General features: G+C 34.0%; 2 protein-coding genes across 5 annotated transcripts in view; both read right to left on the reverse strand.

Annotated features, from left to right (window-relative positions):
* Window positions 1-5783: 5783 nt before the first annotated feature.
* LOC129279566 (unconventional myosin-XVI-like) lies at window positions 5784-56260 on the reverse strand. 3 transcript variants are annotated; one of them, XM_064110835.1, is made up of 24 exons: window positions 56181-56260; window positions 53535-54821; window positions 52241-52311; window positions 50441-50584; window positions 46549-46657; window positions 43031-43155; window positions 35358-35559; window positions 33090-33228; window positions 31619-31775; window positions 28305-28415; window positions 26933-27226; window positions 26185-26299; window positions 25672-25819; window positions 24886-24988; window positions 24184-24373; window positions 23498-23709; window positions 22879-23028; window positions 22252-22422; window positions 21139-21214; window positions 19927-20096; window positions 19304-19384; window positions 17368-17573; window positions 16775-16877; window positions 5784-8953 (listed from the first exon to the last, which is right to left on the reverse strand). In XM_064110835.1, exons 2-24 carry the CDS (start codon window positions 53626-53628, stop codon window positions 8747-8749), a joined length of 3378 nt encoding a protein of 1125 aa, XP_063966905.1. In that variant the 5' UTR covers window positions 53629-54821; window positions 56181-56260; the 3' UTR covers window positions 5784-8746. The 3 variants fall into 3 exon arrangements, with proteins under 3 accessions (XP_063966905.1, XP_063966903.1, XP_063966904.1); XM_064110833.1 differs by having other exon boundaries at window positions 55916-56237; XM_064110834.1 differs by lacking the exon at window positions 56181-56260 and adding an exon at window positions 56145-56172 and having other exon boundaries at window positions 53535-54973.
* A 4377-nt stretch (window positions 56261-60637) lies between these two features.
* LOC135157011 (uncharacterized) overlaps window positions 60638-72089 on the reverse strand; it is an 11886-nt gene continuing 434 nt past the window's right edge. Inside the window, exons 1-3 of one of the 2 annotated variants that reach the window (XM_064111331.1) lie at window positions 71742-72089; window positions 67393-67578; window positions 60638-64117 (exon numbers count right to left, since the gene is read on the reverse strand). The exon at window positions 71742-72089 is cut by the window's right edge and continues 434 nt beyond it. In XM_064111331.1, the coding sequence (XP_063967401.1) occupies window positions 63999-64117; window positions 67393-67578; window positions 71742-71790 (354 nt within the window). In that variant the 5' untranslated portion in view covers window positions 71791-72089 and the 3' untranslated portion in view covers window positions 60638-63998. Of the gene's footprint in view, window positions 64118-67392; window positions 67579-68025; window positions 68339-71741 lie in introns of those variants that run through there. The other variant, XM_064111332.1, reaches the window with a different exon arrangement.

Genomic DNA, 72089 nt, shown 5'->3' on the forward strand with positions numbered 1-72089 from the left:
AAAAATGGAGGGGGAGGAAGGGAGGGAGGGAGAGAGAGATTGACGGAGTAAAAAAAATGAAATCTTAGCTTATTTCTTATTTGACAATGAGAAAGGGAGACTGATGGAAGGAAAATGGAAAGAGGAAGGGGATGAAGGGAGAGATGGATGGATTAAGGGATATAGAAAGATGGGGAGAGGTAGATAGAAGGAGAAAGGAGGAGGGAGAGAGGGGGAAAGACAAAAAAGAGAGAATAACTGTTATAGAAGATAGACAGGTGAAGGATTAGGAAGAGAGTGATATAAGGGATAATCTAAGAAAATAAAAAATAAAAATAAATCTACAGAAAACAGTGAGATGGAGAGATAAAAAGGGAAAAAAGAAAGGATCAGATGGAGGATGAGTAATATAAATTATGATGGATGAACTTTAGTGAGAGGACAGAAAAATAAATCAGATTCAAGCCAGGGGAACTGAAATATAGAGAGATAACTCATTACTTTGATGGATGACTGTAATCAAGGAAGATAAGTGATAGACATAATGCACATAAAACTGCAAAAATGAATATAATGGAAATGAGAGAGGGGCACACATAAAAATACCATTAAGTTTAGTCATTTTACATTTTACAAAAGAAAAAGGAAAATAATAGAGATGATATGGGAACATGGAAATATATAGAGGGAAAGGAGGCAAAATACACGAGATAATCTAAGAAAATAAAAAATAAAAATAAATCTACAGAAAACAGTGAGATGGAGAGATAAAAAGGGAAAAAAGAAAGGATCAGATGGAGGATGAGTAATATAAATTATGATGGATGAACTTTAGTGAGAAAACAGCAAAAAACAAAGATGGAATGAGCAAATGGAAGAAAAACAGTGAGATGGAGAGATAAAAAGGGAAAAAAGAAAGGATCAGATGGAGGATGAGTAATATAAATTATGATGGATGAACTTTAGTGAGAAAACAGCAAAAAACAAAGATGGAATGAGCAAATGGAAGAATAGTTGACCCCAAAAAAATCAAAAGAAAATGGATACAAGAAGAAATAGTGGAGAGCATGGAAAGTGCAAGATATGAAAGAAAGGAGAATGAATGTATGAAATGTATTTAAAGGTCAAGTCCACCCCAGAAAAATGTTGATTTGAATAAATAGAGAAAAATCAAACTAGCATAACGCTGAAAATTTCATCAAAATCGGATGTAAAATAAGAAAGTTATGGCATTTTAAATTTTCGCTAATTTTTCAAAAAACAATGATATGTACAATCCAGGGTCATGCAGAATGAGTCAGTTGATGATGTTCATCACTCACTATTTCTTTTGTTTTTTATTGTTTCAATTATACAATATTTCATTTTTTACAGATTTGACGATAAGGACCAAGTTGACTGAAACATATAGTATTAGACAATGCGAATTCCACATGTTCAGGGAGGAATTAATCATTGTTTCACTTGACAATGAGGAGAAAATTAGAATATTTCATATTTCATACAATAAGACACAAAAGAAATAGTGAGTGGATGACATCATCAGTCTCCTCATTTGCATACCAACCAGGATGTGCATATAACTGTTTTGTGAAATTAACCGAAACTTTAAAATATCACAACTTTCTTATTTTACATCTGATTTTGGTGAAATTTTCAGTTTTATCCTTGTTGGATTTTTCTCTTTTTATTCAAATCAACTTTTTGTTGGGGTGGACTTGTTCTTTAACAAGATCAGAGAAGAGAGAGAGGGGGTAAGAGCGAGGGAAACAAGAGAAGGGGAGGAAATGAATATAGAAAGGGGATAATCAAGGCAGATCAATGATTGTCTAATACCCCTTTCATAGTGCCCTCTTCATTTTTCACCGGCGAACTTCGCCGGCGAACTTCTCCGCCTCGCATTCCTCACTTCCCCGGCGAAGATAAAAATGTACCCTTTCGCACTGACATTTCTTCCCTGGCGAAAGTCAACGGGCGATTGCTGAACAAACGAAAGAAAATTGTAAACATTACTTCTAACCTATTACAAAAAGGTATCAAAAAAATTAATTACAACATATTTTGGAAGTATTACGATAAAAACAAACAATATCACCTTGATTTAATATCTTAGCGCATTTTATACATGTAAAAAGTGCTTTTTAATAAATATTGTTAGTAAAAAAAAATAAAATGTTCGAGGGTATCTACTTGGCCATAGCATTCAGCTGAGCTTGCAACTATCGCGCGCGGAATCTCGGTGCAGGGGACTTTGGGAGAGAAAAAAATTGACCTCTGACGTCACTAAAGAGGAGAAGTTATCCGGTTTGCTTTCATACTGGCCTTTTCACCGGCGAACTTCACCGGTGAAACAATTTCGCCGGCGAAGTTCTCCACCTCTAGAGGTGGAGAAGTTCACCGGCGAACTTCACCGGTGGCGAACTTCACCGGTGAAGTTCTCCTGTGTACCTTTCATACTGGACACTTTCCCCTTCGCTGGCGAACTTCGCCGGTGAAGTTCGCCGGTGAAAGGCGCAATATGAAAGGGGTATGAGAGGCTAAATTGATTTGAATTATTCCTGCTCTCAATAGCAAGCAGGACAGGGAGACAATACATTGATTTATTGATGCAGGACAGGATAAAGGGAATGGGGAAAGGGGGAGGGGAAGGAGAAGGAAAATATGCATGTATGTTGTGAATGAAAAGGGGGAAGGAAATGGGAAGAAGGACAGATAAATATATAGATAGGATGGATGGATGGATGGAAAAGTTGATGGATGGATAGATGGGTATAGAGATAGATAAATAAATAATGTAGCCATAGATAGATAGATAGATAGATAGATAGATAGATAGATAGATAGATAGATAGATAGATAGATAGATAGATAGATAGATAGATAGATAGATAGATAGATAGATAGATAGATAGATAGATAGATAGATAGATAGATAGATAGATAGATAGATAGATAGATAGATAGATAGATAGATAGATAATAGATAGATAGATAGATGGATGGATGGATGGATGGATAGATAGATAGATAGATAGATAGATAGATAGATAGATAGATAGATAGATAGATAGATAGATAGATAGATAGATAGATAGATAGATAGATAGATAGATAGATAGATAGATAGATAGATAGATAGATGGATGGATGGATGGATGGATGGATGGATGGATGGATGGATGGATGGATGGATGGATGGATGGATGGATGGATGGATGGATGGATGGATGGATGGATGGATGGATGGATGGATGGATGGATGGATGGATGGATGGATGGATGGATGGATGGATGGATGGATGGATAGATAGATAGATAGATAGATAGATAGATAGATAGATAGATAGATAGATAGATAGATAGATAGATAGATAGATAGATAGATAGATAGATAGATAGATAGATAGATAGATAGATAGATAGATAGATAGAGAGACAGACAGACAAAAAGAGGGAGAGAGAGAGAGAGCAAACAGACAGAGAGAGATAGATAGATAGATATATAGATAGATAGATAGATAGATAGATAGATAGATAGATAGATAGATAGATAGATAGATAGATAGATAGATAGATAGATAGATAGATAGATAGATAGATAGAGAGACAGACAGACAAAAAGAGGGAGAGAGAGAGAGAGCAAACAGACAGAGAGAGATAGATAGATAGATATATAGATAGATAGATAGATAGATAGATAGATAGATAGATAGATAGATAGATAGATAGATAGATAGATAGATAGATAGATAGATGGATGGATGGATGGATGGATGGATGGATGGATGGATGGATGGATGGATGGATGGATGGATGGATGGATGGATGGATGGATGGATGGATGGATGGATAGATAGATAGATAGATAGATAGATAGATAGATAGATAGATAGATAGATAGATAGATAGATAGATAGATAGATAGATAGATAGATAGATAGATAGATAGATAGATAGATAGATAGATAGATAGAGAGACAGACAGACAAAAAGAGGGAGAGAGAGAGAGAGCAAACAGACAGAGAGAGATAGATAGATAGATATATAGATAGATAGATAGATAGATAGATAGATAGATAGATAGATAGATAGATAGATAGATAGATAGATAGATAGATAGATAGATAGATAGATAGATAGATAGATAGATAGATAGATAGATAGATAGATAGATAGATAGATAGATAGATAGATAGATAGATAGAGAGACAGACAGACAGACAGACAGACAGATGGAGAGAGAGACAGAGAGATAGATAGATAGATATAGCATATTCACACCACTCATACATTAATATCTCACAATTGTGTAAAACTGTACATAATCACGATAACGCTTACATAAAAAATTACAAAACTATCAATCTCACTGCAAATCATAAAAGGTTGCATAGCCCTTTAAAAATGGAAATATTGCAAGTGGCCACATTATTCAAAAAGCAAAACCTGAATGTGAAACACAAATTCAAAAGCTTGAGTCTTCTTTGTCTCAATTTTGCAAATACTAATTTTAATGAATTTACCAGACAGACAGGATAGCCAAACATCTGGTACAAAAAGCTGTGTGCGCAAGTTAAAGTAAATCTAGACATATGAACATCATGAAAACCATAAATAATTATCTTCTAAATATGTAGAGGCTAGTAGAGCCTACTGATCCTGATAATGTACTTCTGACATTATAGGAAGATGATTATAAGAAGAGTTTAATTGATGGTTTTTTTATGCTTTATACCAAGGATTAGTTTAAATTCAAAAAAATAAATAACTGTGCTCCACAGGAATCACTAATTAATAGTAAGTACAACTGAATATATTCAAGTTACTAACATAAAACTGAATATACCACTAATCATTGAAGGTCTGTGCATGTTCCTTGCTTGGATGCTGATATTTAGGTGATTATTTCAGCAAACATCTGGTATACCGTACATGTCTCATTCATTATGATTACAATCTAGCTAATATTCCCTTCATCTGTCTAATTCATCAGTTAGCTGCTAGTAATAATAACTTATTCATTTCAAACATTGGTGATTGGTTAACCAGACCTAATTATTCAGCTCAATCTACCCCCACGGGATTAAGTATGTACCTATTCTAAGTCAGACATTCGTCCCCTCAGGATTAGGTATGTAATCCGCTTTAATCACAATCCTAATTTATTAATTACAGTAGACAGTTGAGTCTGCCACGGTATTTCAAACATGGACACGTTGCCAGTAAGCGGTAGTAATCAACTGATCGAGAACTATAGTTAATTTTAATTGCAATAAAATGCTGAATTCATGATCACTGTCAGACAACAAAACAATAACTAATGATATCTCTTAATATCTATTCACCAGATACTGGCTGGCTTGTACACAATTCTCCACTCCCTGGGGAGTATTCCAGTTATTTCTAGACCCAGAAAGATATTTGTAAAAAAAAATAATAATACAAACACTACAATGCTTTGAACAAACCGTGTCAAATCATGTAGCTACATTCTTTTACTACAGATTTTATTCTGATAAAAGCTGTCAGACAAAACCTCAATGAAATACACACATAAAGAATTCTAGATATTGTAAAAGTTTTTCTCCTCAAATATTTTGTTAAGTTTTTAGTAACAAAATGAATATCTATTTATAATTTCTTATATTCATTGAGTATGAATGTTTAACAGAATTAGTTGATATAAATTTTTGTTTTGTAAAAAGCCTACAGGTGAATTTTATTCTATAGTTATGAGAGCTTAATTAGCTGACCTTATAATGATTTATTTTCTTTATCTATATATACATTTTTTTTTTAATGTTGAATTTTTATCATATTCTTTTGAAACAGAGATTGGGTCAACCAAACGTCGAATCTTCCTACGATTGAACAGATGACTATCAACAATGCTTCAACAAACATGAATGGATAGGTTTTAACAAGGATGTGGCAGGAAAAAAAAAGAGGAAGTTTGGAAATACCTGATTATCTCTAAAATCATGAAATTGAGGAAGTTATACCACACAAAGAAATAAACATATCAGTGGCTCAATTTCAGAGCTAGAAGGACTTAGGATTACGCTCAGCAGTGATAGGAGGTCGCTTCTCTGGTGAAAGAGGAATTATTTGTTAAAATGGAAGGGATTGGTTTTCCTATTTTTAAAGGGATATGTCAGTTCTGTATTTTGAGGTTCATTCTTTAAAGCTATAAGTCCTATTTATTGACTATTACTGGTTTAAATTAATTTAAAAAAAAAAGTTTTTAGAAAGAAAACACTTTAAAGGTTTGTGATCTATGAATTGTAGATTAAGAGAAGAAACCCCATGTGGGTTCAAATCTTACTTTCGTATTGATTTCCTTGCATACTGTACTGCACTCAACCGGCCAAGGTAAATGGGAACCTAGTAGAAATTTCTTCCTTGAAACGCATGGTGCATAACAGAGTGAGGGTAATTATGCTGTATTATTCAAGTACACTGGGGTGTGTTCAATTTTAATTTCAAAATTCAAACAGCATCATGAATCATGATTGAAAACTCAATTACAAAACACAGAACACAAACACGATCAGTGGTGCACTGTTCAGTGTCAAAAATATAAAGCTGATTCTTTGTTAATCGCCCTTAAACTTCCTGCTTTCGTTAGCGCAGCTTTAGAATGCAGTTCAACCAAACACGAGAAAGGTCAATTCTGGCACCTGCTTTTGTATAGGCTTCCACTGTGAGAGCAAATTTAAAGACGTTTCAAAACTCAATTGTGTTCAATGTCACATTCGCGATCAAAGGTCGTAATAACTTTTTTGACGTTTAAATTTTCCTCCAGATAACGGTTTGAAAGACGTTTACTTTTACGAGCAGGAATGGAGGACATTGAACACACCCTTTGTTTTTCATCATATCCACATTTTGTAATCACGTTTTCAATCATGATTCATGTTGCCGTTTAAATTTGGAAACTGACATTGAACACATCCTTATAGGGACTTCTAAAAAATTTAGTGTTTGGCAGAATATGAACATGTATATATACATGTATATGGAGGAGCTTATTTCAATTCAACTATATAGGACACTAGCTAAACTGATTAAAGTTTATTAGTGGATTGAGTTTAATTAAAACTCTGCACATTAAAAAAAAACACATGCCATATATATCTTTTACAGAATTTAGTCAGTAAATACAAGCTAAAAATATTTAAATATTATTTCTAGAAGGTTTTAAGTTGTTAGTGACATCACAAAGGAATAAGATTAATAAACCAATGAAACGAAAAACAATGGCATGCTGCAAATATGAAAAAAATAAAAGAATTACATGTATTTGATAAGCTTTAATCTTTTCTCATGCAGGAAGACAATGCTGGTTTCTAATCAATTTGTGGTACATCAATCACCCAAATGAATAGCTATGGTATTGATGAAATGAATCCTAACAAGGAAATCTAGAGGCAGATCTGTATCAAACATTCAGGATATTGAGAAATAGAATTTTCATCAAAACACCACAAATTTTGTATCAAATATATTCATGTAACTTAAACAGTGTAACTAGAAGGGTGAGATCGCATAATAGTGACAATGACTGTGCACTTGTTTGGAAAGATTGTCACTACTAAATGATTATTATTACTTCATCATGTGACTTGAAACCATTCCAAGACAGGAGTGTTTCAAGAGATAATTTACTCGCGATTCTGACAGACCACCGTTATAAGCAACAGATATGTGCATCTCATTGGCTAATTGGGAAGAGCTTCATTATCGTCCCAAAGAACTGAAAGGTAACGTGCAATAAACAAGAAGCAAACATATATACCATTAAATGCCTAAAAAGGCATGTTTATGATCAATGTTTCTGTAAAAAAAAAGTTTCTCCAGAGGCTAAAATTCAAAATTTAATTATGACCTTATTTAAAGGATATCATTATAAACAAATTGATCAAGATTATGGAACCTTGTCGAAAGTTTATGAAGCATCTTTTAGCAGGAATCAAAAGGCAGTACGGATGTTTTCAAAACAATGTTTTGGAATTCCCCATTATATTTGTCTTTGATGAAACATGATAATTGGGAATGAATAGCTGATAGTGGGAAAGACGGTTGAAAGTAGGGGCTCTGAATTTCAAATAGGTACTTTTTTTTGTCTGCTACTCTACCTGACCTCTCTTCCTAGTACTCAGTAAAAACCTGTTTATGATGAGCTGTTACAATGATCATTCTGTCTTTGCAAAGGATCGAAGCATAAATATGCTGTAAGAAATCACTTTAAGGGGAATCCAACCCAAATAAAAACTTGTTTTTATAAGGAAAAGAAAATTCAGACAAATTGATAGGTGAAAGTTTGAACAATATTGAACAAACTACAAGAAAGTTATGAATTTTTAAAAGTTGTAAATATTGGTAATCACTATACCCATGGAGACTTCAAATTGGCCGCATATGGGATGTCATAGTGATGTAAGGCAAGGACTACTCTTCCACGTACTCCAATACATATTATGGCTAAAATGTCATTTTTCCCAAAAGTTTTATTTCAAATTATATTTTTCTTTCATGAGGACATAAAACAATATACTACCTGGGTTATATTCGGATTACTGCCCCAGGGGAATGGGTACTTAGGAGAAACCACAAATCCCTGATAATAAAGTACATGGCATATGGGAAAGTTGTCCTTGCCCCTTGTCATAATTTAATTACTCAGTTGCCAATTTGAAATCTACATAGTATTAGTGATCTCAATTTAAAAACAGCTATAACTTTCTTATTGCTTGTCCGATTTCTTTCAAACTTTTACCATTCTGTTTAATTTATTTTTCTCCTTCCCAACACAACATTTTAGGACAAGGCTGGATTCCTCTTTAAAGTTAGCTAGTACAGAACAAAGACTCTTACCTTTTTGGCAACGCAGTAATCTTTTGTCAATATTAGCGCTTAGCTCAGCAAGCTTTTCCACATGCCAGTAGTGAAAGAACAGTTTTGTCTTTCCAATCTAAATAAACAGAAAATATGAAATACATTAAATTAGATGACATAATATACATTCATTGGAAGTTGGTAGAATTATTTGAGACATCACATGGATTATAGGCAGTCCTCGTTGCCCAGGATTGATGCCAGTAGCAAAACCTTGCAGATCAATGTCCACATATGGATAGAATGAACTAAGGTCTACTCATGGATCCTATTATTTAAGGTCTAAGGTATACTAAGAAAATGTTGACATTTTGTAGAATCTTATTCAAAAGGGTCTAACTTATCTAATATTGTCAGAATACTCACCTACCAAAATAATACCAGTCGAATCTGAAGTGACAAGTTGATTTCATTTTAAAGAAGACCTGAGCTCATGCTACGCAACTCTTAATTAATGTACTCCATCATGCACACATGATCGGTATAAAATAGTGACTCAATATTATTATATTCAGCAAGCATAATTATACAATCCACAAAATTGTACTGGTACACTTCAGATTCTAACCATATATCATAATAAGTTACAGGGTTGGAAATCTCTCCCAAAATGTAGGGGGGACAAAAGGCTGGAAAATTTGACAAGCAAGGAAGAAAAAATGGTTATCACCCCAAATTTAAGGTCATTTCGACAAAAAATAAATTTGACAAGCAAAAAAAAAAAAAAAAAAGGTTATCATGCCAAAAGATCGTCTTGCCCTAAAATACATGTTTTATTTTGATTTTGAATGATGTATTTCTTACCATCATAAAAGACCAAAAATAGTAGGGGGGACATTTGATATTGTGTCCCCCTACTATTTTGAGCAGGGGGACACGTCCCCCCTGTCCCCCCTGGGATTTCCGCCCATGATGAGTTAAATGAACTTAATGAACAAGTCTGCGATGGTTGCTCACAGCTGATAATGAAATGTTGATATTGACCCTATACAAGTCGAAGTTGCTAAGTGGCACTATTAAATACACTTGGGCTGTGATTTCTCCTACACAAGAGTTAATACAAAAACAGCACAAAACAAAATGTAGTAGAGAAGAGGTCATAGAAAAAAATTGCCAAAATTCAAATCTAAGTTGATGTACAAGGAAATTTAATCCTCATTTACAAGTCCCACAGAGAGGAAGAAAAAACATTGGTCCTCTACATTTTCACTTTAATGGCAGTCTGAAAAAATTTTCATTTAAGTTTTTGTTTTTACACCAAATGAATGCCCTTCAGTCTCACAAAGGGTCAATTTCCTGTGCCATGAATTCACAAGAAACAATTGTTTAATTATGCTACATAAAACAACAACAACAACCAAAAACAATGTCATCGCTATTAAAATTCACAGAAGGGCCTGTTACAAAACAATTGTTTACTTTAAAAAACAGGTAAAAATTTCAAAATTTTAATCAGCAAAGGTGAAATCTCTGTAACAATAACATGAATTTATTTCTGGTTCAACATTACATGCAACAGGGCTATCACATTTTTGGAACAAATAAGATCCAACAAAACATACACAGGCCACATGCATCAAATGATGTCCAATAAATTCACGTAAGGTAGTCAAACACCATTACTTGTCTTGAAAATGTATTACTTTCTGAAGACAGTGAGCAATCAACATTTCACTACACATTTAATGTTCCGTTTATCAAGAAACAAACAACATACCTAAAGGATATCCTCCAAAGAAAACAAATTAATTCCAATTAATCTAAAATTATCCACATTAGAATCCAATGATGTATTCAGAGGACAAAGCATCCATGCTCAGAGAAGGTAACACCTGTGCCTCGATTCTTCTCAGAACAACAAAGTTTTATCTCTGCATCATACAATGAACTTTAGCCGATCTTTCTTAGGCTCCTGGGTAGACTTACATACATGTATAGGGCTGCGAGATGAGGAACACCAACTCATGCATGTATTTTTCTGATTGCTGATTTAAGCACTCTCGACAGGTATGTTCACATGGTTCACTCTTAAGAAGCATTGGTCAAGTAACGGATCTGTTGGCGAATATGTGTCCCACCGATAAATATGGTCAACACCAACCAAACTTCTGGTAGAATCTAACCAATAAATTGGTGGATTTCAACAATTTCTTTGTAATTAAGAAACATGTTTACCTAAGCATTGGTTATTTATTTCTTGTTTTTTACTTTTTAAGAGGTTCTAAAAAACTTAAATCTCCTAATAGAACTAATAATAATAATAATAACTAGCATTTAGTACGCTCTCCATAGTTAACTATATCACAGCGTTTACAAACGATTTAAAACAAAAGTACATAATAATTACAATACAAATACAAGCAAAAGAAATTAATCGGAAAAGAGGTATGTTTTTAGAAGTTTCTTAAATTGATCTGAAGAATTTGATGATTTAATGAAAGTGGCCGGGGATGTTGTTCCATTCTTTAGAAGCAGTAACACTAAATGTGCAATCACCTGTTTTTGTACGAGTTTTGGGTATGGCAAGCAAATATGGGTCTTTAGATGAACAGAGATTAGGGCGAGTTGGTCTATGGGAAGCAAGGCTTTCTTTGATATATTTTGGCATTTGGTTATTAAAGGCTTTGAAGACAAAAAGAAGTAAATTTACTACTATTTACTAACAATGTTAGAAGATGGCATGGAGGTATTATATAGAGTTGTATCTTGTAAACTAGCTAGGATGGTATTCCATGTACATTTCAAAAGAGAATGTAAAACATTATGCTAATAATTCGATTGAATCTACAAACATCCTTGAGAACCTTATCATAACTCATAAATATTATCACTTCAACTTAATCTTGCTCTAACCTTTCAACCTGATGGTTTCGGTTTGAAGAAATATGAAGTCAAAGACAAGTATTCTAACTTTTAAACCAACAGACCGTCGGATGAACTAAACCTTTGTCTAATTTTACGATTCCTCTTTGGGTGGGAAGGAAGAAAGTAGAAAGGGAACTGGTGTTCCCAAAGGATTGATCTACCTTGATTGCTAATGACACACATACCTAGCTAAATCATATAGGAGGAAGGCATGAAGATATGGTTAAGCATAAGGTAGTGCATAATGGGAAGTAGGGTGGGGTGAAAAAATGGGAAAGGAGGGAGAGAAAGAGGAAGCATTGATGGCATTTAGGGGGAAGGTGGTAAGAATGGGGGGAGATGGACAGAGAAATGGATAGGAGCACTATGAATGATGAAACCAAGAATGTAGGATTGAGAGAAAGGCATTCAGAGAGAAGTAAGAACAAGAGAGATAGGCAAAGTGCAGAAGGAAAAAAGCAGAAAGGGGAGAAAAAGAAGAGAAGAGAATAGACTGAGAACAATGAGAGGGAGGAGTAGTATTGATAGAGTACATTATTAAGTATTTGAAATTGATGTTCATGCATTGACTTCACTAATGTTGTGATAAAAGGAGAAAAGATTTTTTAAAGGACCTGTTAATGGGAAAAATTAGGATGAATACAGGATTCCAAGATTGGATAAATAAATGGATAATAATCAAAGTGTTTAAGAAGCAGAAATTGAACAAAAAGATATATTTCATTTGCAATGAAACTATGGAAAGAAATATTACTTATTGTCACATGGTCTACATATTCTGTGTGGGAGTTGCCAAATTCTTGAACAGGTAAAGTATATACAGTATCAATATATAAACAACTACTATGGAATAATTGCAATGAAATTATTAACTCACCGCAAAAATGATAAAATAATGCTGAATGTACAAGAAAATATCCACGGATTCCAGAAACTATCCAAAAACTTTTAAGAAACAGCTTCAACTAATCATAAGCATACATGTAGGCAATGGCCCAAAGAAAACAGCATTACCACAGATGTATACAGAAAAATATCTCATCCTCATTATCCCAGAACTGTTTGTATATTAGTTTTAGAATCTGTTTTGATCACTGACTTATTTCCTGTAACACCAGGATGCGATTACAGGAAATATAAAATTCATATTCCGCTTTCCACCCAAACCATACTTGTAAGTACATTGTAACAAGGTGATATTATATTATATAAACCTCTTGAATCGGGATAAACAGGGCAATGGTTAAGATTATTAACCAGTTGATATCTGTATTATTTCACTTCTATATCATGATATAAGGACAAGGCATTTTGAGAGTACAACTGGTTAAGATCGAGCCAGGTTTCACTAGTCATGTGTGCAATTTGAAACTCTATCATCTGGTATCAATTCTATCATTAGAAACAGGGAAATACTAAGATTACTCAGTAATCATCTAATCACCACAATATAATCTGGTATAAATTTGACCATACCAAAAGATACTATATGCTGCGGGTAAGAGATAACTGAAATTGATTCCATGTGAACTTATTTGAAATTAACGCAAAACATTATAAGATAAGTTTTGTATACATGTATATGAACAACATGCAAGAGCTATAATTCAATATAGATATACGTTGTTTGTGTCGTTCTTGTTAGAGTGCCAACAAATATCCCATTCCTCGTGTTCAGCATTACAAATGAAGTTCAGTCTCCGAAAATCAATCCCTTCCTTGACTTGTTTTGAAATCTTAGACCTTTCAGATTGAATTTCATCACACCCACTCCTCAATTCCACTTTCTTATTATACATCGCACTGTACACACTTTAACATGTTACTCCTGGGACCAGGGGTCTCTAACACGAAGCACAGAAATTCACTACAGACAACACTTTCTAGAACACTGAATTGCACAGATCACAATGTACTAATACTATTAATCATAAAATTAGCTGTATGATCAGTCGCTAGTCTGTATGTTACCTGGGGCCTGTTGCAGAAAGAGTCAAAATACCAAGCGTAAGTCCTGAATACGGGTGCTTCATTGGCTTAAAATCAAGTTGCGCAAGATTTTTTAGTTACGTTTGATCGCAACTCTTTCTGCAATGGGCCCCAGACCAATGCTTTCCAAGGAAGATGCAGAGGGTAACAGACTGATTCAAGGGTAATTTTGCTTTGATCAATAGCTTTTTTATTTGCTTATATATCTTTTGATTTGATATATATACATCAATCAATAAATACATCAAGCGATCCATCAATCAAAAAATCAATAAGTGCACCAATCCATCTATCAATCAATCCATCATTCCTATTATCCATTCAATTCGGTGGATTCACAATACGGTGTGCCATCTATTGGTTGCACCGGACAGGCCATCTATCCATCCATCCAACCATCCATCCATCCAAAAATCCATCCATCTATCCATTCATTCATCCATTCATTCATTCATTCATTCATTCATTCAATCAATCCATCCATCCATCCATCCATCCACCCATCCATCCATCCATCCATCCATCCATCTGTCTATCTATCTATCTATCAATCAATCAATCAACCAATCAATCACTCAATCAGTCAAGAAATGGATGAATCCAAATCAGTGACAAGGCAATCCTTTTCTCATTCAATTGACTTTAATATAGATCCATCAATTTGCACATCTAGCTCTTGCAATCCGTTCAGCATGATTAAGAAACTAATCACTAACATATTTTTAATATACAGCTTTAAAACTAAGCAGAAAATGCTAAAAATTTTATCTCATAATAAAAAATTCAAGAGCTTCAAGTCAATTCATTCAGATCTGACATATAGGACGTGATAGTAAAACTAGATAAAAGCACCCCATTTAAACAAATTTGGAAATTTAGTAAATTGAAATTAGGATCCACAGATAAAATAATTGCATAAACCACATTAAAAGCTGCTGATCCATCTATATAATTAATTCCTAGAAACAATCAGCCTTTAATCTGAAGAAATCCAATTCCTTCCTTTTCTTGTTTTGGACCTCCGGCGGCCATGATCTTTTTTTCCCTTTCAGACATAATTCAACGACTTCCTCTTCCTTTTTCATGGTCATCAGCTATAACTGATGATGGACAGACTGGTCACAAATAAATACTAACGACTAGTACGCCTGTATTTACTTGATGATAACCTGTTTACAAAAACATCCCTTCTGTGTTTATTGCTTAAAATATCTTCTTGAAACTAGTCTAGGTCTACTATACAGAAATCAGTTTATCACTTTCTATATATTACACATCAGAGTGTGTTCATCGAACATCAATTGCTTGATTATTACATCCTAGTTTTGATGAGAACCTCACAGCATCAAGTATTTTAGTGAAAAGAAATGAGTATTTTGACCGACTGTTGCCATAGCAACACACCAACAGGAGCTTAAAATCATCCCTGCCATACTTAGTCAAAACAACAAACCCACACAAGCCACCACAAAGTATTTGTCTCACTTCTGCACTTTATAAAATGTGTTTCCTGCAAGAAGGCTGTAACTCCCAGAGATTGCGTTATTTCAGTCTACATGTTGTTTTTGTGAACTGTGCCAATATCAAAGCACTTTAAGCATAAAGATGGAGACATATTCTGAACTCTAGACATGATTGTACGCAATGGGGGGCAAGGGGCAGTTAACCCCCCCCCCCAAAAAAAAAATATTAAAAAAATAAAAATTGAAAATAACAAGCTTGGTTGCTTCACCCCATGCTTCCAAGATTCTTCAGATATTTTCATTATTCTTGCCCCCCAGGAAAAAATTATGCATACAACCATGACTCCAGATTAAATTTATCAAGGTGTAGGTAGTTTAGCTATTTCAAGCCAAAGAATTTCCATCTATTCGATATTGTGATGGCATTTTGAATGCACACTACACTTTCAAATACATGTTATAATGGTCTAAAAATCAACCGAAGTATTCATTTGAAGTTTGAACCTATTGAACATTGAATTACAAAATGCTCCTATACATTGTACAATGACCAACTGGCTCCAGAAGGCAATGGACTTAGAAATGCAGTACATATTTGGTCTAAGGCACCTGAATAGTGACATGAGCTTCACATGTTATTAATGACATGGTACATGTACATTACCCTTGAGAAATGCATTTTATCTACACACTACTCTTCTATATCATACTTCACATGGATGAAAAATGCTATAGGTAATGTAATAATAGTAACAATATTCCGTCTTCATATAGCACATATCACATAGTAATCTAAGGTACCTAGTCCAAAGTCAGATCTGCATCTTTCCAAGAGGAACAAAGCTTGAAAAAAAAAGAAAAAAAAATCAAACAAACATGAAACAAACAAAGCTTGAAGTTTGTTTCATGTTTGTTTGATTTTTTTTTTCTTTTTTTTAATGAAATGATGAATCTTATCTCTATTCATTCTTTGGTACTTGCTGCATCCATACCATATAATGAATTTTATTTTAACGATTGATATATCTTGGGTATGCCCCTTTCAACAAGCCTTTCATTACTTTTTTCATTTATATGTTTATAATTATGTGCCAACCATTATTTTATCATTACCATTATTTAATTGTTCCATTTATGTTCTGTTGATACCTTTGCTTTTGTTTTGTTATTACTTATATTTTCTTTGTGTGTATATATATATATATATATAATTTTGTTCTCATTGTGTTCTTTATAATGAATTTTGGAATACTTGAATTGAATTGAGCAAGCAGCCTTTCATTACAGATCATCATATTCCCCATAGACAAAACAATAGGGACAACAGGAGAACTGCAATGAAAAGACGCATAGCATCGTACAGCGAGATTCCTGGCGAAAAGACGTGGCCCAGACTTTTGACCAGTTGCTTAACGTCTCTTTGCACTTCTAAAGAGACTTTGGATACTATTACCATGGCTTTGGCCCAGCAAGCCTTTTAAAGTGCACAATAATTCCAATGAATGTACCAATGGGTACATGTACATGCAAGTAGGTTTTCTGTTGAAATTTTTTTTTTTAAAAGACAAGAGGCTTCTTACCTGCCATCCAGTGATACCCAGCGCTTTCAAAGTGAAACGACATTTCTCTAAATCAGCCAGGATCTGAACCTTGATGGTTGCCATAGCAACAAGACCAGCATACCTAAATAATCAAAATAAACAAAATCCATCAAACTTTGTTTTTCTTCTGATAATGCATTCACAGTAAAAAAGGGAGATCATAAGTTACACAGTGTACCGATCATTTCATTAAAAAAACAAGTGATAAACTGACCTTTACAAAATTAATTAAAAGTGGGGGAAAACAATGTATTAAACAATTCAAGGCAATCAAGAATAAACAAGCAATATTTCACAAACTTACAGCTAGTATAACACAGTTGATTTTGTTTTTTAGGCCTATATATCTTACACATTTATAACAAATAAAATATTAAACATGTTTTACCCCCTAACATTCTTTTTTCTTTAATTCAGTTTCTATATATAAAATCAATTAAGCCCCATAAAATACATTAACTCCAATCTACTAAAATCAATTGCCATTCAAAAATAATCCAATTATAATCCAACTTTAATCCGATCCATTCCAATCCTGTTATGAAAATTGTATTCTCCCCTCATCTTCTCACCTCTCCACAAATTCCTCTGGAGTGAGACGAAGAGGAAATCCTTGTTTCCTGATACGAGATGTTTCCATGATACCAGTATATCGGAGCTGAGCTACCACATACTCCGGAGTAAACTTATCCGGGAGTTTGTGAGTGTTGGGTTTGATGCAGCGGACAAAGTGAGGGGAAGATCGCTTCATTTTGCCCATCAGCTCGGCAAGAGAGTTCTGAAATGAAATTAATTAATTACACAAAATATGATAAATCATTTTTACTTACGGGATGCTTCTAAAGGTGGTTTCAAACCGCCTCGATCACAAGAATCCCCGTTAAATTACGAGAACATTTTTAGGCTAAAAAATACCCATTAATTATTCCTGCATTCAGACCGCCCCGAAACATACACTTCGGGATAAATTCCTGAAGTTAGGAGCATGCGCAGTATGGTCTAATAAGCAGGCAAGGCGCGAGATTCAAAACTACTAGCCCAGCAGCCACCCACGGCGCCGCACCCAACGACACGCTGGGCTAAAAGTTCCCGTAAGTTGCTTTCACATCGCCAAAATACCTGCGACCTTGGAAAAATCCCCGCTAAAGTTCTCGTAATTTCGCCAAGTACCTACTATTTAGCGGGTATTTTCTTTCGGGGAAATTACGCGTAGTTTGCTTTCACATTACCAAAATACCTGGTATTTTCTGATCGGGGTAAATTTCCCGATCAGAGAATACCTGGAACTGACGAACTTCGAGGCGGTCTGAAACCACCTTAAGAGAAGCGTTAAATAAAAAAAGGGACGTAAGCCATTTTGACAAAGATCTCTTTGTTTTATCCATCATCTCTGTTGAAAATTTATAATGCAACAAATTGGCTAATTGATAGACTATTTATATTGCAAAAAAGAGATATTTATGTAATAAATAATGCAGATTTCCGGGCACATACAAATAATCTATTCTTGAAAAATAAAATTCTGAAAATTAAAGAATTGTACACTTTTCAACTTGGACAGTTTATGTTCAAGCTTAACACTAAACAACTGCCTTTGCCTCTCACTGATGTTTTTGAAAAATAGTTTGATTCATAGTCACTTCACTCGCCAAGCAAACTCTTTTCATTTACCATTTTTATGTGTCCTACACTATGGAATTCTTTTACAAATGATATAAAACAATGCAATTCTATACAAATTTTCAAAAAAAGAATTAAAAAATAATTTCTTCTGAATGATTACTAGATAATTTAATCATCAATTATAAATTAAGCCTTCAGTGGTTATTAGAAAACCTTTAATTATTTGTATACCCTATATATGATTTTATTTAATATCACACAAATGATTTGTATTATAATGTACATATTCCATAACTGTAAATATGGTTTGTTTGGGGTTTTTTGTATAAAACAACAATTCAGTTGCTATAAACACATATATAATTACAATATCAGGGGGGCCTACATTATACAAGATATGCTTTACAGTTGGCCCTCCCTCCCTTTTAATTATTTATATTTCAATTTGATAATTGTCTCTTGTAATGATATAATGTTTTTATTATTGTATATACTTCAAATGTGATTATATGTACTATATCAATTGCATAATAATTGTAAATATGAAATTGAAAGTGGAAAATTTAAAAAAATTGAAAAGTAAATTCGATTTCAAAATTACATCATTCATTTGCGGTCACATCTACATGTAAGTGAAGATTTTCAATCCAAATGAAGCATAATCCACTTTTTCCAATAACACAACATTGAAATGAATTACTTATGTCAATAGATGGCACTGTTGCCTTTCAACAGCCATGTTTTCTGTACCCCCTTGAATGTTTTTTTTTTTTATTAACAGGCTTTCATACAGACCTAGTAAAAAGCAATAATCTGTGCTTATTCTCATTTTCTGAAAACAATACAAGTGTATCACCCAGAGAGGTACTGCAATTTCAATCTCACCTTGAAATGAAACAGTACTGTTGCTGGTCCCTTGCGTTCAGTGCCTACAACTGGTCTATCGCCTTTGCCTCTCTTTGGTTGCTATAAATACAAGAAAAAGCATAAGAAACATGACAAAAGAAATATTTTTATATGTTTTTTTTTAATAAGGAATAGGTAATAAAGATGGCGATTCCAGCAATGGAATTTCTTAAGCTACATCTGTGAGCTGATGAACCACTTTCAATTTTTATCCATTCTACAAATAAAGTGGAAATGTAAACATTGTAAAAAGGCCTCAATCCCCCATCCAAACAAAAATAATCATGAGCAACAGCTGACATAAACAAATATAGAGGTTAAGGATAAGTCTATCAAAGTAAGGGAAGACAATTCCAGTACACAGAAAGAAATATATACCAACTATGGCATAAAATTAGATAAAAAACATTTAAAAAATGAACAAGATTGAGGTAACAATATCAGTAATATCCAAGTCCTTTGTAAGCGCATAGGGACGTTATGACATAATGTGATATGCGGTATACAACAACTGCATTATTATTATCATTATCAACAAAGTAATGTATTCACAACCAAGAATTGTATTTAATAAAGAAAAAGGAAACCTAGATGAATCCTACCCTGCTTTCTTTGCCAGAGAGTTTCTGTTTCCTGAAGAAAGCGAAGGCATCTTTAGAATTCTTGACAGATCGAGTACGTCTTGATTGCCGCTGACGAGCGCTGGGTGCAAGAGACCCAGTCCTTGTCAGACGGTTCTGGAATAGTTCTCGAATCAAGGGCTTGTTGCTCGCTGGAAAAAAAAAGAACCATGAATATATAATTTTCCCCTGTTGTTATCAAGATGTTGGAATACTCATTTAAAGGACAAGTCCACCCCAACAAAAAGTTGAATCGAATAAAAAGAGAAAAATCCAACGACCGTAACACTGAAAATTTCATCAAAATCAGATGTAAAATAAAAAATTATGACATTTTGAAGTTTAGTTTAATTTAAAATAATAGTTATATGCACATCCAGGTCGGTATGCAAATGAGGAGACTGATGACGTCATCCACTCACTATTTCTTGAGTATTTTATTATATGAAATATGATATGATTTTCTCCTCATCGCAAGTGAAACAATTATTAATTTCTCCCTGAACATGTGGAATTAGAATTGTTTAATACTATATGGTTCATTCACGTTGGCCCTTATTGTCAAATCTGTGAAAAATGAAATATTGTATAATTCAAACAATGAAAAACAAAAGAAATAGTGAGTGAGGGACATCATCGACTGTCTCATTTACATGCCAATGAGTTGTGCATATCACTGTTTTGTGAAAAATAAGCAAAACTTTAAAATGTCACAACTTTCTAATTTTACATCTGATTTTGATGAAATTTTCAGTGTTATGCTAGTTTGATTTTTCTCTATTTATTCAAATCAACGTTTTTCTGGGGTGGACTTGACCTTTAAATTCAATTATTATTATTTATAATTATACAAAGAACGACTGAAGAGTCGAAATGTTGGGAGAAAAGAGGACTAATGCAGACATTTCAGAACAGAGCTAACAACTGCATTTACTGTAGAACTATCTTTACAAAAAATGAGGTTGCAATTGAGGAATATAGTTGTTTTTTAAATATACATATTCCAATTCAATATCACTTTGTTCATTCAAAGTATAAATATTCATCTTAAATATGAGGAATTTCATATGGTCAAACTGAAGATGTGTAGAAAAATTAATGTCAAATATATTTCTGGCCACACAGAACAAAAAATGTGTCAATCACCTCTGACCAAGTTACACAAACTCCTTTTAAAATATTTGAAAAACTTACTTTTCATTGTGAATAGGACTGATTTAGCTAGGGTGTCTCTATTCTTCTCTAAGAATCCACCTACATTATAACAAACCTGAGAATAAAAATGAAATAAGAATGAAATTCATTTAATCAAAATGTACCACTATCCAACAAACAGGAACTTGGCAATAATTCTTTACTTCCCTTTTTGACATAGTTACATTTAGGCCTATATAAAATCTGTTTATTATTGTTGATATTTTCGTTATCAAATATTTGTGAAAGAAAAAAGTCATTTCAATTGGTGTTACTCAATAGTTTAGCTCCTCAGCTGATGGCTAATTCAACTTATTTAACATAGTAAACTAATCTTCATATTTATTCCTTCAACATTGTTCAAATAATTCCTCAACATCATACTACAGAGTTTGAAAAAAAGTTTTGAAAATTATTTGTTTTTATTTCCACTCTGATAGTTGGAGAACGAAATTCAAAATACACTACAGTGACTGATTTGGGACCAATAACACAAATCTTTGTAATTAATCATACAGTTGATTTATAAATTTGATTGCATATAATGATCAATCTCATCCAGCTTGTAATCATCCCTACGATCAAATACTATGCTCTGTGTTACGAGGGCCCTGGAAACTTTTATCTTAATCTTAATTGAATAAACTGCAGGACATTTTTAAATTCCCTCAGAATAATCTCATAGTAGCAACAGTATGTCCACTTATATAGCGCTGTTTCTAATAATAATAATAATAATAATAGCTGGATTTATAAAGCGCTTTTTGCCAGAGGATACAAAGCGCTTTTTTTATTACCCCGGCTTTAGCTCGAGCTACCATCAACGGCGCTCCGTGCATGCAAGGAAATTTCTCCTGCCGGGTACCCATTCACCTAACCTGGGTCGAGTGCAGCACAATGTGGGTAAATTTCTTGCTGAAGGAATACACGCCATGGCTGGGAATTGAACCCACGTCCCTCAGATTGAAAGACAAGAGTCGTTACCACTAGACAACGATGCCCCCACCATCTGAGCAGAAACTCTAAAACTCATTCATATGCATGGCTAGGATAGTCCTGCACTGTGTGATATTGATTTGAAATATATTGTAAGATGAAAAATAGATATCTTACAATGCCAGCATAGTGAAGAACAGAGAATGTCATGCCGAGATCTTTGGGAGTCTTGTAAACAGCCTTAGACCTAACTCCTGGCCCGGCATGAAGCTTGGTTGCTAGACTCTGATTGGTTCCCTTTGGAAAATGACTCTCCTCATCAATCAAAGCAGTGATACTGAGATGTTTCTGTAAACAACCAAAGAGTAATCAGTATTTAAAGAATATTTTACTATTTTCAGGATTTTCCAAAGATTGATTATATCAAACACTTCCATGATATAATTGTCACATTTGCAATTATTACAAGTTACTTGATTCCTTTTTCTTTTTGCTCATGTGAATGCTTATAAGTATTCCTCTTCCTCTGCCTCTTTCTTTTATTTTTCCTTCCCTTCCTCCTCCTTTTTCCTCTCTACCTCCTCCCCAACCCCTTCCCCTTCACTTGCGATCCTTCCCCTTTTCCTTCTCCTTCCCCTAACCTTCCTCTCCCTTCTCTTCCTCCTTTCCCTCCCCTTCCCCTTCTGTTCATCCTCCCATCCACTTTCCCAACCTTCCCATCGTCCATTCCTTCTTCCTCCTACTCCCACGTTCCTCTCCTTCCCTCCTCCCCCTCCTCACTCATCTACAAACAACCTCCATTACCTCAAGAAAGACATCAAGGACCGGCTGGTTACTGGTGAAGTTAACCCTGTTCAGTTGGATCCCTTCTCTTTCACACTCCTCCTGTTCATTCTGGAAGATGTGCTCATTGAAATAATGCTGAAGCTGCTCATTGGCTAAGTTGATGCATAGCTAATGGGGAAAAAGTGACAAAACAATATGAACGAATGATACATCGCTTCAATGCTAATCATTAGGTTTAAAGATGTAAATATGACAAATGAGGTACAAAGCTTATTGATCTGCTGTCAGTATTTCATTTTTTAAAGTAAAATTATTCTCAACTTGACATTTACTAATGTACAAGAAGAAATCACGTAAGCTACAATTGATTCACTTTATACATAAACACTGTTAAATGATGGGTGACGTAATCTCATCCAACTTGTTATTTTAGACCAGAAGCAGACACCAGCATTTTTTTTAAACCAGCCAACAGCAATTATTCCTGAAAAATTCTCAGAGTTATGTAAATCTTAGTAATGAAACAAAATATGAAGGAATAATCGACTTACTTTGAGAAAGTTTGTTGATGATAACTGCTCACAGATTCAATTTGAATATTTTGGAGTTAAGTTACTTCAATGATCCAAGTAAATACCTGTTCAAAACTGTTCTTGATGAAGTTCTCAAAGCCGAAGATATCCAGGACTCCAATCTCAAGGATGTTATCCTGATTGATCTCCAAAGGCTCTAACAATTGATTGATGTTATTGACGACCCAACTGAACAGTCGACTATAGAGGGCTTTGGTCAGTGCGTCTCGGCAGTCAGCGGCCTGGAGAGGGGTCCTATGTTTGGTAATGGATTCACCTATAACATAAAGAGGAACGGTTTGGTGATTTAGCATCATAAGTTTGTAAATCATTTCTTCTTTCTCGTTCCATCCTCTAAGAAGAAGAGTAATCATCAACAGTCAAGGGCAATTGAGTCTGTTGCTTGATATATTTTCTCCTCTTTTCTTATCAACCATTGAAAAGTTTGACCAGCTCTGCAGATTTTGAACCATTTATGCGAAGGTTACATTTAAAGCATAGGAAGGACTAAGATTTTTGTGTGTTTTGGGGGCTAATATTGTTGAGTCAAGGTTGTGAAAAAAGAACTGACAGTAGGAAATATTCAAGAACAGACTCAATATACACTTCAGAACATCTATGTGAATGAAGTAAAGTTGTCCCTACGCTATTCCAGTATATATTATTTAAAAAAATAAAAACAAAATTAACAGTGGCAGCGGTGGGATCAATACTATTCAAAATCATGTCTAACAACACGAAGGGAATTTACCTCTGGTATATGATGTCTCAGACAGAATGGCACCGACAATCTCATCCCCAGGAATATGAAGCAGCTCTCCAGCCTTTTCAGCAACATCAGGATTGGTCAGAATGGCAGCTTCAGAGTTCTCTTGGGTGCAGAAGTTGAGATCTCCAAGAAGCAAGATGGCGGATAGCACACTAAACAAACTCTCCTCATCCTGTGAAAAGAAAAGAAAAAAAATTGATGTCTATCGATTTATGAAACTTAAATTAAATGATTGGTATATCATGAGTCACACTATTCCAGAATTTCTCTTTCTAACAACACATACTGGACATTAAAAATATATTTGTAAAATTCAAATCACCCCTTAATTCAGTAAATATACTTCATGCATATTATGAACAACCCAAATATTAAATTCCCTAGATATGACCATCAATACAAGAACCGCCTAATTCCAACACATACAACCTGGTATACTATTATGAACTGATCAGGTATTTTTACAATTTTAAACATAATTTGAAGAATAAAAAAATTTCTTGAATTTTCACTTATATTTATTGCTTAAAAGTTTATCATTGATGTTTTTTTTTTTAAACAATTGTTAAATCTCTCTTTAAACTTTTAAACACAACCATAAGTTTGTACTATAAACCATGTTGATTAAAAAAATTGTAAGTTCATTATAGTAGACCAAGTCCACTAAGTCCATAGAATACTCACTTCATTTGAGAATCCAATGAGTCTGAGGCAATCTCTAACAGCTCTAAACTTTGCTTGTTGATTGGTCAGTCCTAACGTTGGTTTACCCTCTGACCTCATATACCTACGAGGGGAAAAAGATTCAATGACTAACATTTCTTGTCAAGATCAGAATACCAGTATCTCTCATGTCAAACAAGAACTCAAAATTCCAGATATTTGTCACACAGAGTGTGTTCTACATGTATATGTTACATGTGGAAATACTTTATAGAAATGATTTCAGAGTGCAATTCTAATTTATTTATTTTATTTATTTATTCACTCACTCACTCACTCACTCACTCATTCATTCATTCATTCATTCATTCACTCACTCACTCACTCACTCACTCACTCACTCACTCACTCACTCACTCACCCACTCACTCACTCACTCACTCACTCACTCATTCATTCATTCATTCATTTATTTATTTATTCATTTATTTATTTATTTTATTTATTTATTTATTTACTTATTGATTTATTAATTTACTTATTTATTTATTCATGTTCATATTGTACATGATAACACCCATTATCTTCATACATATTAGACTTTAAAATATAACTGTAACAATCTAAGACTATCAAAGTGTGAAAACTTCATTTTTTTAAATTTTCATTAGAAAAGGAATTTCGTTAAAAAGAACATGATTTTCAATTCATTTTAAATTTATCTCCATTAAAGTCTGCAAAATCCTTTGAATATATAAAAATCAGAATAAGATATGTTTATTTTTAACAAACCCATATCACTCTCACCTGTGTTGGCCAGGTGACTTGAGACCATAGTATTCTTTCTCATCATGTGTTAGGCCATCAAATAGAAGATAGAATATATGAAAGTTTCTCTCCCCTTCACCGTGGCTCACAATCCGTGATTTCTCCAACAGGTATTCAGAGAGATGAGCTATTGAACAGGAACAAAAATGAATTAGGATATTATTTCAAAAGTATGGATAATCAAATATATTAATCAGGCACAGGAAAAAGCAAATTATTCTTCAATCACAAGATACACTTTTCAAATATATGTATCCTACTCAACCTTTTGCATGTACAAAGAATGAATACATCCCACTTTATGTTTTCAACAATAATTAAAATTCTTTAAAAATGTTATTGAGGGATAAATATGTATCAATTTGTCATTACATTATGGTGCTAATAAATACCGGATTTTAACTCATCACTCATCATATGTCTCAAATTATTTCTTCACATATCAGAGCATTTTTCTTTTAATTTTAGTGACATTTCTGCTAACAAACTTACCTCCAACCACATTTCCAGCAGCAGAGAACTTGAGTTCGAGGTATTTACCAAACCTACTTGAGTTATCATTCATGACTGTTTGAGCATTACCAAAACACTCTAACAAAGGATTCACCTAAAACAGAAAGGATACGAGGATTAATATAGGCAATGAGTTAAACATCTCCAATAAGTTTGCTATCTTTAAAAACATATTGTTAGATACTGAGCCTTCAGAGTTTTTTTTTTAATACAGTAGAAATCTGACATTTCCTAATGCATAAATTGTATAATGCACTAATTTTTCATACAATCACACTTTTTTATGTACTAATGAAGTTACAAAAATATGACATCTAAACTCAAGAGCACAATGTGGTATTTATATAGGTATCCCAAGAAAGTTGAGCAGCTTTGCTCCATGCTTATAGTGAAAATATATCTTTCAGCACCTGTCCACTTATAATGTCTGCTTATATAAAACAATGAGAGATTTGTGAACCCAATCGTGAAAACTTGCATGGCGTGGACTTCTGTTAAGGTACCTTCTTGGCTTAAGATTAACAAATCCCTTCTAGGGTTTTTAGCAAGAGATTGAGATTAATCGAGGGGGCATTTCAAGAAACAAATAGTCATTTTCAGGAAATGTGTTGCTCTGAGCCAATAAGATGCAACGTTTTCAGTAGCTTACAACATAGAGTAAGTAAAAGTCACTGACTACTTGTTTCATGAAATGCTACTCTGGGCTAAAAGACAACAGCAAACCCACCTGTTCTATCTTCTCATTCAGAAGGCTCTCACAGCTGTTGGCCCGACTGAGGAGATGCTGCACAAAATACTTGCAGGATTCAGTCTTGCCAGCCCCGCTCTCCCCGCTGATGATGCAGCACTGAGACCGGCGTTCCCTGAGCATAGATTGGAAGGCCCGGTCTGCGACGGCAAACATGTGAGGGGTTCTCTTGGAGCGCTCTAGGAGGTTGGAGTATTGGTTGGATGAATTCCTGGAGTATATTGGTAACTCCTTGAAGGGATTGACTGCTACTAGGATGTCACCGACATAAGTCTACAAAGAACGAAGATTTAAAAAATTTGAGGAATGGATATCTTATTGCATTTTATGTAATTACTGTATACTTAAAGGACAAGTCCACGCCAACAAAAAAGTTGATTTGAATAAAAAAAAATCCAACAAGCATAACACTAAAAATTTCATCAAAATCGGATGTAAAATAAGAAAGTTATATTTTTAAGTTTCACTTAATTTCACAAAATAGTTATATGCACATCCCGTTAGGTATGCAAATGAGGGAACCGATGACATCACTCACTCACTATTTCTTTTGTATTTTATTATGTGAAATATGAAATATTAAGTTTTTGTGATCATTGTCCTGTGAAACAAAGTTTTAATTCTCCCTGAACATATGGAATTAATATTGTTTAACATTGTGGTTCAGTCAAGATGGTCCTTATTGTCAAATCTGTAAAAATTGAAATACTGTATAAATCAAACAATAAAAAACAAAAGAAATAGTGAGTGAGGGACATCATCCATTCTCTCATTTGCATGTGACTAAATTGTGCATATAACTATTTATTGAAAAATAAGTGACACTTTAAAATGTCATAACTTTCTTATTTTATATTTGATTTTGATGAAATTTTCAGCATTATGCCAGTCTGATTTATCTCTATTGATTCAAATCAACATTTTTCTAAGGTGGACTTGACCTCTAATATAGCATCTGATGACAGTGTGAACATTGTTAAACAAATAAACACCACATAGATCGATTGGGAGATTATCTATTCAATAAAAAAGAGGGTTTTACCAAAAACAAGAGAGATAGACTTTTTTGTCACCAAACACTTCACAATTCAATAAAATAAAATAATCAACCTTTCTGTGTGTCCAAACCTCATTCTTCTCATATTTTACTTGAATTCACAAATTAATCCAGCCATGAAACCACTATTCATGGAATTGCACCAATATATGCATCTTCCCTTGTGTAAAAATTGTTGTTACAGCCAAGCAAACACACTAAATACTATATGGGTATGCTTAAAGTATTTACTATTCTGATCAAATAAATATGAGATAATCAATTTTAGCACGACTTGGAAGACAATATACTCACATAGATGATATCTCTACTGTATCTGAGCATGAGTTCTTGAAGAATAACATTCTCTGTCATCTCCGGTAACATGGCAAGATCATCACTCTTAGTAGGTGATGGCAGGTATACCTAAATCAAGAACAAAATACAACCCATTGACTGTTATGTGCTCTTAGTTTCATAAACCTTTTGAACACAAAGAGTGGATCATCAACATCCATCATCTGACAACTTTACTTGATTTTGATTGGCTATTTAAAAAAAGTTTATAGTATGATCTGAACAATTGAAGTACATCTTTATGAAAATAAACATACAGGCAATGTTTGCATAACATTAAGCCTTTCCAGGACCCTATTACATAAAAGTTACTATCATAGTAATTTTGCCATCTAATGGTAACTACCATGGTAACACTGCTCATCAGCCAATCAAAATCAAGGATTCCATGAAAGTTACCATTGGATGGTGAAGTTACTTTTATAGCAACTTTTATGCAACAGGGCCCTGATAAGGTATTCTAAAGATAAAGGGCAGGGATTGGTCCTTTTTATTTTATTGGTTTTGTGTTAAATAGGCATATTGAAGCTCTTGATTCATGTGTGTTGTTAAGTGATGTCAGTTGGTAACTTTAGCAGCATTTTTAGAGTGAACACTACTTTTGAAGGTGGAAAAAATGCATGAGCAGAATATCTAGAATTCAAATGCAAAGATTTGTGAGGCTATGGTATAACATGAATAGGGAATGAAAGTGATAATATGAGTTCAACATGGTAAACGTTTGATTAATCTACATTTAATGATGATCTTTATTCCTATATTTTAGGTCTTGATATGGTTTTTCCTTATAGAAAATTACCTGGCATATGAGAGCGAAGGTATGAAATTATACGTGGTATTTATTTAATTACCGTATAGATACATCTCTAATAGCATTTTTAGTGCAATGACAAAATATTTTCATTGCAAGAAATCTTTTCTCACTGAGGTATATTCAATGGTAGCAGGCCATGAATCTATACATTTTACAGCCATTTTTTTCTTTACAACACAAAACGGGTTTACCATTTGCAAAAATAAGAAAAATAGGCATGAAAAATGGTCAGTATTCAAAATGATTTAAACCTAAGATCTGCAATCGACTTTAGAGATGATAGTAAGAAGAATGCAATGCATGTTTGAGTTCACTATTTAGATTAATGTTGATGAGGTCAACTTTCAGAAGCATGGAATACAGAGAGCTGACAGTAAATTTGTTTCTCCTCCTATTTCCAAGGGATTTCAATAAGAAATCTGTTTTATCATTTGTACTTCTTAAAATGGCATTCTGCAAAAGATGAAAGCAGAGGAAAGTTGCGCTAAGAAGAAGCTTTCAAAAACTTCATAATTTGCAGCATGTTGGAAAAACTAAAAAAATAATCATTATTGTTTTCTGCAAAAGATGAAAGCAGAGGAAAGTTGCACTACAAAGAAGCTTTCAAAAACTTCATAATCTGCAGCATGTTGGAAAAACTAAAAATATAATCATTATTGTTTGGATCAAATATGTCACTGATTAAAATCTCAACAACATTCATAGGTAGATATTCTTGCTTCACAAATGTTGAATTATTCAAAGAATGAAAAATAAAAGCAAATTATAAATTCTGCTTTCTATTTCCTTTGTTATGAAAAATCAGTCAATGTGAAATGACACATACGCATCTGATAATTTATACTGCATTAATGTATAACAACTGGATAGGGGAAACAAATTGAATTTAAAAATAAAATGAAATTTAAAAACTCTCTGAATATATTGAATGTGGTATATGGTATATTTTCAGGAGTGGAATGAAATATTGAAATATGTTATCCTCATACATTGGACACGATTTATAGACTTGGGACGATGAGCAATGCATTATCTGTTGGGCAATTCCATAAAATATTCAACCTTTTTGTACATCCGAACCCATTTATCTCTTGTTTTACTTCACTTCATAAACTGACCAAGTCATGGTCATTTGAGAGCATGACAGACTGTCAAAAGAACCAGAAATCAGAGACAGAAAATTCCATGAAGGTTTTATGGAAATGCCCTGTTACTAAGAAGATGTAAAATGAAACTCTCAAAATAGTCAACTTTTATATGTTCAAATTTGGTTCATCATTTAGCAATAGAGCAGAAAAAGCAGTCTTTATTGAAGAAAAACGTTACTCAATAATTTGCAAGATTCATAACATTTTAGTTAAATGGGTGATTCACTGCATATATACAGTATGATCATGAAGAATACTAAATGTGGTAACAATGCTTCGTGTTTTTAGCAGTTTGTTAACTGAGTTTCTGCTTTGAGTGTGGGTGAGCATAAAAAGGATAAAAGAAAACATTTACCTTTTCATTTGCCTAATTTCAAAATAACATAGAAAATATGATTCACGAAAAAGGTTATGAAATTCATGAGTCACTAGTGTCTCACATATGATATTTTCTACAAATTAGTATAATTGAAATATGCAATAAATTACATGTCTAGCAATTTCATTCATTAGCTTCACCTAAACCTCCCATCAGTTGTTGATACACAAGTTCTAATTTATCATGGACTAATTGCTCTTGTGGCCTTATTAATCATTTATAATCAATTACAAATAATAAACAAATGAAAGTATTGAAGCTGCAACATGAATACAACTATTTGCAAAGATAAATCGGGAGCATTTGTGATATTATTATACATGGACAATGAATATTCCACTGAACATCATTTACAATTCATTACAAATAATCAGCAAATGAAGAGTATCGAAGCTGCATCATGCCTATAAATTATCACTAAAAATCAATTGACAACAGTTGTGAAATCATTATACATTGACAATGAATATTACACTGAATATTTAAATGTACATAATTTCATTTTGCACTGTAAGTATCATTCAATCTCTGACATATACAGTGCAGGCCTGCTAACATTTGAAAATGAAAAAAAAGAAGCCCTTAATCGCGTGGCGCGAATTTTTCTGCTCGATGTAAGGTGTGTCCCCCTCCGTTTTTTTTTTTTTAATTAAGACATGTTTAGCATTCTTATATTTAAACATTGAGAAATTACAAGTGTTGAGAAACTATATTAGTCTTACACCCATACCCCACCACACAAACACAGATATGGGCGGATTTATTTTTTTTCCCAAATAAATGGAAAAACGGAGTGCTTCTCTTTTCGGTTCATAAAAAATCTTTAAAATGGGGTAACTCCTAGAAAAAAAGCAGTAGTTGGCAGGCCTGACAGTGTATTCAGACTTCAATTTTTCATTTCTCAATCTCAATCAATTTTTCTATTTCTTACCGAATCATCCTCCTTGACTACTTTCAGTCCGATGCCCTGAAAATTTTCTTCCTCGTCCACTGCTTTGGCTGTGGGGGCGCTATCACCTTCATCTTGTATCCTTGTCTCAGCTTCAAAGAGCTGGTCTGTCTTAGAGAGAGGTGTAGCTCTTGACCGCCTGAAAGTATGGACAGAAATGTTTGATTAGTGACAATAGTAATGCATGGTGCATATATTTCACACGTTTAAAGGGTTGTATTATACAAACCAATAAATATTTTATCAGAATATATATTTTGGTATTAATGGTTATAATATTCAGTATCTGACAGAAATTATAGGAGTTCCACCCTAGGAACTCCTAGGAATTGTAATATCAGAATGATAGACTCTTCATAAAAAAAAATCTTGATTATGCAAAATGATTTGAGAGTGGTAGCAATTCAAGGTGCTCATCTGAATTTGAATGATACCATTCAATCTGCAAAACTTTTGTATACTTTACTGCATTTAAACAAAGGATAATACAGGTCATTCACATTATATTATTAAAAATTATCAACACAACTGTCTGCAAAGACTCTCACTGCAATATGTGACCATGTCCCTCAAAACCAACATAAGTTCTCACGCAAGGTTCTCTGTAATCAGTCAAAATATTAATTTGGTATTCAATCATCAAAACTTGAAATGTAGCTTATCTGATAATAATGATAACAATTGATGTGACTTATAAAGTATCAAATCCACTCTGTAGAGGGCTCAAGGCACATAAAAGAGATTAAGAAGTAAAAAGAAAGGTTTTAGGAACTATTTTGAAAGACTCAACAGAAATACAAAAGAGATGTGGTAGTACTTCTTCTCCATACTGTCAAAAATTGAAGTAAAATTTTTTTAGTAATAAAGTAAAACAAAAAAACAAGATTTAAGAGTTTCTCTGAAACCATATTTGTTCAGACTGCTGTAGGTTTCAACCAGTACCGTACGTAGGATTTTTTTAAAGGAGGGGTGGGGGGTTCAAGCTGAATGAAATGTTGGCAAGCAGGGGGGTTTGAATTCTTAGGGGGTGGTATACTTCAAACCTTGTTTGCTACTCATTCTTTGAAGCTCTAACAGAACATTTTTAGCATTGAATCAACTACTTAGGGTGGGTTATTGTTGATCAATTTTAACATAATAATTTTAAAGCTTAGGATCTCCTTCTTCAAACTGAACAAGTGCATGCCCAATTTCTATTCATTATTTTGTTCATCTATATTTTTATAAATATGTGCCAACCATAATTTTATCATCACCACTGTTTGTTTCAGTTATGTTCTGTTGATACGTTTTGCTATGTTTTATGTTATTTATATTTTCTTTGTGTATGTATAATTTTTTCTCATTCTGTTCTTTTTAATGAATTTGGAAATAAATACTGAATTGAAAAAAAAACTGAATTGAATAGAAATCACAAAATTAATTGTTGACAAAAGATTAGATATATTCTTACAATGTTTTGCTGTTGACCCGTTCTAATTCCACCTCATCCTCGTCATCAGGGTCGGGTAACGGAGACGGCGGACACACTGGGTTATAATCCCGATCAGCAGCTTTCAATAACTCCTCTATCAGCTCGGATGATGCTAAGTCTGTAAGAAAAAATAACAAAGTATGATGTTCAAAGCTTAAAGATAAATTCCAGTTGTGGGGACGATCTCAAAATGACTTTTTACAGAATTTAATATAATGATCACCAAAGTGTCTGTTTGTATGAATAAAAAATATGTGCCAAAGGATTCTGGAAGAAATTGTGTAATTGCTGAGAAATAAGCAAAATAAGCACGGATTCTGTCACTTCCGTCGGGTCTATATTCCAGCAATAATAATACACTGTCTCACGTGTGCCTATCTGTGTTGGCGATCTTCAGTGTGATCGTTTTTTAGCTTAGATATTATGATTTCACAAAGTTCAGTTTATGTAGCTGTACCAGATCTAGATCCACGATGAAATAGTAATACTTAACCTTGGTTTTACAGACTTTCTCACGAAATGAGTATTTTACTGCAACTACTGTCATTTAATTAAGGAGAAAATTGTCATTATTACACTGATTGAAAACCAGTCACAATCAGAGCGCATCAGCATTTCATTAGTGAATATTCCTACCTGGTAGTTTTACCCATTTAATATAACTGGGTTGAGTGCACCACAAGAAATTCTTCCTTGCTTGAAATAACATATTTAGAACCCAAAATGCAATCTCTTTTGTACAATATTCTACTATTCCAAGATAGATGAATTGGAACACAACAATTTCATAGTTATTCTCTTTCCATTTGAAATAATTAATTAAAAAGACTATCAATTATTAATTATTTTTTTCATTTTTTGTCAGAATCAACAGATTTTTTTACAAATAATCTGTACTATGCTTCAAAAATGACAGCCAATTGCACAGAAATACATTAATCTTTCTCCTCTTTTGTCAATAGATGGCAGCATACTCATTATAAATTGAGTTAGATTAATGTTAGTGAATATATATACATCCTTGTGTGGTTAGAAAAATCATCTCTAGTATTTTTCATATAAATGTTGATAGAGTATAAATCAAATTCCTTTTGGAATTCCTAATGCACACCTTTTGAGAGCCAAACAGTAACACCCAAAACAGTAAATTTTAATCATTTAAACTTTTTTTGCTTCATAATTGGGCAAAAATTGCAATAACCTAAAATAATGAATAACACATATCTAAATTCAAGAAACTGTGATTTAAACCACTGGTAGATCCAGGTGGGGATGGGCAGGAGGTCTACACCCCCTCCTTGAAAATCTGCCAATAAATTGACTATAAAAGAGACGAAATGAACCCCTACCTGCCTGCCCCCTCCTTCTATCCATGATGACAATCTTGAAGTCAACCCCCCCCCCCCCATCTCTTTTTTTGTCTTTTTGAAAGATATTAAAAAAGCCCTAATGACATAATCTTCTTCTCAAGGGAACCATTATTTTTTTTAATAAATATTCTCTCCTCAAAACAGTTTTCTGGGCCTACCCATGTGCCCCTGCATCAATGAAATCCCTGATCCGCCACTATGTAATACACATATGAAGGTCAGATTTAAATGGATTTATAAACAAATTAGTTGACAAAATTGACTTGTCCTTTGAGAAAACTCCCATGATGAATCTAAAAAAAAATTCTTGTAAATCAGAAAACAAGCATACAATGAAGAGATATTTGGCCTTCCTACAATTTCATTCAAATAATGAAATACTTCAAATATCATGGTTACAACCTAATGAGTCATATAATGAGTTGATTATGAACAAAACTGATTATGTGTAATGTGAAATTGGATGCACAAATATTGCATAAATTAATCAAATAGTGACACAAGAGACTGTTTTATTCTGAAAACAGCGAGATATTTTTAAAGACCTTGATAAAAAATAAACACATGGGATACTAAATTTTAATGAAATAAACATAGTTTCAGACAACATGAAAATGTCACACTTATCCAATCATAATTTTGGCAAGTTATCAAATGGAAAAAAGTACTGGCTGATTGACAGATTAAGAACCAAGAACAAGAATTTCTGAGAATGGATAGGTCTACTCTTATAAAATATTTATATTATATTATATCAAGGGGAAAGAGCCAGGCGCCCTTGAATGAAACTGCTAGCCTTTCAAAGTTTTTAGCCCAGGTAGTCATCGAGAAAACCTTAAATCAAACATCTTTCTAACAAAGTGAAACAAATATTTACCTGCTGCCTTTTGTTCTTGGACGTTCTTTACACGTGGGTTTGCATTTCGCTTGACCAATAGCTTGACCATCTTGGTCTGACCGTACTTGGCTGCCACGTGGAGAGGTGTTATTCCTTCGTCATCGATGACGTCGATGTTTGCTCCTCTGTCAAGAAGCAGCTTAGCGACATCTCTGTAGTTGTTTGCAGCGGCAATGTGAAGCTATTGAAGAAAAGAGAAGTATGAATAAAAATTCCAGGAGGGCAATTCTACACAATATGTAAGTTCGGCCCCCTATGTGTGGGACCTTCATGAAATGTTCTGTCTCTCTGATTTCTTGTTCTTTTGACAGTCTGTAATGTCTTCTACGTACCATGACTTGGTCAGTTTATGAAGTGAAGTAAGACTTGAGAAAAAATGGGGGTCGGATGTACAAAAAGGTTGATTATTTTATGGAACTGCCCAGGAAATCAGTGAATGTACATTATGTTCAAGGTTCAGTTCAAAGTCAACTTCAAGTTCAGTTTACATTCAAGTGGGATTGAGGAAAGATATGAGTGAAGCTTTTCAAGAAAACAGAAGTATCTATGGCCTGTGAATATTAGTTGCAAATTGTTATGAATAAAAGCACATCTCGTTCAGGTTCAAGTACAACATCAAGTTCAAATTCAAGTTCACTTCAAGTTCAAGTGGGATGACAGATATGAGTAGCTCTTGAAAAAATCTGAAGCATAAGCCAATGAACACTAGTTACAAAATAACTGTTATGAGTAACATAATCAAGACAAAACACATCTCATTCAGGTTCAAGTACAACATCAAGTTCAAGATGGAGTTCAAGTTCAAGAGGGAATATATGAGTGATATGTAAACATTCGTTTGATGGGAGTAGGCATGGCATCCTTTATTAAACAGAGCTTGTTATGGGCACACCTCTTGAAAATGATACCAATATAAAATCGAGACGATACTAGGTTTAAATGACTGTACCAAAGCAAAACATCACATCAGTTTACAATCTGTTTCAATCAGTTTATTGGTTTCATGGATGGATGCTTATAGTGCAATATGCAAATACCAAACAAAATAATTATGATAAGAACTCTTGATAATACCATAAATTAACCAAATTTATTGGATTACATTACTGGATGTTTAGTAGATTGATAATTACATAACTTGATAATTTCATGCATGCATTCATACACAACAAGTATAACTCACATATAACCTAACACTTGACTTGATCATATTTCTAATTCGTTTGATGCAGAAGAAAATGAACTTACTGAGCGCATTGGAAACACGTTTTGCAAACGTAGATCTAAAGAGTTATTTTTCACATTCAGTGTTAGGATGATATCCTCATGTTCCATAATCGTATCCATCATACTCAGATATAATTCAATATTTTATATCTCAAAATCTTCAATTAAAAGAAAGGAATAATCACAATCCAGTCATTTCCAAACTCTTGGGCTGCTAACAGAATGATGTCATCAATATTTAACAAATAACATTGTTTGTAGTTTGGTTTCTTCTTGTAAAATCTGCAATGAATGATGTATTCAGATCATTTCAAAACATACAGGACTCAGGAAACTTCTGTCATCCAGCTCAACACCAATAGAACAAATACAGATAGAGATACAGACAAATTATGTTGACAATCGTTACTTATGCCATGAGGCAGAAAGTTTTATTTAAAGCAGTAGAAAGGGATAACCACTCCGCAGAACAAAGGATACAGAAACGAACAGATGATCCTATCCAGATGTTTTTCAGTTTATGACTGACAAACAGACATATAACATAATGTCTCAAGTATTACACTGCCACATTAAATAATGAAGTATCTCCTTAAACGGTCTCAGGATTCAAATAGAAAAACTGGTTAAAAACATATTATATTTCAGTTCTAAAAACAAGTATTCCTCCTCAATTTTCAATAAACATCAACTGCCATATTAGACACAATCTGGTATTTATCCACAGCTATTTGATTTACATTTCAGGAGCTTTCAAAGAATGAGCACTCAATGAACAATTTTAAGAAATAAACATAATTTGTTTCCATCTGATTTGGTCTCTTTCGCCAGAATAAATGAACTCAATAAAACAACTGCAAGAAGAATTCTACTGAAGAACCAACCAAAGCCAGGACAAATAATGAATGGCTAAACAAGTAAAAGAAGTGGTAGTTCTGGAAGAAACTTATGACTTCTAAGACTGCTGATAGGAAGCAATCAAACTATTAGATATCACTGGCCACCTCAGAAGAAAAGAAACAAAAATTATGGCAACATTTTCAAGAAGGAGAACGTGAAGTGATCAATAAAATATCATCATTACTGTCACTCCTACGTTTAATCTGGGTGATTGCTTAATCCCATTCTAATCCCTTATGGGAGAGGAAACCTACAGCAAGAAATCTGCTGGAGCTTGAAATCGTGACCAAGCATTCAGATGACACGCACATTTTTTAAGATACTCTACGAAGGGGAGATTTGTCCTTGCTTGTTAATGATGACGGGTATACTCCTAAAAATGTGAATTTCCCTTGGAAATCTGTTAGGTTTTGGATATCCTGTATGGTGGTGCAATCCTGCATGAAACTGGGAGGGGATATTTCCATTGGAGATATCGTGCTAATCCGAACATGGCTTTGGATGAGTAGTGTGTGATGATTTCTAACTCGAGAGAAAAATGTTCAGAATTTTATGACAAATTTTTATTGATTTCTTGTTCAGTAAATTTATATGCATGTACATTACATCTATACAGCCCTGACAAAAAATGAAACTCCTAGAACTTTGGTACAGAGGAGCGGAATGATTCATGGCTTATACAGCAAAAGTACACTATATAGTAACCTGCCACACTATTTATTCGGCAAGAAATTTACCCATATTGTGCTGCACTCAACCAAGGTGAGGTGAATGGGTACCTGGTAGGAATTTATTCTTTGAAACGCAGCGCTAAAGCCAGGGTAATTATATGCTGCATTACTGTAGAACGCTTTGAGACTTCTTAAAAAGTAGGTGTTAAGCACTATATAAGCAAGTATAATTATTATTATTATTCAATTATTAATTGTATTATCACAAATGGCTTGCCATAGTTTTTACATGTATATTGGGTCTCAGCAATGACCAATAAATGCTTCAATATCAGAATCATTCATTATTTCCTTCGTTGTTAATTACTGGTGGCAGCGGTGGGATTGAAACCTACGCCACTGAAATGACCGGTAGATATTAATGATGCTAGATTATATGATGACGCATCACTTCCCCCCTCTGCACTAACATCCATTGACAAGGCATTGATCTAAATTTGCCACACTTGACCAAGGTGAGATAAATGGGTTATTGTGCAAACATAATTCAAATCATAGCAAATTACAACAATGTAGTGATAAAACCCCAAGAGAATTTCATATCAATTCTAATCAAAAGACAGAGCCTTTTCAGATCTGAGAATAAGAGTATTTAATTCCTTTCTTTGCACTTTCTTACATGTTTGTTGAATGCATACTGACAGGAAGCGGAATTAAAGGTTGTATCGCGTTGCAGAAACTTGTTAGTCAAACATTGAGGTGCTTTGGAGGGCGTGAAAATTGAAAGTAGGGCTGTCAGGCAAGCTTTAAGTTGCTATGGTAACATTTCCTGCTTCCTAATGACCACAAATGAAGTAATAAGGTGTTAAGACTTAGTCCGCTGTGCTTGATGCACATTGTAGCCTTGTGAATGTTGTGAGGTGGAGATCTTTTCATTGATATTGTCCTTCATGCTGTAAAGAAATAGTCAATAATGGTTTTCTCCGGAAGAAAAATCAGAGAGACAGAACATTGACTATTATTTCACATCATGAAGGACAATATCAATGAAACAATCTTTTGTTACAATGAGACGGCAAAACAAAGGGAAAATGACTGGGGTAAACCATTATGACCAATTTGTGAAAAAATGTTACAGAGATGAGAATGAAAAATGAATAGAAAACAAAGAAATATTAACAATGGAAAATCCAGGCCTCTGCATAGATCTAGACATCATGAGAGAGATATCCATCCAAGAGAAAGTTTGGATGGATGGATGGAAAGAGGGTTGGGCAGATAGATAGATAGATAGAAAGATAGATAGATAGATAAATAGATAAATAGATAAATAGATAAATAGATAGAAAGATAGATAGATAGATAGAGAGAGAGAGAGAGAGAGAGAGAGAAAGAAAGAGAGAGACAGATATATAGATAGATAGACAGACAGACAGACAGACAGACAGACAGACAGATATATAGATAAATAGATAGATAGATAGATAGATAGATAGATAGATAGATAGATAGATAGATAGATAGATAGATAGATAGATAGATAGATAGATAGATAGATAGATAGATAGATAGATAGATAGATAGATAGATAGATAGATAGATAGATAGATAGATAGATAGAAGAGGATAGAAGAGATATAGATGATAAAATTTATAATAGATAGATAATAAGACAGGCAGATATAGAAACAAAGAAAAGGTGAGTGTGTATGTGTGTTTCCTTTATCCAGACAAATGTTGAATGATAAAAATGCCTTGATATTTGGTGAAAAACTGGGACAGGAATAATATAGTTTTGAATAGTCTCGAAGCAACATTTTAACTTCCTAGTATCAAATTTAAACCAAGCTACTTGAACTAGATCTACAGCAGACATGTGATGATACTGTCATATAAAAAAAGCTCATGATCAGGAATAAAAATAAGAAATAATAATCCATATACATCACATCCTATGTAAAATCAAAACAGGGCGTGCTCTTGAACTTTGCAGAGCCCTGATTTTGTGGTCAAACTTTTGGAGACGGAATAAAAATACTCTACAGCCTTGGCAGTGATCAGGCATGGAGTTCAACGTCACAGCAATGAACTGGCAGTGAGAGTGATGTCATCATTAAAAAACAAACACATGCTAAGCATTACTTAACAGTCGAAACAATAAGAAATTACTGAACCTTTAACATATGAATGCAAAATTGGTATCTGCTTCTAGACTTGATTGTGATATATGCATGGAGGTACCCGTTCACATTGGCAGTGTGGTTTCATCGGCTGAACATGGAAGTGGTTTCTCGATGTGAACGGAACGCTAAGGAAGTGGAGAATAAAACATTTCCAGAAATTCCCAATCACACTATTTTGACTCGCCGATATCACATGCCCTCACATTGGCTTACAATTGGCCATGACTCCCACACAGCAGAGCCTCAAAATAGCCTTCCAAAATCTCCCAAACTAGGCATGGTATTTCCATCGGATCAGGTCGAGACTCCAAATGTATCATTTCAAACCTCTGCATTCTGATACTTTTTCTCAAAAAAGTTAATAGCTTTGTAATCAACAGGTGCATATAAAAACATAACAACTTCCACACATCAATGAATATACAGATTATCGTTAAGAAAATTACAAACTTATCACAAATCAAGATTTTACTTGTTTGAAATCTTCATTTTAATTTTTATTCAATAATGTTAGAATTCATATAATTAAGATTAACAGTCTGTCCTTTTCTTTATTAGCATTCAACTCTTAACTTTTGGACAGTTTGAATATTGGTTAATGTTTGATTTATTACAGTGAAACTTCTACTTTCTTTATATGTTCATACACAGAAATAAAATGTATATATCCAATGACAAATTAGATATTGATAAACCTTTGATTTTCCTATCAAAACAGTTTTTTTAATGAGAGATTCGAGCAAATATTCAAAGACAAAATCATTCTATTGAGACTTCCTGGTCCGTATTCTGAAGTCTAGATTAACTTTAGACCATGGACTAACTCTGCGCTAAAATCATGGAAAGCTAAAAATGTCAAAAGTTTGTTTACATCATTTGTTTCTATGTGTGCTATGCTCTTTCCTCACACATTAACGGTGAAGAAAACTATTTCAGGTATTATTTCCTGACTATTCTGAATGATCAAAGTGACAGATGAGCTGATATATTGAAATTCCAGAGTTAGAGATTTATGCCACTATTGGCTATCAATATTTAAACCACAACTTTAGACCCAGAGTTTAAATCAAACCCCACTTCAGAATACGGGCCCCTGTCTTGTCATATTTTCTCTCTTGTTTGTAAATTTTACTCACTATTTTCTTCTTTTTTTTGGGGGGGGGTGAGTTGTTTCAGAGTTCTTGATTACATGCAAAGCTAAAACGGATTTGATTTTTGTCTAATAACATGCTCAAAATTTTCTCAAATGTCTTGACTGAAACACTCCTAGGCCCCCACATAGAAATAAAGCTTTGCGACTAATCGTGGTGCTGATTTCTATGATTGATTGCATTGACGACTGTCGGATAACCGGATAACTGCTGATCCTTGAATATCGGGGGGGGAGAACAACATGAGATGAGATGAGATTGTGTATAATTAAATATAAAATCCAGCCTCATGATTAATCGCTATATTACAGGGTCCATATTACAATGCCAGTTTTTTTATATCAGCATAACAATAAATGATAATATAGGATTTATAAAGTGCACATATCCACCTTGTTAGGTGCTCCTATATGTTACCCCGGCTAAGCTAGTCTACTGATTCCAGTTCTCACAGCTTTTTGAGGAATTACTTCCTGCTGGTACCCATTCACCTCACCTGGGTTGAGTGCAGCACAACGTGGGTAAAAGTTTTGCTGGAGGAAAACACGCCATGACTGGGAATCGAACCCACGTCCCTCAGATTGAAAGACAAGAGTCTTAACCACAAGACCACAACGCCCCCACGCATGCCTTTCAACCATCATTTTATGTGACATCTTCTTCTCTTCTCATTTTGCTTGATTGCATTGAAAGGATGGGAAATCTTGCTTTCTCAACCAAGTTACAATGCTTATGGGACTATTGTTATACCCAAATGATGGAGCCAGTGTATGCCGACTTACATGGGCTATGGCAAGCCAATTTTTTTAATCCCATTTCTAGATATCACGAAATGCCTATACATGTGTAGTTAACAAGACAAAATTATTTCTTCCTATGAAGTATTTGAATTCTTGTTATTTTGTGTTGTTCACAAAATCCAATTTCTTGATATAAAGAATGAAATGCCATATAATATAATGGGATTCAAGTCAAAATGGCTTGCCATATGTTCAGTATATTGGTATACACTGGATAAAATGTCCAGAAGGCCATTTCACAAAGATGTTCATAAGTTTATGACTTTACGCATGACTGGTGATCCTTTCCTACACTAAATGATATATCCCTGCATAGCTGGTAGCTGACTTAGCTCCTATTCCTAAGAACATTTTCCAGTCGTGTGTGAAGTTGTGCGTAACTTTACGAATAGCTTTATGAAACATCCACCAGGGGGGAGTTTCACAAAGATTAAAGTATGACCTAGAGTTTCACTTAAATGCACGCAACTAGGCATTTAAGTGCGACTCTAAGTCATATTTAAATCTTTGTGAAATACCCACCGGGTGTTACAGCTCCTATAGTCCATGGTAGCATATACTGCTGTCCATCCACTTCTTAATGGTTGATTGGACATGACCCCATGGTATACCCTGCTAATATTCTTTTATAGTTAACAGTAATCTACCTTTCAGTATCCTGGTATGCCTTGGTATCGTTAGAACTCTATAGAGACTGATTGAAATGATTTTTATACTCACAAGAGTTGTTCCACGATTGTTGGCAGTATTCACGTTTCCACCCGTTGCGATGAAGTCTTTGACATCGGCCAGCATCCGCTTCGCTTCCTTCTTCTTGATGTTCTTGACAGCGACATCATCAAATCCTTGAAGCAAAAAAGAGAGAGATGAACATACTTAGCAGTTTCAACCGCTCCATTAACTCAATTCGATTCCATTCAAACTTTAATATACAAGTGCAATACCATTCTCCGATAAGGGTTAGAATACTTACTGGTTCCTTGCAAAGTCTTTAATAACAAGAAGACCGGAGCGCTATACTCTCGAAACATATACGCTTTCCTTGATGACTCCATTTTCATTCATGGAATCAAATTTTCATCCTCTCATAAATGAGTATTAATTTTCAAACTGCCTCTAATCCTAGAGATATTCTGATGAAAGATAATCCTGAATTGTATATTGACTTCAACATCTACATGAGGGAATATGAGACTGTTTGCGTAAACATAGAGTCAAAAAGGAGGTGCTGCAGTATCTAATGAAGAAATAAATTGGTAGTAGTAATCCTTGATTGAAAAGTTGAATGGCCCTTGTCAAATCGATCCATCAATCCAGGTTAAACTAAAGTTGTTTCCAAAAAGTGATTTCAACTCTTTAGTCAGATCCCTGTCTCTCTTGTAAAAGTTTTGTCTAAGCACCTCAATGATGAGGTGCCACAATGTCTTCTCTTCCTGCACCATCCATTTCAGAGATTCCCCAACTGTTATATTTTTAGCCCCCTTGAGCTGTTTTTTCCTTGGAGTATGGAACCGCTCTCCTCCCCCTCTCCCTGCCGCAGAACAGCTGATAGAGACATATCTTCTGAACACCGTCATAACAAGCAACCTACACCCTCAAAGTCTTAGTTTGGGGGCTTTGAATTAATTGAGATTTTCTTCCTCACCGCAAAGAGTTGCACGGTGCCTGTGTGATGAAATCATCACATGGTTTAATGAGGTAGAGGTACGGGAAGGGATAAGGGATTCGATTTATAAGATTAGGGGTAAGGGGTGTTACTGATATGAGGGTGGGTAGGATATGAGAGGGGTGCAATGAGAGTGGAGGCCAATCATAAAGAGTTGCAGAAAGTTAAGAGGGGTAGGTAATAACAAGGGATTCCAAGAATAATTGATTGGTATATAAAACTATGTCAGAAATATAGGAAGGCAGTCAGGGTAAGGAGGGTAAATAAAAATACCAATGGAGTAGAGTGGAGTGGCATGAAGTAATGTCAACTCTAATGATTGGGGAGGGGTATAAATGGTGAGGGGTGCACCTGGCAGCAGTGAGAAAGACAGAGGTGTTCAAGAATGGAAGTTTTGAATAAGAATCTCAATCGATTATTCCAAAAATATCGGCTATTACTACATCGCCTTTATTTTATTCCATTCATAAATGAAGGGATGAAATAAATTAGCATTTTTTGTAAATACCATACACAGGTGTCAAATCTGATTCCACATGTCTCTTGAGAATTCAATATGATTTCTGATATGTTGAAAAGAAGACATTGTGTTGCTAGGCAAAAATTACATTAATTTCACAAAGGAAGTGGATCATTTATGAAGTTAACATGAATACCCTCTACATATGTCAGGGAAAAAAGATTAGAAATCCTTTCCAAACAGAAATAACCCCTGCAATGTATTGATTCTTGCCAACCTTACGCCATCATCATACAATAAGACGAAACTACATCACAGCTACTTGGCAAACTGATTAACCCATACTTCCGGTGATCCTTGATTGGATATCTTTGTTCTCATCAAACAGGAAATCATTCATCTCGGAGGACCAAATTGTCAAGGAAAATTACTGTCCTATGGCATATTGTGCAATCCATCCATGGTATTGATAATCATACACGGCTGAATTGATCCATCTGAAACTGATCATTTTCAGATCATTTGTTAAATCCCGTCTATTTTGCTAAGAGGACAATGAGTTGCATGGACTAAGCAGATCATTCTGAGGTGTTGAATTATTGTTTTTGTGGCCCAAACATGGAGAAGTGTGTGCAGTGCTTTGTTACTAGAATAGGCACTGTATCAAATGAATATTGAATTGGATTTGATTAAAACAAAGTCTAACTTCTATATAAACATAAAACAATCTGTCAATGATTGTTTCACCCTTGGAAATGTGAATATTTTCACATCAAAGAAAAAATAAATAAATAAAAATAAATATCAATATCAGCTTAATTGTAATTTACAGATATCCCTGCACAGTACTTTACTACTGTAATGTGGCTGTAAAACATATTTTTGCAACTTTTGCTTGATAAAGCCAGTATCAAATTTTTGGTACATTCTTAAGATTAACCATTCTTTCTTTGAATTCAACATCTGATAAAAAGATCAATGCAGTCATCACATATACACTGTACATGTAGCTCTCTGATACAATAACTAACTGCAAGGGTTCAGAGCGCCTTTATTAATGGGATGCTCCAGATTAAAGATATTTATATCTAAATGAATAGAGTAAAATTCACAGAGCAAAATGCTGAAAATTTGATCAAAATCGGATAACAAATGACGAGGCTATTCAATTTGAAAGATTTGCATTATTCCGGTGGAACAGTTCTACGCATGTCTTTATGAGTATTCATTAGGTGGGCTGATGATGTCTTATCCTCACTTGTTCTTTTGTATTTCATTACATGAAATCAGGTATATTAAAAATGATTCTACCAAGAACTAAAACAATTGGATTGACAACTGATATTAAGAGCAGTAGTTATTTATTGCTGCAACTTATTTCATCATACTGGAGACACAGTTTACACATGTATGAAAAAATGAAACAACTATGGTTTGATGTAATAATGTAAGAAAAGGGAAAGTGGGGATGTGACATCATCAGCCCACCTAATGAATATTCATGACATGCATATAACTGTTTCACAAAATATTGCTAAACTTTGATATTCAATTCTTCATAATTTGTTATCCAATTTTGATGAGATTTTCAGCATTTTGCTCTGTGAATTTTACTCTATTCATTTAGATATAAACATTTTCACCCCAGAGCACCATTTTAAGAAGAGAGTGTACTATAGCTGATTGGTGGTCAATTAATTTTCATTAAGAATCAATATCATTCTCAAGCTTTATTTACAGCTTTTGTAGTGTTTTTCTTGTGAATCTAATTTCACAATATGCACAAAGTGTTAATTGTTTTTCATTCTATTATTCACGTTTTGTACCATTTCAGTTTTATCATGAGAAATAAAATTGATAAATCAATCAATCCATCAACCAACAACATTTTCTACACTTTTTTAGTTGGAAGGTAAAAATACAGCAGGATACAGATTATATTATCAATCGTCAAGATCTCCAAGGAGCTCTAAAGCATCATAACAAGCTTGAACATACTGTAAAATCAATCACTTTCCTTTCCAAACATGACCAGCTTCCCCCAGACAAACGGTAGAGAGATCTTCTTAATCCTTCTAGACATCCCATTGTCCTAATATTCAGATCTCTTACCATTGTCTTTCATATGTGTTTCAATGACCATCTTGGTTTCTGAACCTGCAGGTGCTTGATCTGATGGGATACTACCATCGACGTCTATCAGGGTGGGATCGGCTCCATTCTATAGAGGGGGGAGTGGAAAAAAGGATCCATCAGTTGTAACGTGTGTAGAGTAGCAATCAAACACTGATAATATTGTCTTTCAATAATGATGTGCCTGCTTAACACATAGGAGATACATTTGCAGTTTCTTCTTATCCTATTAGGGGGATTAAATGCTAGAAAAATCAGCAATTTTCACAACATTTTTTCAACCTCCTGAGAAAACAAACGAGGAATTTCAATTTGTTTGGAGGTAATAATGAAGTACTTGTGGGTATCTTGAACCATCAAGAAATGGGTGAATTAGAGATGAAAATGTGGTGTGTAGTACAGAAAATCTCTTTACGACATGCAGCATTTTCACCTATAATTCACCCATGGACAACATTTTTGTTGGTTGACATTTTTTCAAAAGCCTACCCAGTAGTACTTTATTATTACCAGAAAACAGAGTTAAGTTCCTCGTTTGTTTGGACAGCAAGTCAAAAAATGTTGTGCAAGAGAAACCATGATTTCCTAAGTGACTTGAATTATGCTCAAAGAAAATATATTAAATACTTACCCCTTTATTTCTTCAATTATTCTTCAAAAAAGAATAAACATAAAATTCCACTGAAGTATACGGAAACCAAGAAAATCATCAAAATAAAGGATTATCATTTCGAATCCGACATCCAGTTACATAGTCTTAGCAGTCGTCATGTACTAAGCATGAGTATCCAGTGTTGAAATATTGTGACAAGTGTAAAAAGCTGTGCCTTCTAAAACTAAATCAATCGACGGCTATAATGAGATAATCTTATTCAGGACATGGGAACAGGTCCGCCAGCTTGATCTAATTTCATCATCATCATCGTGAAAAGGGGTATGTTTACATGGTGCCACATTAATTACAAAGTCAAAGACAGAACAAGCATCATCATCATAAGAGTTTGATAAAAATCTCTGAATACCAATTTATGAATTTTTAAAGTTTTAATTTTGTGATGTCACAGATGAGCAGCTTCTCTTTATGTCATGTGACATAAATCTATTAAAAAAAAAACATTAAAAAAAAATTGAAAGTGACTCCATTTGTGCAGGGGTTATATCATCAGTCACATCATTTCATTCCCCTTCTATAGTATTTTAAAATCATGCTTGTTTAAAAGTACTGAATTTATGGCATTTAGATTTACGAGATATATGGACGTCACAGATACAAAAAAACATAACTCTCTTGTTACATCTACAATGGCATTGATGTAGTTATAGGAATCAAAGTCTGTATCAAATTTAGGTAGATTTAAAGATTCTTCTCTAAAACAAAAAGTATCATAAAATACACATTGTGTTTAATATATGACTTCATATCTGATACTTACAATAATGGGTAGAGCTTAAAGTTAAAATTTCAATATTAAAAAAAATATGCACATTATTGTTCATCCTTCCCGATTCAAAGTATGAATCATCTTAATAATGATTTTTTTTTCGTGTGAACCTGCCTACTTAGATTGATGAGAAAGGACAAGCAAAGTGATGATGAGGGTAATGAAAAATGTAAAAGACAAAAGTTAGAATCGCAGAAGGGCATGATCTGGCAAATTTAATTTTCAATTAAGTCTTTAGTAAGGAAAGGTTTTAATACTAAACAGCCCTCCATGTATGTCCACAAAGTCATTCTGTTCCCACAAATTGTATCCATGATGTATGCATGATGTATGCAGATATATTTTGGGAAAGGGGGGGGGGGTAGGACACAGATATGTAAAATGTTTCAAATCACATACAAACAAGGACGTAAAGCATCCAAGCTGAATTTGAGGCATATTCTTAAAAAAAAAATTGAAGGATCTGGAACAAAAGTGTTAGTTGGTGGAAATTTATTATTTCCAAAATGTGGTTTGAAAATTTTAGGAATGAAATGTCAAGGCCCCCCCCCCCACACCTATCTTAAAGGTCAAGACCAACACAGAAAAATGCTGACTTGAATAAATAGAGAAAAATCAAACTAGCATAGTGCTGAAAATTTCATCAAAATTAAATGTAAAATAAGAAAGTTATGACATTTTTAAGTTTCGCTTATTTTCACAAAACAGTGATATGCACAACTAGGTTAGTCAGTTGATGATGTCCATTACTCACTATTTATTTTGTTTTTTATTGTTTGAATTATACAATATTTCATTTTTTATAGATTTGACAATAAGGACCAACTTGAATGAACCATATAGTATTAAACAATGCTAATTCCAAATGGTCAGGGAGGAATTAATTGTTGTATCACTTGACAATGAGAAGAAAATTAGAATATTTCATATTTCATATAATAAAATACAAAATAAATAGTGAGTGGATGATGTCATAGTCTCCTCATTTGCATACCAGCCAGGATGTGCATATCACTGTTTTGTGAAATTAAGCAAATCTTTAAAATGTCATAACTTTCTTATTATACATCCGATTTTGATGAAATTTTCAGTGTTATGCTTGTTGGATTTTTCTCTTTTTATTCAAATCAACTTTTTGTTGGGGTGGACTTGTCCTTTAAAAGGTATGATCATAGGAAAACAGAGGGGCATGAAAATGAAGAGAGGTGAGATTTAAGGAGATAAGGCAAAGCACAAAAGATTAAAAAACGAGAGAGTAATATAGGAAGAGAGAGAGAGTAACAATCAAATTACTCAATCCTCTGCAGCAACTAATGAGGGTAAAATGCAATAGAGCAAAAAGCAAACCCTATAGGTTTTTATGATGCAATAAACTCAACATTCTACTTGATTTGATAATTAAGAAATACTGACACACACACCAACTGGTCTTACAATCTGAAATAACTAAAATATCAATTAAAGGAAACTATCAAATACAAAAAAAATAAATAGATACAAAATAGATTTTCAAAAAATATTTACTTTGGTGAATACAAAAATATTCACCTCTGTTATATAAACAATAATGAAGAAAAAACAACTGCAATTTACATATTATTCATTCCCTCATAGCATGTAAAATGTTTATCCCAACACTTTGGAAATATGCTAAATTACTTGGGGAGTTTCTAATTATCTGATCCAACTCTTCAGCATTACAGTATTTGCATTATCAAGTGAACTATTTCATGTAACCACTATCTTGATGAAAGGTTATGAAGATTAGACAGTAATCTTCAAATCCCAAGTGACAAATTAGTCTGATCTTTCATGCATATCAAGAGAATCAAGATACTTGTAAATGCAATTAATCTCGGCCAGTGCATTAGTAATAGTCTCCTTAATTTCTGCTTGCACCAAAATGATAATCATATTGATGTTGATGATGATTCTACTACTTCTTCTACTTCTTCTACTTCTACTACAATTAGATAAACCTATATGTGATATAACACATTTGTAAACATTACCTTGTAAACTTATATCTGATATACTGAATGCAGAAATAAAAGCAATCAATCAATCAATATATACATATAATGAATATTCTTGTTGATGTCATTTTAAAGTATTGTGTCTTTATTGTCTTTATGTTTTTAAGGTGCACTTGTTACAAGCTTTCCTTACTAAATGTAGTTAACACCTCCAATATATGTTAGATTTCAGGTATGTATTAATGTTTAACCTTTGATAAAAAAGAAATGTTGAATTGAATTGATTAGGTGGTAGCAGGCACCCTCTGTGCACGACCTAACAAATGCGTTGATGCATTATAAACCAGATGCAACTGGAATCCAAATGTGAGTTTAAGTGACACTTACTTTTATTAAATTTATTTTAGTGACACTTATTTCCCCCGGAATTTTTTTTCTTCTTTCAAAACTTACATTTAGGAGGAGTTGTACAATCTCTGTAGAATCACAGGCACAGGCAGAGTGAAGGGGTGTCCACTGATCTTCATCCTTTTGGTTGACGTCAGCTCCCTTCTGTACGAGAATCTCGGCAACAGAGAGATTGTCATCCATACAGCACTAGAGGGCCAAAAAAAAAAAAAAGAACGCATGGATGGAAAATAGACACAAACAGTTCTGAATAATTGTATTCGGGATGCAAGTTTAGAAGGAAACGAGCATACAGTATCAGTTAAAGAAATCTAATTATTGATGTGAATGTTTATGCCTTAGGAATGATAATTTACAAATTCACTCATTTCAAAAAAAAAATCTTTACACAGAGCGCGTTTAACCCCTAACACAAGTTACAACATTCTGAGTATAATAGTGCAGTAATATTTTTCTAAATACTTTTTTATTTATTTCTGTTGTTTTTTATATTCAATTTAAGTAAAGTAAAGGGCTACAAAAAGCCAAAACACAATACACCAAATATATCCAAACAAACTTGTTCTAATCTTTGAAGTTCCCTAATTGCCATGTATCAATGTCTTTAAAACTTATCAAAAATAAAAAATATAAATGATTATAAAAATCACAATCCTTCAGATGGCAAGCATATCAACCAGCTTTAATATCATATAAAGCTAAACCTTTTTTTCTGTATTCCATTTCCTTCGAAAAATCTCTTTCAGCCTTTGGGCACCCAGATATTCCTCTTGCAAAGCCATGTTTGCTTTGGGAAATGAGTTCTTTAAATTTAAATCTACTTGTGGCCATTACCTAGCAACCATTCTCGCTTTGCCATTCATCAAATCAAAGACTTCACTAATGATGAAAGAAAAAAATATCAGAATAAAGGAGGAATGCAAACAGCAATCTCTACAGAGACAGGGTGTTCTTTGAGAAATGGCTTATTGTTACCACTACTGTGCTCCATCAGAGAAATTTCACTTGGAAATTCCACTCTGACTTCTTGAGACTGCATTACCATGGTAATCAGTTTGGCTACCATGGCGATATGGATGGAATTAAGGCACTCGCTTGAATATCACTTTTATTCGATACTATTGCATGATACAACAAAAGAGTCAAATCGACCATGAACAGTGAAGAGGAAAACTCGATAAATAGCAGTAGAGCGTGTACTGGAAGGTGGAAATGTCAACGGATATTAATCTTCAAATTTATTTCATATGATATTTTTTATTCTTTCTAAGATTCTCTTGGGGATTTTGAGAACTATTTAATTTTGTTGACACTAAGTTGTTCAAACCAATATCTTTATCAGGTGGATGGAAAATCTATGCATATATAATTACATATATATATATGCATACATCCTATGTAAGGGCGAAGTCTATGAATGGGTTTATTCCGTTATAATACACATTTAGACGTTAAGTCGAAGGTAGGGAGCGTTAAGGCGCATTTCCAACATTGAAAGAAGACAAAAAAATTCGCCTTAATTGTAGATGTAGAAAGATATATATATATGGGTGTGTGTGTGTGTGTATATATATATATATATATATATATGCTTTAATACATTACAATGAAATAAAGCTCACATATTAAATTAAATCATCTATTTTTGTTGAGGATTTGCATCCCATTGCTTGATCATTCTGTTATTTATTTTGTATTTAATTTAATCTTCTCTCGTCTCCATCCTGCCCTGCTTTGCCCCTCCAAAACACATGTCATTTAACTTCCCTTTTGCCTCTGTCTCCCTCCACAAAATACCGCAAACAGACCTATTTCTGAAATATTATTTCTGTGATCGAATGATACCTGATGAAGAAGAGTAACTCCGCTCTCTGATGCTGTATTTGGGTCTCCATTTTGATCCAACAGAGTTAATACTGTCAGGAGGAAAAAGAAGAAAAGAAGAAAAGGAAGGAAGGAAGGAAGGAAGGAAGGAAGGAAGGAAGGAAGGAAGGAAGGAAGGAAGGAAGGAAGGAAGGAAGGAAGGAAGGAAGGAAGGAAGGAAGGAAGGAAGGAAGGAAGGAAGGAAGGAAGGAAGGAAGGAAGGAAGGAAGGAAGGAAGGAAGGAAGGAAGGAAGGAAGGAAGGAAGGAAGGAAGGAAGGAAGGAAGGAAGGAAGGAAGGAAGGAAGGAAGGAAGGAAGGAAGGAAGGAAGGAAGGAAGGAAGGAAGGAAGGAAGGAAGGAAGGAAGGAAGGAAGGAAGGAAGGAAGGAAGGAAGGAAGGAAGGAAGGAAGGAAGGAAGGAAGGAAGGAAGGAAGGAAGGAAGGAAGGAAGAAAGAAAGAAAGAAAGAAAGAAAGAAAGAAAGAAAGAAAGAAAGAAAGAAAGAAAGAAAGAAAGAAAAAAAAAAAAAAAAAGAAAGAACAAAGATGAGACAATTATTTTAAATGCATATATTATCATGATTTTTTCTTTAATGTTTATGGATTTTGAAATTGAATAAATTTGAACTTGAATGACCGTGTTGTTATGTACTGCTTCATAACACGGGAGGTTGCAAGGGAGCAGTATTTGATATGATGTTAATATCATTGATCAAATAAAATCATCTCACCAATTCAAAACAATTTGATTATTCAATAATATAAGAAAAAGCAACAAGACATTCATTTCCATTATTTCGAGCATGAAAATACATGTTTTAAAACAAAAAAATATGCAAGTAAAATATTTACATTCTCTCCGACAATTATTTATCAATTGACTAGCAAATCAAGCTAATACATATTAAATTGATAAATATAGTACTTGATCATCAATCAGTCAATGCTTCAATCAATCAATTTATGAATACTAAATCATGTAAACAAATATTCTGAAAATAATGAAATCAACTAATCAATCAATAAATTAATTTGTTTAATATCAATTTTCAATAATCAACTAATCATGTAACAAATTAATCACTCATTCACTTGATCAATCAATCAATCACTTTTCCATCCATCAATCTATCCATCCACCCATCCATCCATCAATCCATCCATCTATCCATCCAATCAACCCCAAAACAAAGTTTTCTCTCTCCTTCCCCCACAAAGTGATTTCCAAATTCTCCTTTCTCTTTCTCCAGCTTTCCTTTCCTATCAACCTTTCACTTACCAACTGATGTAGAATGTTCCTTAGACTCCACTGAACAGTCAACAGTAATGTGGTGTGTTTTGTTCTTATTGCTTGTCTTACAGGTGCAATTCATTGTCACTCAAAGCACACAAACTGGAGTCTGGTGCATGAGACTAGCTCTAGTCTTAATGCATCCTCTAAAAGTTTGATCACTCGTTAATAAAATCAATTGACATCTGTGGTACAACAAAGTTCTTCATAAAAGAAGTAAAAATAACATTCTGTTTGATGATATTGTTTCTCAGAGATTGTTTCAAGGCATGGTGATCTTAGTTTCTCAAAAGATCGAAGCAAGATGCCCTTTTATAACAACTCAGTTGAATTTCCTCCTAGTTTTGCCACCTAACCTTTATCATTGCTCCTTTCACAACAAGTGCCATTTCATCATTCAAATAGGGAATAGCACTACTCAAGGTGTAGTTCACTGATCCATGCTGCACTTAATCGCTTCTAAAACAAAAGTCACTTGATCAAGAGACCGGTCAATCTGCATCCGCGGATCCATACTATTGCTATCAAAGCAAGTACACCGGCCTTGACTGACATCTCCAAATTTAAAATTTAAAACCAAACATTCACTGGAGACGACCAAAATGGAGAGCAAAGGGAGCTTTCCACACATTACCGATCCTGCAGTCCTTCTCACCCAATCCTGGCTGCAGTTTAATTTTGAAGTGGTCTAGCAGGAGAATGATCTGGTCAATATATTATATGTTACAATTATATGGGTGATCCTGAGATTCAGTAGTCAAAAGCAGCCATCCACCTAAAGAGTTAGAAGTTGACAACTGAATTCTGTGATATTCCAGTGGGGTTTGTTTTAATAAGAGCCAATCAGTACCAGATGATGACTTCTTAACACTACTTTTCCTTAACTGATAAATACTGATAAAAGAATTCTGTAATATCTCAATTCAGTGGTCACAGATGCTTGAACAATATCCTTGATATCAAAGAACCTCTCTTCCTCTTGTCTTGCTTTGCCTGTACGATATCTTATCCAACCAAGTCAGTTTTATTCTTTTTGTTACAATAGTAACATTCAGACACCTGTGTTTCTCAGCCAATCAAACTCAAGGAAAGTTAACAGATACGGCAACTTGTCAGATTAAATATGTTGATGAAACACTCCTTTGCACGAACAATCTTCCTGGAGCGTTGTAAAGAGAAAAATCAAATGATGCCTTCCCCGTCAGAAGCTGTTGATTTCTCCAAACCATGGAGACATGACTGAGGTCGAGTGAATTTTCTTCATAGCATGTGTCCCTGATCACGGTAAAAAAAAAGATAAAGATGTATCCACTATGTAGAGAGAAAAACAAATGTTGCTGCTGCGGAACAACACCATTGCGTGATGACGCAGGAGTAACATTCTCCTCCTTCATAAATCCTTCTGAAGATCTTGAGATCTTGATTCACTGAATTAAATAATGCATGACATTACACAATAATTGGATTGAAGGGATACCTTTGCTGAACTCCCAATAGACTATTGACATGACTGGTATGATCATCATGGCTCTAACCAATGAAGGAGTGCATGACTTCTTCGAGCGAACAGTATCCATCTCGATGGATTGATGAAAAATGAAAATAATTTCTTCATTATCATAATATAGGCCCCTCTATTTCAAAATTAAACTCTTCTCACAAAATTCATATTTCATCAATTAATTTGATATCTGAATTTGCAATATTTGTGTTTTTTCACTTATCACATGAGACACTTAATAATACTGAATCTTATTAATAAAGAAGTTTCCAACATCATAAGTAAAATCCATTTAAGATCTCAAACATCAAAGACAAAATATATGAACATAGTACTTTGAATGAAACATAATATACTAGTAGCTTTACAAGCAGTAATATATTGATCATGGAAGTTGATACCAACAACATTGATTTCTCTATTTACTTTCAAAATATAAATTGGATATGAAATTAGGGAAAATCTATTATTTATATTGGTTGAATATCGCATACTGAATATTCCTTTTTGTACTTAACTCACAGAAAAGACAAAAGCCTGTATCAACAAAGGACTAGAGTGAAAAATTATTATTTTATCCTACTAGACTATCCCCTTCTCCAAAATATATATTAATTAGTGCATTTCAGAAGACATTTAAAAAACTATAACTAAAATAAACAATGAGAAAAAGAAAAAATATGATCCAGCAAAGATGGATGAGTGCAATATATCACTGCTTATCACAATATATTGCATCTCTCAACTCGGCACTCAATATTAGCGCAAGGTACAATCCAATGCAGAAATCTTGGTAGCAAGTAATTCACTTTTATTATTCTGCCTTGATTGCAAGAATACAGCCGTGTCTGATGATATACCCACTGACCAGGGACTTGAACCCGCAACCTCTGAATGAAAGACCAAATACACAATCCACAGAACCAGAAAGATGTACGACGATCAGAAATACCAGTAGATACCGCCAAACTAAACTCTTATCAGGAGACTATGAAGAGAATATCAAATTTAGAGCATCACCGATCCAAAAATAACTCTTAATTTCAAAAGGCAAGAGGAGAGAGAAGAAAAACAGTTGTGATGTCACTATCGACCACCTGTAGGGAAAGCAGTATTTCAAATGTCAGACATACAAACTCGCAAGGCTCTATTAGGTAGCATCACCGCTGCCAACGAGCTAACCCCACGATGATGACACAGTCACAGAACATGTGAGAAATATTAACGAAGACGCAATGGAGAGGTATTATGATTTTGAAAGAAAGTAATATCTTGGAGTGTCAGGGAGGAAGCAGTGTACTTAGCACGGCCAATTAGAAACATCAACAATAAGGGTTATTATTAGAGGAAGATGTCTTCGAGAGCCGAAGCATTAAGACAAGGTTGGGTGGTTAGTCTTGATAAACAGGCACCCATGAAAGATCTTGGAGAAAAGAATGACAGGGCCTACGGAGTATGCAAAGATTTATTTATTCATTTCCAATATATTAAACCAGGGAAGCTCACTCAGCAATAAACTGGTCTCATGAGGGGCACTGGAAGCCAAAAAATCAAATCAATGATAAATATTCATCTGGATATACATATCATTAATTCTTCGTCTCCTCCATTAAAGGGAACCAAAACCCAAGAAGAGAAGCAATCTTATTGCAAAGAGTAAAAATGAGAGGAACAATTTAAAAAAAGTTTCATCAAAATCGGTTATGAAATAAGCAAGTCATGGGAGTTTGAAAACTCTTGTTGTAATTTCTCTGGGGATCCTCAAATTGGCAAACGTGCTTCAAAATTGCTGATTTTGTGGACAACTCTCCATTTGTTTTGTACACAATTTTTCAGATTTTCCTCATTATCTTTCAAATTGCATCTTGCCTCCTTCTGAGCACGACATATGTCATGGGAAAATATAATTCACACCACATATGTCAAGGTCAGGAGGAGATCATTTGAAATATGTAAAATAAAGGGGAAAATCTGAAAATTTGTGTACAAAACAAATGGAGAGTTGTCCACAAAATCAGCCATTTTGAAGCACGTTTGCCAATTTGAGGATCCCCATAGAAAGTAAAACAAGACCTTTTAAATGTCTGTAACTTGCTTATTTCATAACCGATTTTGATGAACCTTTTTTTTATTTGTTCCTCTCATTTTATTCTTTGCAAAAAGATTGCTTCTCTCCTTGGGTTTTGGTTTCCTTTAAGAGTAATTTCCTATCTGCAAACAAATTCCATCAAAATAGTTACATTTTTATTTTCTCTTTCTTCTTCTCCAATAGACTACTTTTTCTGATCTGCAAACAAATTCCACAAAGTTGATTATAAATATTCAATTGGATATAGATACCATCACTTTATTATTCTCCATTACTAATTTCTTTTTGTCAAACAAATTCCATCAAATCTGGAAAGATTCAAACAATAACATTAGGAAAAAATAATTCTGAATATCTAGACTATCAAACATGCAGAATGGAGTCTTCTAAAGTTGGCAATGGATTCATTTTTTTTTCAGTTAACCTAGCTGACTATCCATGGGTAAATGAGGCAAATATTGACATTTGGGTGTCATATCATAAATCAAACAAAATAGAATGCTACGTACTAGGTTGTCTTGGCTTCAAACAAAACACTAATAATGGTTATGATGATAGCAAAAATTAGAATTTTATAACAATAGCAAAAAAGATATAGAAAATATATATATTCAAATCATACTAACAATATTAAGGAAATTTACAACTTCAAAAACTGAATGAAAATTTATAATAATCATACAATAAATAACAATTATTCAGTTCTTAAAAACATAACAAAACAAATAAAAAAAACCCACAAATACCCATCTGACAATATAAATTGAAAAAAATGTCATGAAATAAAGATAGGATGTCAAAAATAACCAATTTATTCAAGTTCAATATCAAATTACCATTACTTTAATATATGACAAGAGAAGTTTAAAAATAAATATTGCCATAAAGCAGGGAATCAGGTCCATATTGCAAGACAAATTGAGAAATAATGATAATGGAACAAGGGAAAAGAGATAAAACCAATAAAAGTTGTAAGAACTACACCTATAAAAGTATAAATAGTGATACCTGTATGAAAAATATGGATTTAAAAAAAATGTAAATGGTATCTCGTCTTTTAATCTTCTACTCCGTTAAAGACCCAGATGAATTGAACAGCCTGTATGGTGAGATGACATCATGATGAGATGCTCAATCCATCAACCCTCGCAGACGGGCTGCAAATTACATCATCCATCTCAAAAAGTAAAATGGCATCCCGATAAGAAAAGAAAAAAACAGATGTAGAAATGCCAAGCCACCATAGCCTCAAGCAGACAGGTAGTATGTACACCAAAGACCAGAGGAATATGGCTGATCGCTGATGAATGCAACAGCAGTAGAGGATTCCTCAGACAAGTCATCTAATAGGTGTTTCATAAAGCTGTTTTACGAAAGACTAGTAATCCTCTGTTAGGTGCCATATCAACACCATTGAAAATTTGGTGTATATCATTCACCACAAGAAAGGATCACCAGTCGCCTGTAAAGTCACTCATAACCTACGAACAGCTTTATGAAACACCCACCAGAGGACGTAAGACACATCCCTGGGTCTCATTTCACAAAGCATGGTTAATTTCTACAACTGATTGTAGGCCTACTGTACTCTGAGGTCAATATTTATCATGAAAATTTGTTAATCTACAATCTGAAATAGAGGGTCGTGGGTTCGAATCCCAGCCATGGCGTAATTTCCTTCAGCTAGAAATTTATCCACATTGTGCTGCACTCAACCCAGGTAAGGTGAATGGGTACCGGGCAGGATCAATTCCTTGAATGCACGAGCGCTGAAAGGCAGCTCAAGCTAAACCCGGGGAAATAATGATAAAAACGAACCTTGGAATAGAATATTTCTAGATAGATGGCGCTATATAAATGCCTATCATTATCAATTACTCTGATTTATGTGATGGGTCTCAGATATTAAACAGTATAATCTTAAAGTGATGATGATATATTGTACATGTATAGACTCACACTTCTCATGCAGCAACCTTTCGTCGTAATTCAATAAAACCTTGGAAAGTTTTCAAACATTGTGAAAAAAAAGCAAAGACACCAACCAATATACCCACAAGCTGAATAGACGAGGAAATACCAGGATTGTATGCTAAAGAAGAAGAAAAAGTATGGATCAATAAATTGATTATTTCATAAAAGTCATCATCATGAAAAATATCTCCACAATACATAATGATTTCAAATCTTTACACATTTCCACCCCAAAAGAGAAATAGATCATAGTTAAATTTTATTATATATCTAAAGCCCTTCCCATTGCTCATGATGTAAAAACTCCAACATATCAGTTTCCAAGAGGAATGTTCTCAACTATCTGATGTGCTGCTATGTTAGGTTCACTGCTCTGCCAGAGTATAACTCAACAATCAACATTTGTGCATACTTAATAGCATCCCAAATATGGAAAATATAAACATTCATAAACACAGCAACCAAATGTATGCAGATGTACATCAAGATGCAATACACAACTCATATGATGATTATAAAATTCAATATTCTATAAAAGAGGCTTATATTTTGTTCTGCTTTTCCAAAGATGCTTATTTACTTTCGTCAACTAAAAAATATTCCATTCTGTTAAGATCCACTACCTCACATATCAACAGAAAATGATGCCAGAGCATATTCCAATATATCCAAAGAAAATTCCAGCATCTATCAATGATTCTTAACATCCTCCATTCCTAAAGCACATCTGATAACCATTATCCAATCACATAAGTTCCAATCTCTTGATGAATATCCATTAAATTTGGATATATATTTCAGGAAAGGTGACAAATTCGAGGATAGAATATGCTCATTGGAAGTTGATGATGTAACAAAATGCACGCTTGACCACCGCTGAGAAACAAATTTACCAGGTGGGGGAGCCAGACGCTCGTAACAAGAAGGATTTAATAATTAGTAAAAAAATCGCTGCTTAAAGATAATCTTCACTGCGTGGAGCAACTACCCCAGTAGGAGGCATGTAGCGGCGAATCTTATGCTTTCTTCGCTGGCTTTCAGGAGAGGAAAGAGAGAAAATTGGTGTAGCCATCAGGGGAAACCTCTCCTTCCTGATGCGGTACGAGGGGTGGTGTACGGACAAGTCATTAATGATACATGAAGAAACAGATGAAGGGTTACGATTCGGCTGTCTGGAAGACATCCACAGACGACATTTACTTCACTTCTTGACATCCTACAGATGTAGCATCAGTAATAACGACAAAACTTATATTTCCTACAAATATGGTATTTCCTTTATTTTTATTGCAACTCAACAACTGAATAAAAATTTACAATATTCATACAAAAAGCAAGTCTGGTGTGTATTCATACTGCGGTGGATATATTTTATTAACAAGCCAGTCTGTACATGTATATAGTATTCTGCTGGGTCATTAAGTCATTTCCCACTGATCGGTGCTACTATTAATCTCAATTCAAGGTTTAGAAAATCAAGACTTTTGAAAATGTACCTTATTTTATTTCTTTTTCATTTTTTTTTTTCGTTAGCAAACCAATCCAAAATGAGCATAAACAGATGCAATTACAGCAAATAAATATTTCTTCCATTCTGTTTGATCTTATTAATGGTTTGATCACAATGCGGTTAATTTATAAAATCAAAATACATTATGTATTTTCTCTGACGAATATAATGTATCTTGGACTAAAAGATGAGATTCAATTAACAGAAATTTGAATGCTTCATTTATGTTCACAAAAAATTAATCAGCAATACATTTTTCCTCCCTTAGTAATCTTTAGTTATAGTTCAACTTTTAAAATACTCCAGCCCTTTTCCTAATAAGGTCTTATTTCATCATTTTCAATTGTTTTTTTTTAAGGTTCGCTACACTAATATCATACATGCATAATTCATAACAACTTCTAACATGGTTGAATTCATCCTTTGTTGATTTAACATATTTATATTTTTGCAATACTAATTATCAGTATTAATACTTATACAATGGACCTTATACTGCATTTCTATGTAAGGCACAAAATGACAATAGAGTAAATTGTTGACAATTATGTAATATTTAAATCTGAAAACCGACAAATTATGTAAATATTCACATTCAAAACAGGGAGGCCATATAAGATTAACCAAACAAGTTAAATACAATTTTTGGATTTTTTTTAATTGTCAATTTTGGGGGGGGTTCACGTCCAAATCAAAAGTTGAAATTCATGTATATTGTGGAAATTTATATATTCCCTATTAAAATCAGCAGGAAATGTTAGAAAGTATCAGTATAAGTATGCTCTGTCGAGCATCTTGAAGCTAGGGCACACTTGTCCCAATACTCAAGTCAGAAAAAAATAATACAAAAATTATATTTATATAACAATTAAATATTTATTGAACGGTTAGACTTTTCCCTTTATTTTATTCAAAAGACTGATATACATGTAATTGAAGAAAAATGAAAGAGAAATAAACTTTCATGTCTAGCTCTTATACAATACTTGGGAAACAGTCTACAAATTGAGTGTTTAGAGATTGCCCTAGACAGATCAATTATGGCAAGCCACTGACAGTGGGTTTTTCCTTTAATAGATAGCTAATTTCCTCTTGTTAATAGCTTCTTAGCAAAATCCTACGAGTGATTCACTCAAACATGGCACAAAGTAATCACTTTTTCTTCTTTAACAGCAGATTCATTTTTCTCCTGCTAGAATTGAAGTGAAAGTATGATGTGAGGTATTGGGTTGTGGGATTCCGCCCGCCTGGTGGGGGGGGGCAAGTTGGATGATTATATGATTAAAACATTGACAAGATGACAGAATAGACTAACTTTCAGTTGTTGGAATAAGGATTTAAACAGGGAGGGGAAAGGAGAAAGACAGGGAGTGAGAAAGATACATAAGGGGGCATGGAGAGAAAAGAGAAGGGAAGTAAAGGAGAGGGGGAGTACAGAGAGGGGAAAGAAAAGTCAGAGAAGGGGCATTGAGAGAGAAGAGAAGGGAAGAAGAGAGAGGGGGAGAGAACAAAGAGGGGGCAGAGAAAAAAAAAGAAGGGGGCACAGAAAGGGAGAGGGAGGAGAGATAGAGATGGAGGGAGATCGAGAGAAGAGAAAGAGGAGGGGGCGGCAGTGGGAGAGGGGGATAGAAGAAGCAAAATGTGGTTCATTGAGAAAAAAAAAATAGATCATTGATAATTGAGATTGGTTTGGGCCATCATGGTCAAGATAGAGAGACTTCTTTTATGCAATTACAGTTGCTATCGAAACATTAGACAATAGAGAAATGGACAAGGATACTTGTGCTGAAGATGAGAGGAAAAGGTTTTGATGCAACATTTGCTTCTATTTATGTCCAGTGGTTGTCTTGAATCTCCCCAGCCTTTTTCAACTTAACATCTTACATGTATGTGACATAATATCCATGCACAAGATAAAAATGTTAGATACATTCATTATTCAATATTGGAATTTTTCAATCAAGCTTATAGCTTACATGTAGTCTAATTTTCTCATTGTCTAGATGTGATTACAGACATGCACAGCTACATTTTATCTTTAAAACAAAAATAATAGAGAGGAAAAAACATAGGGCTTTATTTCTATCTGGTACTAGAAAGGGGCAGTGATCTCTCCCCCTCTTCGATTCTATCAGGTATTAACTTAACACACAGTTAACACAACTACACAACTACAACAACCACTTCTATATCATGACCATCACATCTTTTGCAAACAAATAAGCAGCAATGTAGCACTCAATAATAAGCATCACAATCACCAAATATGACAAAAAGTATTATCATTCCAACAACCACCAGCACCATGATTCTTTACCATCACTATGGAAACCATCAACTATATGATCACTGACACTATCACAGCAACACCCACCAATTCACCACAACTACTACCACTAAGGATACACATCAAAGCTTCTACCACAAACACCAGGACTAGTCTGCAGGCACAGACCCTAATTGAAACAAGTGTGTCTCCAGACAAAGACTAGCCCATACAAAACTTGCTGTTGAGAGGGCTTTCAGTACACAAGGCATGAGTAGGCTGCACTTTTAGACCTTTAACTCGAGTGAAGGGTTTGCACAGCAGACTACACAAGCACTACCACTACCACTCCAGATCCACATCGCCGCTTCTACTAATAACACCACTACTACCAGAACAGAGGAACCTTAAATAGGAGTGTGACTTTCAGAAAGATTCACTCTCAGCGTCAACTCCCAAGCACCAAATGATACCATCAACATTATCACCACTTCAACCCATACAAAACAAATCCATACAATCTGCTCAGTGACCATCATTAAGGAGAATGAAACTCTTTAAACCAGTCGGAATAAACAGAAATCAAAGAAACAGATCAATGAAAATTTGAGAAAATATGAATAAATAATAAGTTCTTATTAGCATTTCAATTTTGAGATAACTAATGCTATGGACATGATGAAAATCAACCAATTGTTACTCAAAAATATCTAATAAATAGCAAAAGCATTCAAGACATTCATATGCTCTGAACTTTGTTATTGTGTCCAATTATTTCTAAACTTTCATTGATCTCATTATTTTCCATTTTCACAAATGCTCAATTTCTGAAAATGTTTCATTCTCGTTTAACAACTATTCTACTGAAATCCTTGAATGTGCTTGACTGAGCGCAAATTTGTTGGTGCAATTCAGTCACTGACAAAAGCATTTATGTAAAAAAAAAAATCTCGGCAAAATCAACCTCATTACAGAAATCCTTAAATCTGCTTGACCTAGGGCAAATTTGTTGTTGCAATTCACTGACAAAAGAATTTATGTAAAAAAAAAAAATCTCGGCAAAATCAACCTCATTACAGAAATCATTGGAGTGCATCTTTGATTAAACACCACTAACCTTCCTTGTCATCAAACCTAGCGACCGCATCCCTTAGTTTGTTGGCGATATCAAAATTCACCATGACACCCTTGCTGTTTGGTGTCTGCGGTCTTCTCCCCGAGAGTCTGCGGCCTGTGAAACGACAGAAGCAGAAAAGACATTGGATTTAAGAAAATATATATCATTAGAGAAGAGAACAAATACATGTAGTAAATATTAATGTCTACGCAGTATTTGGGTGTTAGGAATGGAATACTTGCTTTCAGATTTTTCATTTAACCCGTGGAGCACATAAAAAGCTGGTAGGAATTACAAAATTTGGTAATCAATGGATTAACTGTTGCAACTTATTATACTATTTTCCAACTATTGTATATAGTCTCTTTCACTCTCTCTTAAAATATTATAAGGCATCATCTTATAAAGTCCTTATGAAGTTGGAGTAAACAAAAAAAAAAAATGAGCTGAAAATGATAACTCAAAGCATATTCTTGTCTCTGACTGAATATGCATTTTCAACATAACTTTAAAGCAACCCAGGCTATTATGGGTACATTAAGAATAAGATGATGTATAGGAAAGTTACAAACAAGTGAATAAATGAACACTCCCACTTAAAAATACTTCTAAACAAGTATTTTCCTTGATTGAATTTCCTAGCTGGTGAGATGTCAGCACTGCAAGAGTGTGCAAGAGCACACTCTTGAGGCAAATGACTTACAGTCATATCCCTACTCCTATTTTATAGTCAACGTAAAGAAAATGCATGATACATTTTCGAGAAGAATGAAAGTGGATGTGTCTCACACGCGGTCACACAACGCTTGATATCAAAATGACAAGACAAAAAGTGAAGAAGTGCAACATGCTTTCTGATTATTCAATCGGAATTCGCTCTTACCCTTTTCTGCAAATTCAAAATTTCTTTTCAGGGTATTTTCCCATAATCCATCAACTTGACAGATACCATAGCAGGCTAAACGTAAATCTCATTATGACGTCATCTTACAGATAACAATACTCATCCAGTAAGCTTTTGATTCACTGGGATTTTATCTCCTAAAAAATACAGGCATGACAGAAAGGGTTTTGATTATGAATTTCAGATAATCTCAACCTATTAGAGACTACTCGACAACGTTATACAATGTAACACATATTTTCCATACTTATGGGGCGTTGCAAGAAACTTGCGATCAATTGCAAGTCTAATTTCGATGCCTGAATCAATCACATCTCTTTTAATTAATTGTAAATTTGTGATTGATTGCTGAACTGCTTCTTGTATGAAGAAATGTAATCTGATTTTCTACAGCTAAAATTGATCTATTCATTGTAATATTACAACAGAATATTTGCGATTGATTGCAAATATTTTCTTGCAACAAAGACACCAATCCACATTAAAGGAGAATGAAACCCTTGAAACCAGCTAAATCCATATCAAAGAAAAAAATCAAAGAAACATATTGTTGAAAGTTTGAGGAAGATTGAATGAATAATAAGAAAGTTATGAGCATTTGAATATTGAGATCACTAATGCCATGTAGATCCTCCCATTGGCAATGCGACCAAGATCTGTGATGTCACACACGTACAACTCCCTCATTACTTTAGTACTTATTTCGCTTTATATTCTCACTTTTATAGAGTCTATCACAAGGTGAGGTGTTCTCTTTATGAGAGGACAAGTACAGAGGTTTCACAACATTATATCATTGATGAATCGTTTGTCATATGATTAGAATGAGCAAAAAGAGATGTTTTGGGGTATATTTTCAGTGTCCAAAAGGGGAGAGTTGTTCATCTGTGACATCATAGATCTTGGTCGCATTGCCAATGGGAGGATATCCATAGCATTAGTGATCTCGACATTCAAATGCTCATAACTCTTCTATTGCTAGTCCTATTTTACTCAAACTTTTGTTGATCTTATTCTTTGATTTTCCTGCTTTCACAAAAGCTAAGTTGCTCCAAGAGTTTCATTCTCCTTTAAGGGTCCTATCTCAACTGTGTTAAAACTATTTAAAAAAAATACATATCTGATAATTCATTTTATTAATCGAACCATTACACAACAAGACGTAATCCGTGAAGTCTTGGGATCTGTGATAATTGGGCAGAGTTAAAAACAGTGTTGAACTACTTGAGAGAACTATAAAATTGGGTATTAATTGCCATAGATGCACCACAAAGTGTGTTTGTGCTCTATAGACCTTAAAGGGGTACTCCATGGTGAAGTAACTATGATTTGAACATAGTAAGAAAAATCAGACAAACAAAACACTGAAAATTTGATCAAAATCGGACAAGGAATAACAAAGTTATGACATTTTAAAGATTTTTCTATTTTCCGGTGAAACAGTTCTAGGCGTGTCTTCATGAATATTCAATGAGCAAATTGATGATGTCATATCCCCACTTGTTCTTTTGTATTTTATTATATGAAATTAGGTTTATTAATTTTTTTTCCTCCAAGAACTAAAAAGATTAGATTGACAACTGATTTAGTGCATCATATATTCATTGATGCAACTTATTTCATTATAAGGAGACATATTATTCACAAATGTATGGAATAATGAAAAAATATATGATTTCATGTAATAACATAAGAAAAAGGAAAGTGGGGATGCGGGATGCCCACCTAATGAATATTCATGACAACATGCATATAACTGTTTTCACAAAATATTGCAAAATTTAAAATTCAATAACTTTGTTACTTGTAATCTGATTTTGATATTTTCGGCATGTTGCTCTGTGAATTTTACTCTATTTATTTAGATATAAATATTTTCAGCCCGGATTATCCCTTTAATAATTTATCAATATATTTTTACTGTTATCCCTCATTTTCATGTTGGATTGTTGATATGTACATGTATATGTGACAAGTCACCACAAAGACGGAAGGATCTTGTAAGAGCCAAAATACTAAATTGGTTTTTAGAAATTGAGAAAAATAAGCTTATCTGAAATAACAATTCTTCTTCTTCATACTGCCAAAACTTGAGGTCGTAAAGTTAAATAGAAAACAAGGTCCATGAGTTTCTATGACACTAGTTTTTTTCCAGTTTGCTTGGAAGTTTCACTGAAATTGCAGTGAGTACATCTCATGCTTGAGTGACCCCACACTTCAACATTTTTTTCTAATAATTCTTTCAAGCTTTCACTAAATGTCTTCTACATGCAACCAAGTGCTTGTGTTGGTTATTATCAATCGATTTTTGACAAGCTATATATCATTTCAAATCTCAGGATGTACATGTACTTTTTTAAGCTTAATAAGATCTTAAAATCTATTTTGGGTGACTGATAGAGGATTTGGGGCTGGTAGGTCACATATGGTCATAATAGGCATGTCCAGAACAGGGCTGGTCACACAAGTAATCAGAAGTTCTCACCTTTTTCATGATCGGCCCTCTCCTGCTCATAGTACCTCTTGAGTTGTTCCTGTCGAAGCTTCTTGCAGACCCTGAGCCTCTGGGTGCGGGGTAGATGGTCCAAGCATCCAGCCCCGGATCCAGAGATGCCTTGAAGAGTAGCAGCCTCATAGATAGGTTCTGACTGGGCCTGCTGCCGCTTGAGAACTGAAACAGGAAAATTAGAAAAAAACAAATCTAATTTTGAAAAAAAAATCTTGAATTCATACAATTTGGACAAATAGTCATCTAGTAAAGATGGACTTTTTTTCAATTCATGAGAAATATATTTCTTGGATTAAGAAACAAGTTGAAAATGACAACATATCATGTTTCCAGTTGACCCAAAGGGAAGATAATATCCAGATTTGTGAGATTCAAATATAGAAAATGCTAAGTTGTATTTCTTATAGAAGGTAGAAGACGAAATTCAGAGAATAAACAACACTTAGTTTTTTTAAAAAGACATTCAGAGAAGAAAGAAAAAAAAACATTGATGAACCATGAAGGATCTAAATTAAAAGAAGGAAGACAAGAAGAAGAATAATAAAGAAAAGAGGAAGACAAGGTACAGACGAAGAAGAAGATACGAGGATGCTTTTTTCACAGTCTCACCTCCATGATAGCCGCGATTCAGCTGCTTGAAACTCATGTTCTCGTATGTTAAATGTATAAAATGTCAAATGTAAAGCAATTTTTACATGGCCAGATTATGACACAAAGCAATCAATAGGCTAATGTAGTTTAATGTTTAATGTAGAACTCTGATTGGTTAACTTATAAACTGGATGAACAAGATGAAGAAGTTCTGCTGCACTCGTCTTGAAGTTTGCAAACTGCTGTAAAACCTCTGAAGACATTCATCTATGGGAAGGCTATCAAGTAGTATTTAGCAATATTTTGCACTAAACCACGTACATCACAGGAAACTTTCTCTCTCTCTTTTGTAAAGATGAAATCATAAACCAGACCAGCAAGAACTGAAAAGCATGTATAATAATCACATTCTATCTTATTCCAATTTTCAAGAATGATGTCTTTGACCGATGGCCAGAGTGAATCCAAAGGTTATAAAATAATATCTTCATTTTATCCAGTATTTCCTTATTATTGCTAAAGTTCAGAGTATCCAGAGTACAGTAGATATAATGTACTGATTCTAAAAAAATAACAACATGAAATAACATGGGCACAACATGAGTCAGAATAAATCCAACAAAAGAGTTGTTTTCAAAGCGAAACGCTCCAGTGAATGGGGGCATAGGGGAAACTCTGAATCCCGCACTGAGTTGCATGCACATATGGAACAGATTTGCATGATTTTGATAGATTGGTGATAATATTGCGGTGACACAAGACAGGTTAATAATTGAGTCATTCTTGTTGGGCAACAGACCAAAACTTTGGACCCATTTAAGGCTCTCTTTAGCCCACAGAAAAAAATTGGGGGAATTCTCTACCTTTGATGTAAAGAAACACTTCCGCAAGCACTACCAGGTAATGTTTGCAAAGGTTATAAAAAACTGTGTGGCTGTTTAAATATTTCTTTTACAAAAAAAATCCAGCAAGGAAAGCGGAAAGTCAACTTAAGTGGTGTCTGGATACTGTGATGATACTGAGTTCACTTTATGAAGTAATTGAACATAAGTAATTTGAATTTTACCACCATTCTTCTTTTCTTTATTGGGGGGGAGGGGGCTTTGTCAAAACCTAATTAAATTAAACAATGTTCAGCATTCTTCCAAACCACAATGGAAAGAGTAAAAATAAGTCTAAATCTCACCAATATTTCTACATGTTTAGCCTATAATATTTCTATTACTAAAAAGAAAGGGCAAACAAGTGGATGCTTAAAATCACTTCTTAAAGTCAGTACCTTTGTTTATTTAACTTAATAATTAAGAATTAGAGGGGCTAGATTCTTTTACTGTTTGTTTTAAAATCTTTCTTTTGTACAAAATTGTGACAGTCAAGACAACACAAACACTTCTTTAATGCACTTGTTCAATGAAAGTGTAGTCAAAGTGCAAAATTTATGTGCACAGATATGACAGTGAGCTGAATGCATTTTATCATATCACTTTTATATTTACATCCCAAATGGGGAAAGCAACTCTTCCAAAAAAATGAAATGTCTGAATGAAAAATGTTGGTACATGTATATCTTAAAAAGTAGAAAAAATAAGGTTTTTGCCAGATATGAAATCCGACTTTCAATTTCATCTTCTGCAGCATATTGATCAAAGACCAAATGAAATGACAGTTCTTAAGATTTGCAAAAATGATAATGAAAATATTACAATAACAACAATTAAATCAAAGAATTTTTAAATTAAAGAATGGAAATGCAATATGTAAAGGGTAAAGTCCACAATGATGTGTTGATGTCTCCATGCTTACACTGTAGATATTACACTTACAAAAGCAACAGATTTAGAATGGCTTTAGGATTAGGAAATACATATAACATTGCTACCCCCCCCCCCCAGAATAGTAGAAAACAATTGAGAAAAAGAGAATAAAACAGATATAGCAGTATCATTATCATGAGAACATGGAAATAATAACATCAAGAGTTGTGACTAATTCACTCTGATCCATCCCAAAGAGAAAATATAGCAAGAGAAGATACTGAATGACATGCTACATTCTTGATAACTAATCATATGAAGAAAAAAATCCTGATGAACAATTATGAATCAAACGGGTAAAATGAATTTTCTTGATGGGGTCATAAGAAATAGGAACACTAGACTGTAATCTAGAAAGAAATTTGAAACTAAAAGTCATCTAGGTTATCATAAATCAAATATCAATCACACTCCAAATATTTTCTGTCAATTTCTTGCAACACCACAATTCAAACAAAACTGTGTCATACCTCGTTTGCTTTTTCTTTGACAAGTCAAATTTACGAATCATAAATCAAACAAATCGTGGATAGCAGAGAGACAAGGTAAAGATATATTTTGCAAACACAATGAAAATTTATATCACATTTCTAAATTGTGCAAACTGATTTCCTTTCCCATAGTAGCAATATAATAACAAATTCTACAGAATAAAATATTATTTCAATAGAACTTGGCCTTTTCTACGTCTTTCCTAATTGCGCATTCTTAGTACACTCACTCATATTAGTACTTTTTTTCACTTGTACACTGTACAAGATAGCATGTAGTTTAGTTCTTATATTAGTCTTAGAATAGAAAAATCCCAGGGGGGGCAGTCAAATATGTTGCTGTACACATGCGTGACCAAAAAACGTGTTTAAAGAGGTGTTTTTTCAGTTTTGAACGCAGGCCGCGCGTGCACTCGTTAAGGGTATCAAAATCATCAATTTTCAAAAACAAGGGTGGTTTTGAAAGACTGGTCAATGGTCAATCACGGAGTCAAACGTATTTAGGTCTTTTTTCCCCAAAGCTTTTTCCCCGGGGCTTTTTTCTCGTATCTAAAAAGTGTTCTGCCCCAGACAAAACTTGTTTAGGGGTCAGATTCTGGAGATAACTTGTTTGGGGCCAAAATGTGTAAATGAAGCGAACCAAAAAAATTGTTCAGGGGGTTATTTTGCACACAGAGAAAAACTTGTTTAGGGGGTGTTTGGAAATAATTTGGTCACACATGTGTACAGCAATACATTTTACTGCCCCCCCCCCCCCCCCCGGAGAAAAATCAAACAATTGTTTTATACACTGATGTAAAAGTAATTGATTTACACTGATTTCAATTTAAATGTAAAATTAATTGACCCATAAATAAGGAAATTTAATTGAATCCATTAGGTACTTGTTTATTTCTATATGGAATGCAATTAACATTATTTTGACATTCCAATTGTATTAAATACTTCAACAATTATGTCACAATTTTTGACGGCTTCTTCTTTTTCTGTTATTCAAGACTGGGATGGTATGCAATACTGGCATGTACAACTTTAACAAGTTATTTTCTTTCACCATCAAATCCTTCATGGTTTTGACCCTCGTTTGACCCTCTGTAAAATGGGAAGCTTTTAAAATAGTGCATAATTGAAAGACATTAAAATGTGAGCCATTCATTCCCATCAAAATGATGCTAAAAAATGGGTAAGAGCTTGGCAGCTTTACCCCCCCCCCCCATTAGCACCAATCTATTCACTGCGATTTCTTCGCTTCCTCAAGACTTTCTGACATGGGTGGGGGTATGACATCCTGTGGCAGTGGCATGCCCCCCCCCCCTCCCTCCCCCATCCCCAAGGGCCATAATGCTTAGCTATTTTTTTGTTTGTAAACACAAATGTACTACCATATATTCTGTAATTGAATCTATCTAGCATAAAACAACTAACATACCTCCTCTCTTTCCTTGTTCTTCAGATGCTTTCTTTCTTGTTTCACGCATGATGACGATTCCAGAGGATTCCTCAATTATCAACAAAAACCTAAATCAAGTTCTTATTATACGTTAATGTCATAGATTACTAAAATTCTGTCTGAAGATCAAATATGGTCGATATTTCTGTCATTTTTATCCTCCAACCCTGTTGCTTCAAGGAACATTTAATATATAGAAGAGTGAGGAACTGATTTTCCGACAGAGAACTAGATGTGCGCAGAACACTTTCAAGCAAGCATCAGACACAACTCCGAGCTAAATAGTGCACTTCGTTCCTGGTGGAACGCAGCACTCTTTGCTCTGCG

Source organism: Lytechinus pictus, chromosome 16 (genome assembly GCF_037042905.1).
Source record: "Lytechinus pictus isolate F3 Inbred chromosome 16, Lp3.0, whole genome shotgun sequence".
NCBI lineage: Eukaryota > Metazoa > Echinodermata > Echinoidea > Temnopleuroida > Toxopneustidae > Lytechinus > Lytechinus pictus.

Excerpts from the sequence above, each read along its gene's own strand:
- LOC129279566 (XM_064110835.1), bottom strand. The coding sequence starts at position 53,628 with ATGAATTGCACCTGTAAGACAAGCAATAAGAACAAAACACACCACATT. Across the intron at positions 21,215-22,251 it reads TTCTTCACTATGCTGGCATT|GTTTGTTATAATGTAGGTGG; the intron begins GTAAGATATCTA and ends TTTTATTCTCAG. Across the intron at positions 17,574-19,303 it reads CAGTACTGTTTCATTTCAAG|AACTCTCTTGCCGAGCTGAT; the intron begins GTGAGATTGAAA and ends ATTTCATTTCAG.